Source organism: Protomyctophum bolini (assembly GCF_963924005.1).
Source record: "Protomyctophum bolini genome assembly, chromosome: 4".
NCBI classification, from domain to species: Eukaryota; Metazoa; Chordata; class Actinopteri; order Myctophiformes; family Myctophidae; genus Protomyctophum; species Protomyctophum bolini.
This window is the reverse complement of record NC_137865.1, coordinates 6,200,644-6,252,475: the sequence shown is the minus strand read 5'-3', so window position 1 is coordinate 6,252,475 and position 51,832 is coordinate 6,200,644. Positions and strand designations below refer to the sequence as shown.

General features: G+C 43.7%; 5 protein-coding genes across 5 annotated transcripts; 2 read left to right on the top strand and 3 right to left on the bottom strand.

The window, feature by feature from the left end:
* The first annotated feature begins 7,625 nt into the window (after positions 1 to 7,625).
* dld (deltaD) lies at positions 7,626 to 18,621 on the top strand. The gene is made up of 14 exons (XM_080760981.1): positions 7,626 to 7,755; positions 8,829 to 8,901; positions 10,028 to 10,107; positions 10,450 to 10,518; positions 10,986 to 11,055; positions 11,608 to 11,708; positions 12,288 to 12,431; positions 12,537 to 12,638; positions 13,097 to 13,287; positions 13,708 to 13,878; positions 14,532 to 14,721; positions 16,446 to 16,583; positions 16,900 to 16,989; positions 17,642 to 18,621. Exons 1-14 carry the CDS (start codon positions 7,717 to 7,719, stop codon positions 17,705 to 17,707), a joined length of 1,524 nt encoding a protein of 507 aa, XP_080617107.1. The 5' UTR covers positions 7,626 to 7,716; the 3' UTR covers positions 17,708 to 18,621.
* A 3,538-nt stretch (positions 18,622 to 22,159) lies between these two features.
* syt8 (synaptotagmin VIII) lies at positions 22,160 to 30,664 on the top strand (the record flags this gene model as incomplete). The annotated part of the gene is made up of 8 exons (XM_080761230.1): positions 22,160 to 22,286; positions 23,828 to 23,991; positions 24,294 to 24,389; positions 25,558 to 25,725; positions 26,230 to 26,397; positions 27,652 to 27,769; positions 29,006 to 29,139; positions 29,928 to 30,664. 8 exons carry the CDS (start codon positions 22,160 to 22,162, stop codon positions 30,174 to 30,176), a joined length of 1,224 nt encoding a protein of 407 aa, XP_080617356.1. The 3' UTR covers positions 30,177 to 30,664.
* Positions 30,665 to 33,529: 2,865 nt separating this feature from the next.
* Positions 33,530 to 36,546, bottom strand: LOC308313902 (carbohydrate sulfotransferase 3-like; the record flags this gene model as incomplete). The annotated part of the gene is made up of 3 exons (XM_080761229.1): positions 33,530 to 34,238; positions 35,121 to 35,597; positions 36,461 to 36,546. 3 exons carry the CDS (start codon positions 36,544 to 36,546, stop codon positions 33,530 to 33,532), a joined length of 1,272 nt encoding a protein of 423 aa, XP_080617355.1.
* Positions 36,547 to 41,091: 4,545 nt separating this feature from the next.
* On the bottom strand, positions 41,092 to 43,943 carry LOC308313901 (carbohydrate sulfotransferase 3-like; the record flags this gene model as incomplete). The annotated part of the gene is made up of 3 exons (XM_080761228.1): positions 41,092 to 41,794; positions 42,674 to 43,147; positions 43,855 to 43,943. 3 exons carry the CDS (start codon positions 43,941 to 43,943, stop codon positions 41,092 to 41,094), a joined length of 1,266 nt encoding a protein of 421 aa, XP_080617354.1.
* Positions 43,944 to 48,053: 4,110 nt separating this feature from the next.
* Positions 48,054 to 51,229, bottom strand: LOC308313900 (carbohydrate sulfotransferase 3-like; the record flags this gene model as incomplete). The annotated part of the gene is made up of 3 exons (XM_080761227.1): positions 48,054 to 48,756; positions 49,864 to 50,349; positions 51,144 to 51,229. 3 exons carry the CDS (start codon positions 51,227 to 51,229, stop codon positions 48,054 to 48,056), a joined length of 1,275 nt encoding a protein of 424 aa, XP_080617353.1.
* Between the last annotated feature and the right edge of the window lie 603 nt (positions 51,230 to 51,832).

Below are 51,832 nucleotides of genomic sequence, written 5' to 3'. Positions count from 1 at the left end.
ATTGATCGTTGCTATTTTCTTTTTTGGTTTGTGGCACAGAAGTCTATTTCATTGGGTGTCCAGGACATGTTCCAGGCAGTTGGCACAAATACACTGATTGTTTTTCCCCCACTTCCCCACGCAGCCTTTTTGTTTTCATACAAGTGGACTGACTGGCGTGGGACGTTCCGCATCATGGATGAGACTTTGGCCTTCCTTGTCTACCTTGCAAAACAACCACAAAAAATGCAAGGTAGCGACTCTCAGCAAAGTTTGGATAGCAGCCATCATCGGATAGCAGCCGTCATCTAATCGATTGTGTGAAGAGGTCACCTCTCTCCCTCTGCCAGAAAGTCACATCCGCGTTCGGCTTGTTGAACATAGACACTACACAATCTCCACTTTGTGAGTAAAGTAATACTCGCTAAACAAGACGGGATCATTCAATCCCCACGAATGTGGATGTTGGCTTTTCATGGAAACCTTCACATTTGGGACTATAAAAGGAGATGTTTGCCCGCTACTTAGAGCACAACAGAGCCACCTGACAGTGCTGCCAGTGGCCAGAAATGTACCCTGTGCCTCCACACTGATTACACAGTGTTCAAAAAGGCCTCATGGCTTGTATGCATCCTGTCTTCAACAGGGAGGGAGAGAGAGAGAGAGAGAGAGAGAGAGAGAGCCAGGCAAGTCCAAAAAGAAAGAGTGCAGCAGCTCCGAGCTGTAAGTAATAGTTTCCTAGCAACACACTAGTGAGATGAAACCAAACTCAACCTAAAACCCTCTCAGAGTTTTGCTAGCTGTTGGACTGGTGGTAAGTGTCTGACAGAGTGTGTTTCACAAGGATGCTGCAATTGTTATTATTTTATTCTGGGGACGATTTAATTCTGTTCCTCCTAGTAATGTTTGTACTGGTTTCATAAGGTTTGTATTAGGGGTATTTGTTACACTACACTAACTGTCTCTATTTCTTTCTTTTTTTTACAGTTTTATTATTACAAAAATAAGTTTTACTCTTTTGTAACCTGTACACATGATGTAACAATAAAGCACAACCTTGAACCTTGTTAGTATTAATTACCTCCCATGTCAGAAATTCTCACACACTCCACCCCCCCCCCTCTCTCTCTCTCTGAATGTTTACTGTAATCTCGCTCACCCTGCGGACCTGTTGAATGTTAATTTAAGAGAGGCATTTCACAAACTCTCCTCCTATTCCTGGATCCCGAAGACCCAGAGAACAAGGAAGACAAAAGCATGAATGCATAATTAATATAGCGAAGCCGCATTTTTTAATTGTTGTTGGTCTTCAAAGTTGTGCCCCATCACTGGCCATTGTCTCACAGCGTAGGGCCGGCTGCTTCCGATGGCATTGGTTCATTCAAAGCTTTTTAAGGCACTGTGAGCAGAAGAACGGACAGACAACAGTTCCAAGCTCCCCTCTTTTCTCAGGGTGTCTGCCTTCACAATGGACTTCCTTAGCCCTCATACAAAGGAGCCTGGGCGCATGAAGAAAAAAAAAAAAGAAACGGGGCAAATTCAATGGCATTCCTTCCCACAATGCAGTCCTACAATAATGTGCTCTTTTTCCTCGCTTTTCACTCACTTAGTTCGTAGAGCTTTCACTCATAATGTTTTGCGATGATGGTTTGGAAAAAGAGAGGAATTTAAGTTATGTTGAAGAATGAGAAATTGTGTCCCAACGATTTCCTTCATTTCATGTTCCACTGTCTGTTTTCAGAGGTGAAATTAGTTGTGACTGAAATGATAATGAGGTGATAAATCACCAACCCATGCTAAAAACACCCACCCCCAACGCACGCACGCACGCACACACGCACGCAAACAACCTTCCTGCACTCACACCCCCAAAAACCAAGGACCCTCTCCGAGTTGGATGTGGTGGCATTAGCTCCCTTATGTATCACTGTCCTGTGTCTGGGGATGGTGTATGGGTATGGTGTGGTGGTGGGGCAGTGGGGTGCAGCACCCCATTGTCGCCGTCACACAACGGGCCCCATTGGTTAGCCGGCAGCTTACCACCCCTAAGGCTGCAGGGGCCACAATGGCCGCCCGGGATGCTGGAGGAGACAGAGAAGGAGAGTTCGCTCTATACGTCACACACACCCATCAGGGCCTAATCCCCTTGCCCCGTACATCTGCGCAGGGCGGGTTTGCACTACTGCGAATCAAAAGGCAGACCCCCCCCCCCCCCCCTCCTCCCTTCTTTTTTGTCTTTCACAGTTATTCTGTAGTGGAGAGAAAGGGACAGGGTTTTGTTGAATTCAAGGCTATAGTGTCACACAGACATGAGACCTTAAGGCAGCCTGTCGTCAAATGGAAGCCTCTCTCTCTCTCTCTCGCTTTCTCTTCTCTCTCTCTCTTTCAGAAAGGCTCACTTTGCTCATGTTGTTTTGAAAGTGGACTTTTATTTGAGGCTTGCTTTGCTGGCTGCCTCTTCTTTTTTTTTGTCGGGCACGTGAAAAGACTTGAGACGAGACATGAAGGCTGGCTCTTCACTCTCGGGGCACATTGACTTTGAAAGCGCAGCATCTCTCTCAGTATAAGGCAGTGTTAGCGAGCTAGAATGTTGTTGGTGTGTCTTAAATGAAAATGACAGCTTGTCGTAAACCGTTTTCGCAATGTATCACATATAAGTGCTAAAGTATCAAATCAAAAGCACACATCTGAGCAAGAAACAATCCATTCATATTGGAAAACAGAATTCAATGTCTCTAAGTCTATGGGTTCCTCTAAAAGCAGGTAACTGCTGTGCTGTGCTGTCAAAAAGTTAATCTCATAGAAGCTTGTAGATCTGCTATTTTTGAATATCCAACGAATGGATAAAGTGGCTGTGATGATTCTGATGCTATACATTAACGACTTTTGCTGTGGACTCTTTACGGAAACCCCCTGGAAAACTTCAACCTTGAAAATGACATGCCCAAAATAGGTAGTATACATTAGGCCTACTACACCAGGTTGAAAGTGGTTGAAGGGAATCAAGTAATTCCACTTACTTTAATCTCCCAGCTCGGCAGGTCATCTGCTGCTGCTTGGTGGGTCATGCCATGCAGTTCTGTCCTCTCCGTCTGTAATTATGTTACACCTGGATCTCCTCCACCCCAACAGTAGTGGCTAATTAGAACAAACACACAAAATAGCAGTATAGCTGATGAATGATTGTCAATAATTCATTGCGTTTTGGGAACAAACGTTCAATAACGCGTCACTTTTTGGCAAGACAAAGAGGAAAGTTAATGGAGAAGAACTTGGCATGTTTACTGTCTGTTAGCTTCAATGTACTGAGTGTGACCTACATTTTGCTGGTGAAACTAAAGGGCACAGTGGGCACTCTTTATGGTGAAGCTTTATTGACAAAATAAGAACCCATTAACACTCTGGTAGGCTACCACTAGGCAGGGTAAAAAAGAAAGAAAGAAAAAAAACTAAACAATTATGGATTAGGATAACGTTACTACACTATTAAATGTAATGTGTTAACTACCACACAACACATTCTTACTACTTATTGTGTGTGTAAGTGTTCAACATTATGTGAGGGTATGCTTATTGTATTAGTTTGAATGAATTAATTAATGAATGAAAACACAAAGAAAGAGTATAAAAAATGCAATATAATAAAAAATACAAACAAAAACAAGCATCACAAGCAACAATAAACAAAACTACACTATAAGTCTACATGTTCGTAAAGGTTATAAGGTTATTATAAGCAAACATGATGACTTAAGTGCATATTGACAAGGGTTTGGCTTGTCAGGAACACGTCAACTGCTATACAGCACCCTCTTGTGGTTCATATAAAGAACTACAACTAGAGGCCATTTGAGGTCACATTTCTAAACCTCAGTGGGAGGCAAACTGCAGCTGTTTGATGGAAGGCACTCAAGTCAATGCCGAAGTGCATGAATAGTGTGTGTGTGTGTGTGTGTGTGTGTGTGTGTGTGTGTGTGTGTGTGTGTGTGTGTGTGTGTGTGTGTGTGTGTGTGTAAAAAACAATTGATAGCAGTGCTGGAAGCAACCCTACCTGGAGGGGAGAGAACAGATGGCGGAGGTGAACGGAACACTGCCCCCCCCGCCCCCCACCCCCCCACAAGGAAGCATAGGGCCTTTACTGTTCCTAATATGTAAACGACATGACATCAGCTTGCGACTGCAATTTGTTCCTGTTCGCGGACGACTCTGCCCTGCTGGTCTCGGAGAGGGGAACTGCCCATGATCCGAAGTCCCATTAGTCCGAACATGCGCTGCTCTCGTGTGCTTATGTTTAGGTTAGGGTTAGAGATAGGGATAGTAATTTCGGAACAATGAACCTTCTGACTAATGACACACCCTCACCTCGGAACTCTGCACCTGGCTTGCTGATAACAAACGGTCATTACACCTGGGAAAATCTGAATCCATTCTTTGGATCAAATAGTAATCTCAGCAAGGCCGACAGCTTCTCAGTTAAAGTGGGTGGCATCACAAGAAAAGACAAAAATTATCTACCTAGGTTCCATCCTGGTGGCAATTTTTTCCCCGTGATAAAATGTCTACCAAGTTCCAATGATATCAAAAGGTCAACCAAAGAACAAGATTCCTGTACACTGTGTACATCTCCTCACTGGTCAGCAAAAATCCCTTGAAGAGAAGACCCTATACAGGAGCCCTCATACAAGGTTTTTCGACTATACATTCAGTTCACCTCATAGTATCACAGCACCTCAAAGACCCTAAAAACAAGGCTCCAGAGTGACATCCCAAAACAAACTGGCTACTTGGCCTTTCTCCCAGAACCCACCTCACCCATGCTCATTTTGATAGGTTGGACTTGGAATGGCTTAGGGTTGACGACAGAATACAGCAATTTACAATGTGCCTGGTCGACAAGATTTGCTACATCACGAAGATACCCATGTAGGCATGTATACGCTTCCTGAATGACAACAATTTAGGCACTTAATCCAGAGCGAAGTCCACAATCACAACACCAGAGGGAGTTCAACAAACCAGATTCAACCCAGGTTCGGCTCAAACAAGGGGTTAAATTCATTCCGCTCCTATGCCAATAAAATGTGGAACACCCTACCAGAAATGTGAATCCCTAGATTCCTTCAAAACCGTTCCCAATGAGCACTTACAGGCTGCTGCAATTCAAAACTGCCCCCCCCCCCTATATTTCTATACTGTTTTCTATACTAAAAGTTTTCCCTTTTTTCTATGCCTTTAAATGTTTTTGATGAATTGAAAATGGGGGACCCTAGCTGTTACCTGATGTAAACAAGTCTAAAGTCTAAGTGCTTTTTCTGGTTTGATCCTCATAGCAGTTTTTGTATTGACCTGTGCCTTCCTTGAACTGTACCCATTCTGCAATCTGTTCATACATTTATCAATCAATCAATCCGTCAGTAACATCAGAGTCCGACAGTCGATCACTCAGCCAGCATATAGGGTAATAATAACTGTATAACTGCTCCAGTGACTGTCCAGTCATATTCTGAGCTCATCTCACCTCCTTCCTATTCAATAAAATAATAGTGGACACACTGCTCACATCGAAAAACAAGACGTAATATTAGCCTAAGATTTAGACTCTCGTAGATGTATTACTATTGTATCGATTATTCGATTCCACCTGACACTTAGGCTATGCATCAAACCTGGGCTCCCGGTCCATGCCTAGACATGACGTAACTGTCCTCTCCTTTTATATATATACTCCGTGGTCTCTAAGCAGTGTTGCCATGTCTGTTTATTAGAAGCGAGTCGCGACCATGGCCTTGTTTTTCTGTAAAGTTTCCTAGTTATGTTGTTCTTTAAACCAGTGTTTCTCAAACATTTTAAAAACAAGTAATTTGTCCACAGACAAATTGCGGATTAGATCTGTTGGCACAGTAAATAGTAGTGATCTGGTCAGCAGACCTCAGAGCTCTGGATGGGTTGTGGTGAACTGGCGATATATAAGTTTGGACATAATGGGAGCCAGGCCATTTTGGGATTTAAAAGTAATTAAAAGAACCTGGAAATCAATCCTTTGTTTCAGTGGTTTTCAACCAGTGGTCCAGGGACCACCAGTGGTCCTTGAGGTGGTTCCAGGTGGTCCCCGGCCAGCTAAATGATGGAAAGTTCTTAAACCAAATGGACCCAATTAGAGATTTAACTCTTGAGAGTGTTCATTTTACGCTCTCAAGAGTTACATTATTGTTAAACATCTGCATTACTAAATTTACAAGAAGGCACAGTAGTTCCGGAGTGGTTCCAATGGATTGTGCGGCCCTGTCTTTCCCTAGTGGGTCTGATCGAGGGTATAGCTACTGGGACGTAAGTCGGGACTTGATCACCCCGGCTGGGTCACCCGAGTGAGGGGTATGATGTTCGAGAGACCCGAAACCCCGATGACCTTGGGATACATCACGTCCCAGTTGCATCCAGGCGATGTATTTTCGTTTCGTTCACACTATTAGAGAATGTAGAAGAATTGTTAATTTGACTGAAGGTTTGCCTGTTATCTCTCCTATGATACCACATCAATACAGCATGGAATTGTGGACAAAAACGTATCAAACGATAACAAACCTTCTTTCGTTTTGGGGTCTGAGAGGCTAAATGTCATCAAATGGTGTTCCGTGGCTCAAATGCCGAATAATTAATGGATCTTGAAATAAAAAGGGTTGAAAACCCCTGCTTTGTTTGATAGGGAGCCAATAGACTAGAGAGGTGATGTGGTCAAATGTTTTGGTACAGGTGAGAAGGAGGGCAGCAGTGTTTTGAACTAGCCTAATTGCAGGTGAGAGTAGGCCAGCTTTCCCAAGATTCCTTGTGAAGGATAGTGGAAGCATGAGTGGAACAAGCCCGCAGGAATGGCTATAGCCAACGTTGAAGCTGCCGAGCCTACTGGTCAAAGCTGGAACTGCAGACAGGCCTGTGCATATATTATACAGTATATAGCATGAGGAAACCCCGCTCAGCTGGGGTTTAACATTGAGCGCTCGTTTGCACTTCCGCTTGCCAACCAACATTTGGTTCCCAAGTCCCAAAGTCCCAGAAAAGACACGCTGTGATTGGCCAGTAGTAGTAATGAGTGACAGCGACGCATCGTGCCTTCCGCACTTCCGCTTGACTGCCGCCTTTGTTGGAGACACATCGCTCCAATGAGGCCAATGAGGCATCTATTTTTGAGGGGCGATAGCCCCACCTATACCCTATATCCGGGTTTGTGTAAACACAAACATTGAAGTCAAAAGAGGACGCAAATTGTGATTGGCCAGAATGAGATGACGTATGATGATGTTACCCTCACTTCACACGGGTGTGATTCTTTTCATATCTATGCATTTTTTACCCAGTGCAAATTGCCTAAGATGTAATCATGGGCGCTAGCTCTGCCAATTAACTTGGGAGAGCCCCAGGCCCAAACTGAGCTCATACTTCCTTCAATGCATGAGGAGTGAGCAGGCCGTAGGTAGGACATAGCATGTGTGGATTCTGTGGAACACGTTATTCCAACCAGTTCCTTTCCCCTCCATCAGGCGCCCCGGCTGGCCAGGGGGAGGTAGTATAGAGCCCTGGATTACTGGTTGCTTATTTCTATCGCAATTCGCAAGATCTGGCAACACCGGTCTCTAGTGCACACGCGCAATGCGCATAGTCCTTGGTTGATCCGCCTGTTACTGTAGGTTAACATTTAACATCACCCTCTGCTAGCTGCTGCTGAGGGCACTGTCACACACCATGCAGAGCTGGAACCAGTTATACCGCACTCTGGCCAAGGTAAGAACACAGTATTACACCATATCACAATGTTGTCTGACTGGAACACTTACATCTCACTGGGAACAGTTGTCGGCTCTTAGCTTGGGCTACTTTTACTAGTCCGGGGCCTTTGCTATAGCTGCTGCGCTAGCTAAGCTAACGTTAGCACACAGTGAACATGTCAAAAAAACAAACCTCGCCTATATTCTGGATATTCCACGTCAACGTCTGTTTAAATGGCTACCAGATGTTGGCCTCTCTCTCGTTTAAACGTTGCCTGTTGATATAAATGTCGTCTATTTTAAATGCACTGTTATTAAGTGACATGACCAGGCAGTTAGAAGGTACTGGTATAGTAAGGTAAAGTTACCTACCGGTTCGTTACGTCAGACTGTGGTGGTTGACTGGCTGACATTCCCCCAGCGTCAGCCAATTAAGTTCAGCTGCCTCTTAATTGATCTACGGCAGTGGTTCCCAAACTGGCGGTCAGGACCCCCAGGGAGGTCCCCAAATTACTTTTGGCGGTTCCCCAGATGATTAGTTTAATGTGCAACATTGATTTCTCTCTCAACAGTAAACAAACCAACATACAGAGTGTATACAGGCCAGGGTGTTCAATTTATCAAGAAAGACTAGTCAATCAATACTAGTAGCAGCAGTAAAAGTAGATTTACAGAAAAACATTGGGGGTAATTTCTTTTGGCAAGACATGTGTAGGTCCAGTTGCAAATTTTAGACAGGTGCTCTTTCATGGTGGGTTTGAAGGAGGGTCACACTTTTTGCTGTCCTAATAGATGTTCAATGGGTTAAATGCAGAGGACAATTCCATGGTACGTGCAAATATAATACATGAAACAATTAAATAAAATGATCTATTCTACTTTGGCATTTTCAATACAAACGTGTCTATAGAGAAGAAACCATGGCCATCCAGGAAATACTGTCACTGCCACTGGTGTACTTTAACTGTGTGTGTGTGTGTGTGTGTGTGTGTGTGTGCGTGTGTGTGTCATTTGTTTCTTTTCCTTTTTAAATATATACATTTCCTTTTTTTTTTATCTGCCTTTCTCCTTCAACCTAATTCCCAACAGGGCCACCATCTCCCATGCAAGCTCCAGGGTTCTTCGGTTGTGGCTGTCAGAACATATGCTGACAAAGCAGCAAGTAAGACAGCGTTTCTATGACAAAAAGGCCTGTTTGTTTCCATTGTGGTCCATGTAAACTAAAATAATCACACCGGTGTGAAGTGAGGGGCGCTCTTATCGTCCTACATCATCATACATAATCTCATTCCGGCCAATCAGAATTTGTTTGTCGATGCCACTCACAAGAGTAGCAGAGCTCAGCTCACCCTAACAACGTGGGTACTGACGTCATAGTAAACAGTGCTGACAATGGAACTGAAAGACAGGAGAAACAAAGACGGGTGCGAATATAACTGGGGTGGGTGAAATTGTTTCAGCATCTTCATTCCGCATGATCAATATGTCAATGATCAACAGTAAAGAATTAGTGAACAAGTGAGAAAGAAAGGCTACTGTAGTACTGCAGTGCAACATTTATACTGGTTGAACCAAAAGCCACCATATTAGCATTTGAATACCTGTTCTGTGAACAGGGAACAGGAACGCCCGTAAAGGTGTGAGAGTCGTGTGCCTACGTGACAAAATGGGGACCAGGAGGTGCTATATTGTGTTCCTATTGTCTTTGGGGGGTGCTTCAGCTACCAAGCACCCCCGCAGTCGTCGCTGCACAGGCATGTCAGCGCAACAAGACTACACCCTAAAACAGACATGATAGACAAGATGCAGGACATGCACATGACAAAATGCAGAGCAACCGAGCGGATTACATGAGGTCTACTGCCAAATATGCTTGAATGATCAGTCATATCATAGGACCGTATGTAAGCAAGCAAAGCCTGTTCTTTGTATTGCATTTACTTTAGCACCAATTGATTAGTCATTGAGGAGAATGGGGACAACAGGTCTAGAATGGAAGACAATGCAAAAGTTATTAAGCAGTGCGGCCTTTTAGGATATCTGTAATAGTTCTCTGATTGGCAATAATCTAAATTATGTTTTCTAGTGCATATTATAGGAGATGCCACACACTCATTACCTTAAAGGCCTGGTGAACTTTATGGCATTTTATTTTGAATTTATTTATTTTTATTTCAATATCCACATATATTAACAGCATTCTGTGTAATAGTGAAGCATGTGCATGTTCTATGGGAGAGAGTGCTTTGGTCTCCTATGATACAGTTAACTTTTTTTGCTGTCCATAGTTGACGCTGATGTCACAGTGGTGGGTTCTGGTCCAGGAGGATATGTCGCTGCCATCAAGGCTTCCCAGCTCGGCTTTAAGGTAAAGCAACACCAAATGTTGGTTAGTTACTTTGTAATGTACAAAACTTGACCTTTTCTGGTTTCAAGATGGGGTGTATTTATATTATCTGTGTATATTAGAGAGTACGCTATTAGAAGCACTTACAGTTTTGTGTGTCTGGAATTTAGCTCGAATTAACAGACATTTTAATGTACTGTAGCAGTACTTTTGTGATGTTGGTTCACGGACATGTCAACTAATCTACCGTGGTGGTAATATACATTTTATAGACACAGGCAGAGTTAACAGTGATTACACAGGCTAAAATTACTGACTGTAATTCATTTATATATTCAATTTTTAAATTTTTTCCCCCTGTAGGTAGTCTGTGTTGAGAAGAATATAACTCTCGGTGGAACATGCTTGAATGTTGGCTGCATTCCTTCAAAGGTAACTAAATTATTTTGCAGTATCAAAAGGAGAATGAAGAATCTATTTAAAAAGTGGATATCATAGTTGGAAGACAGTGGATATCCTAATTGCACAATGACATCCTCAGTGTTCATTTACGTTGTACATTTGTACACTACAAATCTTTATACCGTATGTCTCACCAGATTAATCATACGGCATATATTTTCTGATTCAAATTGGCCTCAAGTAATGGTGCTCCCCACTGTCAAGCATCAAAAAAGGACATTTAAGTGGTGGTTTTTCATTACTTTAATTGTATTTCTTTCTTATTGAACTTCAACAGGGAATCGGATACTTGAATAACCCTACTGTATTGTGCACAACCAATATGCATGTTTTTGGGGGGTTCCATTCTGTTTTATAATTAGTTTCTCAGTGTTTCCAGCAAAGGAATCATTGACTGACAAGTGTCTAATTTTATTTGTCCCATTTTGATTCCATAGGCCCTCCTGAACAACTCGTACCTGTACCACCAGGCACATGGCAAGGACTTTGAATCCAGAGGCATCGAATGTAAGAATTCAGCATAATTAATTAGACCGTTGCAAAGTATGTTAATTCACTACTTAAGCCTTATTTTATACTTGCGATGGTCTTGCACATAGAAAATAGCTGATCTGCACAACGCACCATGATGCACTGTGAGCTTGTAGATTGGCTGTTTTTGCAAAAAATAAATAAGAGATTTAGCACATGCCCAGAAAAGTGACGCCAGGATGAAAGTTGGTTCAGTTGCCTGAACTGTTTTCATTAAAGGATTGGTTGTAGTGACCGAGCAGTTTAACTGCTGTACCTGCGTAGTAGTGTGTTTTGTTATAACTTGTTTTTATAGTTTTTTGATACTGGGCTATAATATAATAATAGAAATATGACTAGTCGTCACTAGACTTTGACTTGTGACCTGTGCCTGAACCCATTCAAGTATCGGCTCAAACTGTTGATTTTGTCTACTAAAACTATGATGAAAAATGCACATAATTGAATAATGTGAACTACCCCGTGACATATTTTATGTAGCCTACTACTTTTTCTTAAGTAATGTTTTATTTTCTATGCGCGCCACAGTCACTGGCCTCACGTTGAACCTGGAGAAGATGATGGCGCAGAAGAGCGGCGCGGTCAAAGCTCTGACGGGAGGCATCGCACATCTATTCAAACAGAACAAGGTGACGCGTCTCTTTCACATAACTTACGTAAAGATCTAAATGCTGAATCAAGCAACTTATGAACCGCTACTATGCATGCTTTGTCGAGTGTCTACACGCCGTGTTCGGGAGAGGGAGGGAGAGCGGGCGGGGAGGGTGATATTGGTCATCATTGCACGTACTCCCACGCCTGGGGTGGCACCTGTCGGTGGGGAGTGTGTGTTGGGCGGGAGGAGTAGGATGAATGCTCTACGACGTCCTCGCGTTGGGGGGCTCCTCACTCGGTAGGATTACAAGAGCAGTGACGACACAGAAATGATTGGCTATTCTAAAGGTGGCCTTACAGTAGCCGATTTTTTTCAGTCTGAAATTTTATCAGATTATTTTATACAGCTACACACTACACTAGTTTAAAACTCGGGCGCAAATACTGTATCCCTTGAATGGTTTAGGAAACTGTCTGTGTGTGTGTGTTTGTGGGAGGGGTCCCTTTCACACTGTTTAATCACACATTAGGACTTGGTTCAGTCGTGAGATTTAATTTTTTAGATTTTCTCCATGCTGATGCCCAGTGGTTGTATCTGTACCCGGTTCCTCCAGGTCACCCATGTGAGCGGGTTCGGGCGGGTGACCGGTAAGAACCAGGTGACGGCCACGGCGGCCGACGGCAGCGAGCAGGTCATCAACACCAAGAACATCCTCATCGCCACCGGCTCCGAGGTCACACCCTTCCCTGGGATAGAGGTTTGCTTCACGTTGATGATTGTTGTTTTAGATGAGATTCCAACTATAGCGTTGCTGTTGTTTGGGCAGACTGATCACTGAGCACGTCCGTCCGTCCTCTTCCAGATCGACGAGGAGTCGGTGGTGTCCTCGACAGGAGCTCTGTCTCTGAAGAAGGTTCCGGAACATCTCATTGTCATCGGAGCCGGAGTCATCGGCGTGGAGCTGGTCAGTGTTGTGTTTGTTGATCTTGTGTACACCTAATGGGTATAGCCGGAATGTTCGCCCCCAAATTGTATTCATTTTATGAGGTTAAGTTTAGGAATAAGGTTTGGTTTAGGCCTAGTTTAACTGAGGTTACGTTCATGATTACCAGGGGTCTGCGAGTTTTCTTATATCTATATAGACACTGTAAATTAATTTGTTGATGTATTGTATTGAATTGAACAATCATCTGTACCAAATTGTTACTTCAAAGAACCTCTTCACAATGCACAATACAGTTGAATATATTCATATCAATTATACAGTGGCCTATTTACGTTTTTCCCAAAAGAGAAGACAAAAGGGCGGCAGTCCTCTTCATCATCAGCCTACATTGATGAGAACATTTATTTCTCTTTTTTTTCCCCCACCGTTTTATGGCAGTCAAATATTCTAAGTTTCTTTGGCCTCCCTTCCTGCAGGGGTCAGTGTGGCAGCGTCTGGGTGCCAAAGTGACAGCGGTGGAGTTCATGGGCCACATTGGTGGCCTGGGCATCGATATGGAGATCTCCAAGAACTTCCAGCGCATCCTCCAGAAGCAGGGCATGAAGTTCAAGCTGGGCACAAAGGTCATGGGAGCCACTAGGAGGCCTGATGGCTTGCTTGATGTGGCGTGAGTACATCAATGAGCGAGTGTGTGTGTGTGTTCCCACCAAGATGTGTGATTATCACATAGTGGCTCTATTCCAAGGTCCTAATCACGGACATATTGGCGGTGCCCGTCGGGGCACTGGCCTACTTGGGAACGATGCAAGTTGGAAATGCATGCCGCCAACCGTGTGTCGGATTTGAATTCGGTGCGGCTAAATGGTTCTCGAGTTACGTGGATTACAGACATAGACACAGAGACGTGGTGTATATAGTAGGTTGATCTGTAACACCTTAAGTTACCCTTGGGGATACCTGTACCTTAAAGAACGTGTGCAGGATTTTTAGAACTAAACTAAAACTACCTAAGTTTTATCAGGTCCCTCGCCGCCATTGTGGACCGTAGCTTAAAATGTTCATGTTTCTGTACCTTTTTTTTCTTCAGTGTTGAGGCGGCTGCAGGTGGGAAGAACGAGACTCTGACGTGCGACGTGCTGCTGGTGTGCGTCGGCAGACGACCATTCACCAGTAACCTGGGTCTGGAGTCCGTGGGCTTAGAGGTGGACAACAGAGGACGCATCCCTGTAAACAACCGCTTCCAGACCAAAGTACCCAGGTACACATTATGTATTTCACCTGTAACGACATGCCCACAAAATGGATGACGGGTTAAAAAGTAGTCGATATACTTGACTTTACAAATGAAGTTGGGTTATTACTTGCGCAAGCAAGAGCGCGCAAGTACTGCGGCCATGTATGGCCTACTTGTGTGCAAGGCGCAAGTTGGCACCGCGACAGAGTGCATTTCTAGTTGATTGATTAAATAGTTACTTATTAGTTAGAAAATAGATAGATAGATAAATTTAAACAGCACATGGTACATTAAGTATAACCCAAAAAAGTCCCGGGGACTTGTTTCCATTGTGCATTGTATTCAATTCATTCAACATGGCATAAAAACATTACACAATAATACCTGTCATCAACCAATATATACAAAAAAAAGATGGGAACAGGTGGTCTTGTTTTTTTTTTTTTTCAGGCCAATTTCGAAAGAAACCAGTGTTGCGCATCTTTTAATAATTGATGGGAGTCTGGGCATTGCACATTTCGGTGGCAGATTAGTAGAATGAGCGTTCTCCCATGTTCGTTCTAAATTATGGGCGTTGCCAGATCACGGCCGCTATCATATTATCAACCCGTGTCTTTCCTGGCTTGTCATTTGGGTGACCCGTTACTATGTTTCGTCCCATCTCTCTCTCTCTCCAGTATCTTTGCCATCGGGGACGTGGTGGCCGGGCCCATGCTGGCACACAAGGCGGAGGACGAGGGCATCATCTGTGCGGAGGGCATGGCCGGCGGTGCCGTGCACATAGACTACAACTGTGTGCCGTCCGTCATATACACGCACCCTGAGGTGGCCTGGGTGGGCAAGACCGAAGAACAGCTTAAAGAGGAGGTGTGTGTGTGTGTGTGTGTGTGTGTGTGTATATTAAGGCTGTCAAAATTATCGCTTTTGATTAGCTATAGCTATAGTTTTTAGCTATCGGATTCACACGCAGCGCTGCAAGAATCACACAGCATATTTTATACCGTCGGGTCCGTCGCAACTTGTGGACAGTTGTGAAAATGCGGGTCCTACGTACATTTAGCCATTTGGTCTGGCTGGTTTCATTTTGTCCAACGTGATTACGTGAATCAGCATGGCTGCGTCTACTCTGCAGTTAGGCTATTACCAAAACAAACACAATGATGGTACTTTTGTGTCGCACATGGAAAGTGACGGAAAACGACCATGGATATAAACGCAGTTCAATGGAGGAGAGACAATCTCTCTCTCTCTCTAGTCCACTTCTGTACAATGCCATTCTAGCCTTAAAACCTACAAAAATCTCTGTTATTCAATATATTACTCTAGCGCAAAATATAGGTTTTTCTAAACCAAGCCCTGTTTAAAAAATAGCTATGTGCTATGTTATTGTATTTTGTGAATTAACTATAGTCTACAGTTTAACCCATTGATTCTCAGCCATTTTAATTTCAAGGACCCCTAAATTAAATTGATAGAAATTAGCCTAGGCTAATTTTAATTATGATTTTCATCTCTGGGCTGGGACCCCCAGTCTACATGTCCAAAAGCCAGTGTTCATTTAACCCAAAGTGTAGGCTAGGCCTACAAATGCTCACAAAATATACTAAATGCATTAGGGAAAAAATAAAAAAAAGTATATCCGCTATCCCATTTATCTTTACATTTTGGACATAGTTCGAATGGTGATTAATCTGATTAAAAATGTTAATAATTTGACAGCCCTAGTGTGTATACATACATACACATCACTGCATTGAATCAACTTTACAGTGCATTTGTGATGAGGGTTTTTATTCCAGCTTCATTGCCTCGCCTCAAAAAGGAATTCCTAGCAATGGGCACTAGATGGCGATAATTCCACATATTCTGAGAGACTGGTTCTTACACTACTGCAAAGGCAAAATGGAATTATGTAAGGAATAAAATGTGTTGAAGCCTAGTTGCTTCAGCAGAAATGGGAACTTAGAAATATATTTTAAAATGTTTTAGTGAACGGAAATGACAAACGGAAGACGGCTTTCACAACTTATGCGAGGCAGAAATACTCTCAAACTTTCAAATGCTTTCATCATACAGTCTGGAGCAACAGAAGCTCTGAAAACGATCGCAGGATAAAGCAGATGCGACGTTTAACCCGTTATCAGCACCTTCGAACAGGGCCAATATGGCCATACTGGCATACTCACTGTCTCGGTACATGTCATTATCACATATTGTGACGGGTGATAATGTCACTGATGTCAATGGCGGAGGCGCGCCGTGTCTGGTGGCCTTTGAGGCACCGCCGAGCGAGTCGCCGTGCCGAGCGTTGCGACGGTCGGCCACCGGACCCGACTCGGTGCCGTCCGAGTTACGTCCCGATAGGCAGAGAATAGTATATATTAGTAGCCCCTAGACACCGACAATAGTTTCCCAGGGGGAAACCTTGACCAGGCTATGTTCAGCCAAGGGTGAGTATGCCAGTATGGCCATATATTGGCCCTATTCGAAGGTGCTGATAACGGATGATTTAGCCTATTCAATACAGTGATAACGGTGGAATCCGCTGAATGACGTACAGGTGGGAACACTAATGTCTTTTCTTTCACCAGGGCACCCCATACAAGGTGGGGAAGTTCCCCTTCGCCGCCAACAGCCGAGCAAAGACAAATAATGACACGGATGGTTTGGTGAAGATTCTCAGTCACAAGGAGACAGACAGGATGCTGGGATCACACATCCTCGGATCTGTAAGACACTCTTCACACATGCCGTTTTGTTGTGAGCTAAATGAACCACCATTGTTAAATGACATTTTATAGAATCTTTTCCAATGATGGTCAAAGTTTTGTTTTAATAGCCATACATTCAGCATTTAACTGATTGCCGATATTAATTCCACGTTTTTGTATACAGTTTGTTCCTCATTCTGAGAAGAATTTTGAAAGATATTAAGAATAGTACCGTATAGTAATTTTGTGTGTGTGTGTGTGTGTGTGTGTGTGTGTGTGTGTGTGTGTGTGTGTGTGTGTGTGTGTGTGTGTGTGTGTGTGTGTGTGTATTCAGGGAGCTGGGGAGATTATCAACGAGGCAGCACTAGCCATGGAGTATGGAGCGTCCTGTGAGGATGTGGCCAGAGTCTGCCACGCTCATCCAGTGAGTTACATGCACAATGTACACCCAGTAGCAAATGCTAATAGGATATCCACTGCGTACTATTATATCTTTGCGAAAAGCTTACCTAGCTAACCGCTGATGTTGGCTGCTCTTACACACTCGAGTGCGAGTTGCTAAAACCCCACAACATATGGGATGAAGTGCTGTGGTCTACGTACACGACTACACATGAATATCGTTGCTGTCGGGAATACATTTTGTCCAGGAATTTTTAAATTGATTATTTTTGCGCCATGGTTGTGCCACCACCAGTTGCGTGAGAGGGTACAGAGTGAGAAGTAAACAATATGAACAATATTGTAAATGTTGCGCAACACTGTGACACACTGTAAGTCCTGTTGATTTTCTGACACGCCTTGTATAATAACTACATCGGATCCATTTAAACACGTTTTTTGCGAATGCACACCATGAAATGATACCTCCTTTGATTTATTGCATACTTTATTAACAGTAATGCAATTTGTACAGAGGTACGGTTTACAATGATTGTTAAAAAGGATACCGCAAAACGCCCTAGGGGGCTTGTTTCCATTGTGGTCCTGTGACATCATTAAGAAACTCAACTTAATCAAATTCACGAACAACCTGACCTCCTTTCCTTCCCTCCTCTCTCTCTCTCTCTTTCCAGACGGTGTCTGAGGCCTTCAGAGAAGCCAACCTGGCTGCATCCTTCGGGAAGGCCATCAACTTCTAAAGCCCCACATTGCTGTTGCTCACCTTGTGTACATACCAATTCTGTCCACGACCTGAAAAACTGTCTGTCCGCACAATATCGTATTAGGGGGGGTCATAAAAAGCTGCAGTACATTTATCTATATAACCCCTTTGGGCTTTGACTGTATACATTCGACAGAAAGCTGTAACATATTTAGTATGTTATTTAAATGTTCTCAAATAAAATGTAAGGGATTTGAACGGTGATAAACTTTGACTGGGATATCAGTCTTTTGGTTTTTATTCACTGTGGTAGAAATATTCTGGTAACACTTTACACTGTCTTAATTTCCGGCATCCAGATAATTCATGCTGTTTTAAGTACTGAATGATGGGATTTCCCCCCCCTAACAGTAATGATACAATTACAAATACAATTGTGTGTACATAAATCTCTGCTATAGAAAATGTATGACGCTCTTTAATTGTTGGTGCTTTCAAGAAGTACTAACAAGTTTTTGCCGTGTACTTTTTAACTACTTAATTACTACTGTTAATTATGCAAAGCGGATGGGAGGGGGAACGGGGAGAAAGCCACTTTAAAGTGTTACCCAGCTTTTCGACCTGGGCTCAACAGGTTTGCTTCGCACACAAATATATAAGCCTTGTTTAATTTAAAGGAGCCCTTGGAGAAAATAAAACGACATGGTCAAACAGAGAGAGCCTTTGGTCATCGCTTAATCTTGGGTGCCTGGACATCTGCTGCATAGTAGAGCATATTGAAGGCATTTCTTGTTTTTGTTTTTTTACAGTATAAATGGTATGTTGATCAGGTTGCTTGTATGAATTGCAAATTACTGTACATTTCAGTTCCCAAACGTCCTTCTCCTGTGAGATGTACACTTCCTTCGCTTTTAGCACTTCAATAAATGCCGTAGCCGTTCAAAAGAGAAACTGTGTGTAATTTTGAGAGGTTTAGCTGAGTGTCTACTGTACCTTGGCCTGTATGGTTATTCCATAAGTAATGAGAATTATATCTATTGATATCACACTCAGTCAGGCCAAAAGGCCAAAGTCGGGTCAAAATATATCTAAACTAATGGAAAAAACAATGCATCATTCATCACTCTGGTATTGATTGCTCCGACTCCAGGTTGTCTGTAAAATATAATCCTATGTAAGCTAAAAGTTAAAGACCCCTTTGTACTATATCACATAGCCCTTAAAAACTGTTTTACTAAAAGCTCACAGCTTTGAGTATGCAAACAAACAAAGCAGTCTGACACATTTAAATGTGTCATTGTGTGTACAGAAGGTGTGGTTTCGAGGTGCTGTCGAACGTTCCTCTGTTCAGTTACTAAGTTCTACAGTATCTCCTACTGATAGTATTGTTACAAATGGGCTAGTTGCTTCACGTCATTCACCATGGATTGAGCCAAACGAACAAATGGAGTGGTAGTGAAGTTATTACTAAAAAAAAAGCCTTCTGGACAGATCAGCTGATAGGTAAAACTGTCTTTTTCATGCTTTCTTATGGTCTCGATTGCTTGATACTTTTCAAGCATGACAATGTAACGTAATTTTGTATTTCTGGGACTTGGAAGAGGTCTGTAAAAGTATGGCGGTATAATGGTATTTGGCACATTTGATTATACAGTAGCTACAAACTAACAATCAAAACTGGTTTGGGCTAAGGAGTAGTTCGCCCCAAACCATACCTAAACCAATAAGTCGAAGCGTCCTGACCGATGACCCAGTCATCAAATTATTGACTCAGGAATGCAAGAAAAGCTAAATAATCTCCATGAATTCAAGGCTACATGGGTTGTGTAATTGATAGGAAATAAGCATTTTTTTGGGGGGTGAACTAGGCCTACTCCTTTAGCACTGTAACTAGAAGTTATAATGGGACAATAAACTCATTCATAAAGGTTAATATTTTTGCAATAGCCAAAGTTTAAATGGGGCTGAAGAAGTGGTTAATGGCATGTTTTGTAATAATGCAGATCTACAAAGTAACTACCGGTAGTTAAAGTTTTCAAAATAAATAATTGTAGAGTAAAGGTACAATATTTGCCTCTGAGATGTGGAGTAGAAGTAAAAATACAACAATTGCAAAATTGTACAATTCAATAAAAGACACTAGGGATGTCCCGATACACTTTTTTCATTTCCGAATGAGAATAATAATACAAAATGTAAAATATATCTTAAGTCCACCGACTGGGAATAGTGTTTATAGCTATCTCGTGTTGTGTTTATAAAAGACTCCTCACTCAAATGTGCACTTGCAGTTTGGGCAACTCGAAAGCAAACTCCACATATCCCAATATTATATTTAACTGCCATAGTGTCAACCCCACCCTTACCCCTGTGTCAGATCTGTGGTCAGACTGGCATAATTTGCCGATACCGATAACCGATATGACCCGATATGACCAAATAAGGACCGATCCGATGCAGCTACAGTATCGGGACATCTCTAGTGTTGTAAACTCTAATTGGACCCTCGTCTGGTTCTGGCAGACCCGGTAGTGTGTGCAGGCTGGGTGGTGTGTGACAAATTATCCAGTTGAATTATTCCTTTGGTACGACGACTGCGGCGGCGGGCCCGGGAGAACAAATAACGGGACACGAGACAGTATCACGCTAAAGGTTCACAAAGTTTAGATAAACTTTGAGACACGAGACAGTATCACGCTAAAGGTTCACAAACTTTGTGAACCTTTAGCGTAATACTGTCTCGTGTCACTTTCTTGTTCTCCTGGGCCCACCGCCGCTGTCGTACCAAAAGGAATAATTCAACTGGATTGTCACACACCACCCAGCCTGCACACACTACCGGTCTGCCAGAACCAGGGTCCAATTAGAGTTTACAACAACAACACTTGAGACATACAGTAATAACCGCTAACTGCAGCAAAGCTGACCTTGCTGTCTGAGATGTCTCTCGTAGCCTAACTATAAAGTATGCTACAGTTCAGGCAGTACACAATACAGATCAAGTACACTGTGTACTCACGTACAAGTATACACAGCCATGGGCGATCAGATTATAACATCTAGTATACACAAAGTTGATCATTCTGTGCTGATTGGCATGAAAATAGAGCCTGGCTACAATGGGTGGAGGTTCCAGTGGACTAGAGTTTCCTCTCACTGATCAAACACTTGCAGAACTGTGAACTTTGGTGAGGGCCGGCCCTGTCCAGCGAGTGACTTCCTTCCTTCACTTCCAGTGTAGGCTAACTCCTCTTGCCCAAACTGTATACAGCTACACATCATGAATACATGTTTAAACATTCCTCCGATAATGAGACTCGCTATAGGACACTGGGAAAGGCAGTTCTGAGATGCCTTTGTTTCTGTAAAGGCCTTCAACAGTGAGTTAAAAATAAATGTTTTGGTTGTGGTTACATTCATATTGCTACTCATAGGTGGTGGATTTGAAGGGTTTTGGTTAAAATTGTTAAGTTTAGGATTCAGGACTTTCATATAACAACAGGCATATAGGCTATTTGTTTGCCTGTGGCCTATAGTGAAATTAGCACATCCAACCATAGGCTACTAGAATTTCTTAGGCATGTTGTTTTAAATGTTATTTGCTTTTCCATTGTTATTGGAGGGAGGTTAGACCTACAACCCTGAATCCTATCTATATTCACAACAAGAATGTTATTTGACCAAGGTCTGTTTGAAATACAGTAGCATCAAAGTGAAACGTTATCTATAGCCCATGACTTACACTCCCTGTTTTAATGGACTACTGGTATGTGAAGCTGTCAGCACACCCTGCAGCTGTTTAACAATGGTGGTGGCCTTCGGTTAGTAGTCATTCATGTAAAAGTGTTTTCCTTGAACACTGGATAGAGAGTAACTCTTGTTGAATTCTGTAGCCTATACTGTATGTATGACACTTGCATTTCAACTAAACACCTCTACAACTTACTAACCAACTACTTCTTAGTACACATTAGTCTTGGATGTGTTGATGATGACAATACTATTTTTGAAGTAATGTGTTGCAATCACCACTAGAGGCCAGTGTAATACAACACATTTTAGGTGATCCAAGAAGCTCACAGAACTCTGTGGCTCAAATGGGTCTAGGGGCGATATGGACAAAATAAAATATCACAATATATATTTGTTTTAAACCTTGTTGTCAATGTTGTGATATTGAAATATAGTAATATTATGTATATAAATATAGTATATATAATCACTCCCCCGAATGTGTTGTGAGCTTGTAGGTTATAGGTATATATTTTTGTTTGACATATTTAAAAGTATAAAATAAAGTGATTAAAACCATGAAAGACAATACGTAAGTTATGCCATAGGCATATCACAATATCTAGTCTCACATATTGTAATATTTATATTATTCATATAATATATCGCCCAGTATAGGATCAAAATAGCTTTTTCCTCACTCTTCTCTCTGAATTCCAGAGCTCATCCATACATCCCATTCATCATGCCTACTACCATGATACCATCTCATTCCACCACCCACCTCACCAGCAGTAGCCCTAGCCCCCACACTAACCACACCACTGGCCTCCCGAACCCTGCCTCTGCAGACTTCTGGAACAACCTTCTGGACAAGATCCCCTGTAAGTGACGCCCCCCCTTCCACACATTCCAAACTCCTACTACCCCTCTCCCCTACACCAAGGGTTCTCAACCACTTCAGGCAGCGACCACCTGAAGTAGGAGTTGAGGCTTTTTGACTAGGTTTCACAGATAAACATTGTAAAACAAAATAGCCAAACAACAAGCTGTATATTTGGCCAATTTGGTATTAAAAATGTCTTTAAGTCGCTCTAGAAATGTGCTGATATCTATATAATGTATGTTGGTTTGTTTACTGTTGAGTGAGAAAACAATACATTTTGAATTGAATTGAATTGAGAAAACAATGTTGTGCATCTTAAGCCCCAATCTGTGAACAGCTCTCAGCGGGTAAATGGGGCTGGTCAAGGTCTTAGGTTCCAACTCCAAAACCTGCGGTTTAAGAGGTTAAGCTAATCCTCTGGCCTGAGGAGGACCGCCGAAAATAGTTTGGGGAACCCCCTGGCCCCCAGTTTGGGAACCACTGCTGTTACTTTTACTATACCCCCCCACTTTCCTTCTGTCAGGCCTGTCACCTCTCTCTGGCTGTGTGCCTTCTCTTCCTTCCTTCTCCCCTCTGAGAAGATGGATCTCTGCCTGGACACCTGTTCCGTCTGCTGTATCTGATTCCACAGCACAGAGCACATTTCTCAACTCTGAACTTCCACTTGTTAGCCTGCTTATCGCCTCTTAATCCTGCTGGCTGTGCTCGTGTCTCATCATGCTTCACACACATCATGACGTGCCATTTACTGTCTGAGACTCGCGTGAGTCGCGTCTAGATGTAAAGTAAGTCATTCAACTCTAAGAGTTGCATTAATGCTTGGAGTTGAATACAAAGCAAAAGTATTTTTTGTTGTATTTTCTCCCCAGTCCCCCCATGTTTACATACGGTATTGTGAATATAGTCCCTGCACTGCCAACCCTGACCATTTTGGTTTGGGAGAGGGCGTGTAGACAACCACATACTGTATCTCCTCTGATAGATATACACATGGAGTCACCAGCAGCTTCTTTTTCACCTTATCTCTCAAGAACAAATTCCGAGCTACGCTGCTGAATCAGTCGGCAGGGGGCATTCAGAACTGGGAATGAAAACATAGGCGTTGTGTCTAATGTACACAACGCCTCTTTTAATATTTCACAATTTGGCCAATGTTTAACCATAGACAGTTTGTTGGTTATTTTTTACGTAGAAAAGTTTTTTTCATTTTAGAGGTACTAAAGTCATTAAATTGTCATTTTAGAAATGTGAAGAAGATACCATATATACTGTACACAGTTTGGTTACTATTGATTGCGAAAACAATGTTGCACATTAAGATAATCATCTGGGGACCCCCCTAAACTCATTTGGGAACCCCCCTGCTGTTGGGGTCACTGGGGCTGAGATCAGTACCCCTCCTCTGCCAGACTCCCATCTGTGTGTACAACTGCTAGCCTAATTGTGTTGGTTGGAGTACGAACCCTGGTCTCCCATGTGCCACGTTGGTGCCGTGTTGAGGTCAGTCTCCGTTTCTTCTCCTCCGTCGTCCTCTCTCAGTGCCAAGATGGGCCGTCTACGCCATCTTCGTCGTCGGCGCGTTGCTGATTCTGCTGTGCATCCTGTGCATCTGCGTCAAGTGCTGCTGCAAGAAGAAGAAAAAGAGGAAGCAAGATCAGCAGGTCCAGCTGAAAGGGTTGAACGGCTCTACGACTGCAGCGCTGGTAAGTGAAGGCTGCCATGCCCCGGTTATTAGGCCATATATATGGACCCCTATTTGATACCAATGTTCATCTCTGCTGGGGCCTCAATCTACAATATAAAATCCTCAAGTTCTCCCCCTCCTATACCTTCTGGTACTATGGGCCCAAGTGCTAAACTATAAACTACATAAATTGGACGTCAAGTGGTGAAGTTACGGTGTGACCAAAATGGTGTGTGGAATGGTGTGTGTGTGCGTGCATGTGAGTCTGTTATTAGTTTTTTGTTTTTAGTTCTTTATGTGACCTCTGTCATTGATGGTCAGGTCCAGCCCGGTGCGGAGGACGTCGGATACGGCAGTGCCAAAGACTACAGGGGGAAGCTCCTCTACTCTCTGGAATACGACGCAACAAAGACAGAGGTGAGGCTTTATATAACCACACATCCTCATGGACACAAGCTGTATTGAAGCTGTAATCATTTAGACTCCTGACTCCCACACAAGGGCAACAACAAATACATTCCAAATAACATCCCGTCACCACCAGCCTGGTTCCGAATTGACCAGTGTGATCTGGTCTTGATCCCGCCTGTCGTATCTGGCACATATACCCGCATGCAGTACATGGTGTTGTGTACACGGCGCACTGTTTCCATATCTGCTATAGAAGCGGACCGGATCAGCAACCTGCAAAAGCTACTTGATCCTAAGTCTAACATACTTACTGTTGTATTGTGCACACATCACACAGACGTAACAACAGCAATAATAACAGAAACTTGCGTGACAGCAGTAACCACTCGATCTACAAGCTCGCGATGCGCTGTGACGCATTGTGAGCTTGTACCGACTATTAGCTAAGAGATTTAGGGGGAATAAAGGAAGAGGCCACAAAGAAAACGCCCGTCAATGACGTATATGGTTTTAAGGAAGATTATCTGATGCTACAGTATGCGTCAGACAGTGGGGATCCTAATAAACTCAGCTGGTACCCTATGGTAGGTAAGGTAGGTAGGTACGCTCACAAAAAAGATGCAGTAATCCTGGTCTCTATACTGCCTCCCCCTTGCCAGTCGGCGCGCCCGATGGAGGGGAAAGGATCTGGTTGGAATAACGTGTTCCATCCGAGCGCTATACGTCCAACCGGGGAAACTGCAGGTGATGAGAAGCGGCCTGCTCACGCCTTATGCATTTAAGGAAGCATGAGCTTAGTTCAGGGCTCTCCCCAGGTTTGGCAGAGGGAGAGTAGGATTACAGGCCCATGGTTACAGTTTAGGCAATTGAAAAATGGATCAAAATATTCAATAACAGGGCAGTAATTGAAATATGGAGATACAATGTTTCCTGCCCCGACAGTGCTGAACTGATCTCCATCCACAGACCATCATTATGGGGGATTGAACCTTTGACCTATGTCCGCACTGGCCGCAACAGTGCTGCCCCTACGCAGTGACAACATCACGCAATGACTTGAATGCCAGCGGATAGTAGTTGGTCTTGCATGGTGGGTGCCAGCCAGCTGGGCCTTCGGTTAATACTATGCTATCATATAGCTCAAGCTCTGCCATCAATCTGTCAACCGTTTCAGCTCGCTGTGGGGATCAAGCAGGCCGCCGCGCTCAAAGCCATGGACCTGGGCGGCTCGTCCGACCCCTACGTCAAAGTGTACATCTGTCCCGACAAGGCCAAGACCTGTGAGACCAAGGTGTTCCGAGGCACGCTGAGCCCTGCCTTCAATGAACACTTCACATTTAAGGTAATGCTGCTTTGTATCGCCGTGTTTCCCTATAATCTCTCTCTCTACTACTGCCCTGAACATGTAGTGTTGTTAGTATGAATAAACACGGAAGCACACGGGAGGGAAGTGGACTAAGAAATGGGAGGAGCCATACCGAGTTCCCGGTTCAAGACACAAAAAAATCTCCCACAGAGAAAAGTATATTTTTCCTTTTTCTCCCCCGATGGTTTGGACCAACCAACATCATTTTATGGCTCTTTGTTGTTTCAAAAGAAAATAAATACCATAAATATTTATTTTTTTTAATTTCAGAAATTCAAAAATTATCCATAATTTCATGTTGTTTGTTTGTGAACCCCTGGTTTAATAAAGAACACCAATTTGGTGTTGCAATTTTAGAACAGGAACGGAAATGCGTGAAGTCGTCCTTTATAACGTGACTTAAATTGTAAACCCCATATAGTCACGTTGCCGTTCGATCGACGCACATTTCCAAACAACAACAATCTTGTCGTCCTCCAGATCTCCAAGGCCAGGCTCAGCGAGTCCACGGTGGTGATGCAGGTGTTTGACTTCAACAGGTTCTCCAAACACCACATCATCGGAGAGCTGAGGGTCCCGCTGGGCTCCGTGGACTGGAACCACGTCATGGAGGACTGGCAGGACCTCTGTGAGCCGGCCAAGTTTGAGGTCGGATTGGATTTATTCTCTGAACCCGTTTGTTAACCCATTCTCTGGGTGGGAATTAACCCCTGTTGGTGTTTTAAGTCATTATGTTATGCTTTATCTATAGAAAAATAGCAGATCTACAAGCTCGTAGTAGGTCTGCTATTTTTGAAAATGTGTGAAAATGTGGCGCGAATCTTTGAATATATTCTACAAATGTCTTCTAAATCAGTGTTCAGAAAAAGTTCATGTCAAGTATTTGGCCACAGACTGCCAGGCTCACAATGCCTTGTGTGCTTGCAGATGTTCTCTGGGGCCCCAATCTACAATATAAAATCCCCAGTTCAGGCTGTGACCTCTGTAATTGATGGTCTGGTCAGGTAAAAAAAATGTTGAAATGTATCTATGTCTGTCTATCTATGTCTGTTCAAACCACTTTTGTCTGGTTGAGTGTAACATAGTCTAGGGGTCGCTAGCCTGGGGTCCACCTATGCTTTCTATGGCATAGGCAGCTCCCGGCAGGATCCGCTGGGAGAATCTAGACGCAGCTGCGTGACATGAGACTAATTAATAAGAAGACAATTTAACAAAAGGTTCAGACATCAGAAATCAGCAGGGAGTGATCGACGTTTGCGCTACTGTATGCCGCATTAAAGTGGACTCGGTCCCAGACTTATTCTTTCTCCCTGGAAATAAAAACGTCTGGGTTTCCAAGGCGCTAACCAGGCCTTTAGGCTCTTTTAGTCATCCTTCGATTGCCCTCGAGATCTGCTACACAAGCTACTTCTACTGGTCTCTGTTGCTCATTGCCACACACTGTTCATTCACAGTCAGTCCTGCATGTGTCCCTAGTACTCGGAACATCTGGAAATGTGAGTGGTCTGCTTCCTCTTGAAGGGCAGGGAAAGTCTCCACTCTCCACAGAAGAATATCCAAAAGTACATGGTCTTTTGCTTTTGCTTTTGCTCTGTGGCAATGTCCAGGCTTCTTTGTGCCACACCAATCGAGATGGAAGGAATACCACCATAAATCTGAGCTTCAGTGGGCTGGTTCCTCCATGAAATGTTCTGGACAGGACACGCAGAAGTTGTCTTGTGTATATGTTCCGTCAAAATGATCCTGGAGCTCCTTGTTCATTCATTTTTTCTGGACCAAAAAGACCACAAAGGCTTTGAACAGGCATGCTCTTGGTAGCTGTTGACCTTATGTCTTATATTATACTTGTCTGTAAAACTGCTGAATATCTTTTTGTTTTTGTATGAACCCGTTGTATTGCAGGATGAGAACCTAGGGGAGATCTGCTTCTCGTTGCGTTACGTTCCCACTTCTAGCAAGTTGACCGTTGTTATCCTGGAGGCCAAGAACCTGAAGAGCATGGACCCAGGAGGCTCATCAGGTTGGTAGAAAAACACACGGCTTACTTGTACGGTTGCTTGTACTATCCATTATCTTCTGAGCAAAAGAGAATAGGATAGGACTGGGCCATGGCTCAGCGGTCCAGGCACCTTGGCTGGTAATCCAGTCTGGCGGTGTGCCGCGGGTTCGACTCCCGATCCCGACGGCCTTTACTGCATGTCATCCCCCCCATCTCTCTCCCCATTTCCTGTCAGCCTACTGTCTGTACCTCCATAAAGAATATAAAATAAAAGGCAAAAGCCACAAAAAAAGAGAATAGGATATGCAATGTATAAAGGAATTACACTCAAATCATGAAGTGTACATACATACATGCATACACTTCAGGGTATTTCCCCTTGAGGGTAATTCCTTTATTTATGCAAAAACAAAAACCTGAGCTATTATGGGAAGAGCATGGCCAGAAGTTGGAGTGGTTGTTTAAAAAGTGTTATAAGACGGCAACTTTTGTTTCTAGAGCCTGGAGTAGCAGACAATTCCAGCCTTTCAGGTAGGTTCATGTCGGGTCTCCTGTTGAGATATGAATGGTTGCGTGAATTAACAGGCCCAATTACAATAGCCAATTACAATGGGCCGTATAATTTATTTTCCTGCTTTGCACCCTGTTATTAAAGTGAAAGGCTCCAATCATCCGAGGCGCGGTGGAATTAATATGCCTTTTTAATCCTGAAGGGAGGGTGTTGCATTTTAGGTTGTATTCTTTGTAGTTTGATGTTTTAGTTGTTTATCATGTTGGTTCATTGTTCCTTAAATGAAATATAAGCGTCCTGTAAGTCCATATGGACTGGGAAGAATGACACTAGAATGACAAGAAAATCTATCAAAAATCAACCAATCAAAATTATTCTGTTGATTACTTTTTCAATTAATCAAATAATCAAGATGCATTTGTTATATTCTATAAATCAACTTGACCAAAAAAAAAGTAAATTGATTTTTTTGAACTTCCGTCTTGCCTTGCTCCGCCCTGGTTCCGCCTCCTGGTTGCTGATGCTGAGCAGTGTTGGAAGAAGTACTCACACGTTGTACTAAGTAAAAGTACCAATACCACAACCGGTATTCAAAATCTACTTGAGTGAAAGTACAAAAAGCATTTGCGTTAAAATATACTTATAACTACTGAAAGTAAAAAGGACTCATTTTGCATAATCATGTCCCATTTTGTAAATCCTTTTCAAATGAAGCAGTTCAATTAACGATGTCTCTGCGTTGCCAGACCCCTATGTGAAAGTGCAGGTCACTTTGGACAAAAAGAAGTGGAAGAAGAAGAAGACGGCCGTCAAGAAGAGAACACTTAATCCTTATTACAATGAGTCCTTCACCTTCGACGTGTCACTGGATCAAATCCAAGTAAGTAGGGATTAAAAATGTACTAAAACATCTCGTCTAAAAGACAGTGGTTCTCCTCAAAATGGGAGTTGGCACCTCCATGGCCCCAAATGATTTTGGGGGGGGGTTCCCACTTCCCAGATGTTATTTCTCACTCAACAGTGAACAAAGCAGCATACAGTATTTTCAAGAATATGAAGTATGTTCAGGATACTGTATCTGCACATTTCAAATTTTACAATTGAAGGACTTTTTAAGACCTTTTTATGTATCACTATAAAATGAAACGACCAAAATGACCATTACTGCATCAATGGTAATCAATCACCAAACTATATAATACAAAATGCTCAAATACAAACATTGTCCAAAAGAATTGTCAAATTGTGAAAAAGAAAATGCTCACAAACGCCTCGCATGAGCTTGTAGATTTACTATTTATCTGTGGAACCGAGTCAAATTAAATCAATGTAATGCCTCAACTCAATTACAACTACTGTTGTTACAATTGTTGTCAGGGTGGGGGGTATCCAACGACGACGACACATTTGGGTCTGAATGTCTTTTGCACTTTTGGGGGATGCCTTTATGTATTTTCCCGACGGGCGCTGGTGCATGCCATGGTAGTCGTTGAGTTTTGCCTGCAGTTGCTATTAGTCTCAACTCCATCAAGATGTCAGACGATACACAACAATGTGAGTCCCCGCACTTTTTAACGTCCTGACGGCACCACTGGCACTGAATGTGATACATTGCTCAACTCACTGAATGTCTGGTCCTCTTCTCCGGACTATCTTCCGTCCACACAGAGGGTTCACCTGGTGATCTCCGTGTGGGACCACGACACCATGACGCGGAACGACGCCATGGGCAAGATCTTCCTGAGCTGCGACGCCTCCGGCAACCAGCTGAGGCACTGGGCGGACATGCTTTCGAACCCGCGCCGGCCCGTGGCACAGTGGCACACCCTGCTCTCTGCCGAGCAGGTCAACGCCACCCTGACCCTCAAACAGAGCATCCGGATCCCCTTCACGGACAAGACATTGCCAACATTCTGAGGATATTATCCATGCGGATGTCATTGACATTGTTTGGCATAATAAGGACAGCATGCTCGAAACAGCATGCCCGGTTGAAGTGATTAATATATATTGTATATAGGAATTTTATACTCCCTGTATAGGAGTGGATGAACAAGGTCTATCTGATAGACAAAAGACTGGTATCTTTATAAAATTTGACTCTTTTAAACTGAAATCAAAACACAAATAGTCCAATGCTTTTGTATTAACCGCTATAACTCCTCACTACCATGAATATTATCAGCCAAGCACAATATTGCCCAGAACACAAATTTTTCCAACTATTCCAGCATAAAGTCTATTCCAGTTTTAGTAGTGTCTGCACTGCCTTCACTTATATCAATAATTATCTCCACCAGGCCGAAGGCTTGGGGAGAGAGTATGTTTTGCACTCTGTCCGTCCGTCCGTCCATCCGTCCGTCTGTGGACACACTCACACACTCCCTGAATGCCACAGCTGAACCTCTGCCCCAAGGTTTTCAGTTCACATTGGCCTCTTATAGCGCTACCAGGAGGTTTTGTCCAAAACACTTTTTTGGACAGTACACCTTTTGTCACGCAAATTGGTACACAGTCTCTCTAGAGCCAGTCAACGAAACGGGTCTTTCAGATTTTTCAGAATCCTGATTGGCTAAGATTGGCTTCCAAAGTTCGCAGGAGTGCTCAGTTTCAAACAAAATGCCGCAAATAATGAATGAGTGATTTCCGTGAAATTTTGCACACACATTCCCACTAGGCAGAGGAAGAAATCCCACTTGAACATTTTCAACTCAACCTCATGGTGGCGATATAACTGGCCGATTAGTGTTTTTACCTCTAACTGCATGGATATGTGTAAAACTGCACACTCCCTAGAGGCCAAGGAAAAACCTTTGCCTGGAATTTTTCACATCTGCTCTTAATAGCGCCACCAGGAGGCTGAGGTATATATATAATACATTTTCTAATATTACTCCTTCAGATTTTATCCGAATTTCACACAAATCGGTAGACATTATCTCCATAGTCATGTGATCAAGACAAGTTTGTTTGATTTCTCATAATCCATCCTGATTGGCTACGATTGGCTTCTAAACTTTTGAGGAGTAGCCCGCTTTGTATACCCGTTGTGTACAAATCGCCACAACTCCTCAATGCAGCATCTCAAATCAGCCTCATGGTGGCGCTACAACAGGCCAAGTCACATCACACAAATAAATAAACATATTACTCCTAAACATTTTGCAAACATACTTCACACTCACTCCTATTCTCCTTGAAAAACAGGATGAGGCCAAGTACTGGTTGTCAGCAATACCAATTGCTACCAATTGGTGCATAGCCCATCTGTCAGGCTGCAATAATGGACAGAGACTTGACTTAAGTATTGACCAGTATTCCACAGTCTTTATATTCAGCAGTTCTGCAGTAACAAACTGAATGCATCTATAATAGATACTCTGATACTGGTACTTTAAATTGACAAACAAATAATAAATACCACTCCATCACAATGAGTAGGCTATGCAAACTATATCATGGAAATAAATAACACCATATACTGTATGCTCAATATTAAACTGCATCTGTAGACATTGGTAGTGTTTCTTTTTTCACTTTGAACACAAGTTTATAATTATCATCCTCCAAAGATATCATCTGCTTTGCAGGGGACAGACTGAACTGTCAGCTCTGACCCTAGCTGCAATTTCACCAACATTGCAGCTCTAGGCCAAGCTTGAATTATCCTCTTTCAATCTGCCTAGCTTTTGTTGCATAAAAATCCACCGTAGACATGTTATGAGCTGCTTTCTGTCAAGAAGTTCTGTGCGGGTGATTCTGTGTTGGAGTTGCTTCAGTGCTTCCAAACTCCAGCACTTTAAAAAAGAAAATCTCTGCACAGAATATCTTGACAGAAAGTAGCTCATATAACATGTCTATGGTGGATTTTTATGACACAAAAGCTTGGCAGATTGAAAGAAGATAATTCAAGCTTCGCCAAGAGCTAATGTTGGTGTGTTTAACAGCGTTTAATTAAGCAGATCACAGATGAAATTTGGATGAGTAGGGAGTCAATGGAGGGTATTGCAGCTCTTAGATTCATCGGATTAAAAAGAAAATCTAGAGTTGCAAATTGCGGCTAGGATGACCCCTGGTGGCCACATAAAGGGGACAGAATCATGATAGAATGTTTACGTTTGGATCAGCCTGGATCCAAACCTGCCTGGAATGAATGCTTTGAATTTTGTCACGTGCCAAAAAACGGTGATACAACAAAGAAGTAAGTAATTAAAAAAACCACCACAGTAACTCCAGAGTCCAGACACGTATTATGAGCATTATTTGACGTTAAGCATATCAGACTTGCATCTCTTACACTACGTGAATCACTCATTACAGGGCATAGAACACGACAATATCAACATATTCATTCACTTACTTTCGTCATTGACTCAAAGCTTGTGAAACATATACTGGAACTTAGTTCAGACGATACAAACGGAGGTAATATACTCAATGTTTCTCTCTCGTGGGCGCCGGGTAGTAGGTCTACGTCACTTCTTGCATTAAAGGTACAAACACCCGCATGGTCCTGGCACTACTGGTGGAGACCTGTGCCCAGAAGGGCACTTTTTCTAGTTATTAATGTAGCACACTTTCACACACAAGCATAATATATTAAATGTTGAATACAAATGTGGGACCAACAAACAAGTGTCACAATCCAATAAAGATATAGGAAATCATTAAATCAAATATAAGCCTAAGCTAGCTAGATATAAGTAAAAATATTGCTGCAAGCAGCAATAAAACGGGACCAAGCAATATGCCTTTTTATGCTGCTCAGCTGCTCAACAGTGCCACGAACTGCCGTCATGTACATCAGCAGATGGCATGATTGTGTTGCCCAGGAGCGACCACAGTGTTAACCCAAAATCCGCCATTAGTGAGTCCCGTCATCAAATTGACATGTTCTACAATAAACAGGTTTGTCTTGTGTATTATAATAATGGTCCGAATTTTATGCAGCATCTCGATTTAGAGGGGGTCCTACTGTATGCACAGAAAACAATATAGAGTACATACAGTACAGTGCAAAAACACAATACACGCGATACACAATACGTAATACACTCATGGCACAATGAATGTTTTATCCCTTATATTTCCTGAATAAGTGTCATTGAGGCACAACTGGTAAATGTGGATAATTTGACATAATTCTCAAGGATCAAATGTCCGATCACTGGTAAAGCAGCGGGATAACCGTCTCCATCTCGTGACCCGTTTAGTTTGGAAACGTTAACTTTTGGCCACCAATCCACCTGCAACAAAAAGAGCAATCTTTGCTACATTAAGTAAGACGGGTCAAGCAGGCTGACGGACCCATTGACCAGCGTCTTCTCATCGTCCACGAAGCTGTACCCAAACAGTTCCATGGTGGGCCCGCACACCCTCTGAACGACCTGGGCCAGCTCGTACGGCAGGCTGAACCTCCACTTATCCGCCTGCTCAAAGGAGTTCCTCTCGGTGGAGAAAACATTGCCGGCCACCGCCGCCGCCGGCACGGCATGCGTGTTCCTCCGAATCCACTCCCTGGCCTGCGAGCTGAACGGTATCCCTGCGAAGCGGTACATCTCCTCGGCCTTCTGCGCAGGGTAGCGGGCGACGTCCTCGTAGCGCAGCAGCATGTAGCGTCGCCTCAGCCAGCGGGGCTGGCTTAGCCCCGCCACGGCCGACGAGCGGGCACGTTCGCATTCCTCCCTCAGCCGCCTCACCTCCTTGTCGTCGTCGGGCACCTGGCCGTGCAGCTGCGCCCACTCCCGCCACTTCTCGTAGTCGCTGGCGAAGGCCTCCATGCGGGACGCCAGCATGGCCCGGGGGTCTCGCACCAGCTGGATGACCCTCACGTCCAGACGAGGGTCCTCCGCCAAGGGACGCAGGCTGTCCAGTCGGTTCACGCGGACGACCTTGATGGCGCGGTGCTCTTTGGTGAGGCAGGATTCGGATGCCAGGGTCAGGTTGAGAGGCCCACAGCTTTGCGTTTTGCACTGGAGCCTGGGTGAAGAGAGAGGGACACATCTAGCTGTGAGTCCTTAGTTGTGGAGTCAAAACAAGACACACTGGCCCCCTTTCTGAAACCAGCTCCTCGCCACTCGCCCTACACACTTGCCCTCGATATGTGCGTTCACGCGAGGCTGCGCCATATTAAGCGTCGTCCGAAACCAAGCAGCCTTGCAGTGGAAGTGGCTTATAAAGCCCTCAAGAGCGAGTCTGTGCCGATCTAGACTCGATTGCCTTGTGCAGCCCTGCTCTCTGTCCGCATGGAAACCGCGACCCAGCACCCTAATCAAGGGAACCATTTGGGACCCATTTGGTTGTCGCAGAAACATTTTTATGGGTCCCGTTATTTGTTTGTTTTTTCCAACATCATGTTTTTAATTATTATTATTTCTGAATATTTTCTAAAATACATTCCCAAACAAGCGTTGTTGTTATTTTCACTAGTTTGGATCCCAGCTAGGGAGACATCACATTTCTCTTTTGGGTCACGGGCTAAAAGTTTGGGAGCCTCTCTATAATAACTTATTCCCAGGTTTCCAGACAGTTGCATACTCGTTTTCTGTTCGGGTTCATTTTCCTGCAGCATTGTTTGATTGACCGCTTTTCAAGCAGCTGGCAAAAAATAAGCTATGATGACTAAAACTATGACTAAATGGTAGGGGGAGGGATTTGTTTTTTATCTTATGGTATTGATGTATTTAGGCAACTAAAACTAGACTAAAACTAAAACAGGTCAGATGACTAAAATATGACTAAAACTTAATGGACAACACTAACAGACCAAATATGTACACAGCTGGCCCATACAGTCTCTACTTGCAAACAACAGTTATCACTATAGAGCATATCTCGAAAATCTGCAATACAGTAGGCTACCACACGTCCTCGACCACTGGAGTGCAGACGGGCTCTTTACAGAGAGCTACGCTGGACTCTCTGCGGAACAGCGCGGGCGTCATGTGGTCCTGAGGCCACCGCCACATGAACTTCTCCAGAGGGGTGAAGTCGCACAGGAACAGCCCCCGGAGAACGTCTTTCTGGATCAGCACCTCCGCCGCCTCGCTGGTGGCGACCCCGATGGCGCCCTCGATGGCCTCCAGCGTGTTTTGCACGTGCCACAGCGGTTCGTACAGGTAGAACATGTTGTCGCCATGCTGGTTGAAAAACTCCCCCACGAACGAGGAGCCCGTCCTGCCCGCGGCCAAGATCAGGATGTGCTTGTTGTGGCCTCCGCTGTGGCTGTAGGCGTCCATGTCCTCCTCCTCCTCCTCTGGCTCCTCGGAGGGCAGACCCTGCTGGCTTAAATTCAGCAGGGTTTGTGGAGCCTGTCTCTGGATCAGCTCATAGGAGGCCCTGATGCGACATGATGAATTGATTATAGCTCAGTGGTTCGCAAACCTTTTTCATGTCAAGAACCCCCAAATCCACATTTATTAGCCCGCCGACCTCCATTTGAAAATATATGCCAAGGACCCCATAAAAGATTATTTTGACGACTGTAGAGTGATTTATACCCCATTTAATGGCATTTATATCTCTGGGACCCCAATTTATTTTAGTAAAATCAATGTTAATCTAACTCTGAGAGTGTACAAATGGAACCAAATGGTCCATTTGGTTCCATTTGTACACTCTCAAAGTTACAGACCCATAAAAGTCCATTTGGTTCCAAACTATCATTTAGCTCTGGACTCCCTGGAAGTCCCTCAAGGACCCCTGCAGGTCCACAGACCCCACTTTGAGAACCACTGGATTAGTTTACATTTCATATAAACTAATTCAGCGTATGAACGCCTCAGCATATCCGGCACAGTATGCAATACAGTACTCCAGCTGCGTCCAGCATCATATCTTCTTCCCTGTGAGTGTGAGGACTCACAGTGATAAGGTGGCCACCGAAACGGTGGCTAGTAAAAACAGAGAGTCGTGTTTGGGTGAGCGGTGAGTCGCTTATCGCCGCGGTGTGACGTCATGTTGTAGTTTTTTAAGGAGTATGCTTTCGATTTGTATGGCCTTTTCTTTGCTTAAGCGTTATAGGTCGAATTGTGTAGTATATATACCGGTATTACAGTGGTTCTCAAAGTGGGGTCCTTGAGGGGGTTCCCAGGGGCTCACCAGCAAAATGATAGATGGTTTAGGAATAGGAACCAATAATGTACAAATGGAAACAAACGGATCCCTACGTTCTACTGTATTACAATATGAAATCCACTCACCTTGATAAGAAGTTGGTCTTTTTTTTGATGGTGACCAGGGACACCATGCAGGTGAAGATTATTGCACACTTGTATATGTTCTTCATTCTTGTGGTGGACCTCAAAGGTGACGTCTACACGTCTCCCGTCTTGAAGCAATCTGTTCACTCCGCTCTCATCGCTGTCGTTCAACGGACAATAAAGCATTCAGATGGAGGTAAAAAGGCCTCATTTACTGATAAGTGATAACGTGCAGGATATTAAGAAAAACATTAGTCCCATTTACACTATGGCAGCCAAATCTAGCCTGAATCAGATCAGCTGCCAAGTCGCGTCACACAAATAAATACTCCTAAACATTTTGCCAAACATACATCACACTCACTCCTATTCTCTTTGAAAAACAGGATGAGGCCAAGTACTGGTTGTCAGCAATACCAATTGCTACCAATTGGTGCACAGCCTATCTGTCAGGCTGCAATAATGGACAGAGACTTGACTTCCAGTATTCCACAGTCTTTATATTCAGCAGTTCTGCAGTAACAAACTGAATGCATCTATAATAGATACTGGTACTTGACAAATTGACAAACAAATAATAAATACCACTCCATCACAATGAGTAGGCTATGCAAACTATATCATGGAAATAAATAACACCATATACTGTATGCTCAATATTAAACTGCATCTGTAGACATTGGTAGTGTTTCTTTTTTCACTTTGAACACAAGTTTATAATTATCATCCTCCAAAGATATCATCTGCTTTGCAGGGGACTGAACTGTCAGCTCTGAATTCACCAACATTGCAGCTCTAGGCCAAGCTTGAATTATCCTCTTTCAATCTGCCTAGCTTTTGTTGCATAGAAATCCACCGTAGACATGTTATGAGCTGCTTTCTGTCAAGAAGTTCTGTGCAGGTGATTCTGTGTTGGAGTTTGGAAACACTTGTTTTTATTAACGGGTCGCGCTGCTGCCTCTTGCATTATGTGCAAATGCGAAACAGGTGGTACGCATGCAGGGCCGTTGGCGTTCAGTGACTTACGACGAGTGCTTCCAAACTCCAGCACTTTAAAAAAGAAAATCTCTGCACAGAATATCTTGACAGAAAGTAGCTCATATAACATGTCTATGGTGGATTTTTATGACACAAAAGCTTGGCAGATTGAAAGAAGATAATTCAAGCTTCGCCAAGAGCTAATGTTGGTGTGTTTAACAGCGTTTAATTAAGCAGATCACGATCACAGATGAAATTTGGATGAGTATAGGGAGTCAATGGAGGGTATTGCAGCTCTAGATTCATCCGATTAAAAAGAAAATCTAGAGTTGCAAATTGCGGCTAGGATGACCCCTGGTGGCCACATAAAGGGGACAGAATCATGATAGAATGTTTACGTTTGGATCAGTAAAAACAACCTGCCTGGAATGAATGCTTTGAATTAGGTCACGTGCCAAAAAACGGTGATACAACAAAGAAGTAATTAACAAACCACCACAGTAACTCCAGAGTCCAGACACTGGACTGGATATTATGAGCATTATTTGACGTTAAACATATCAGACTCCTTGCATCTCTTACGTGAATCACTCATTACAGGGCATAGAACACGACAATATCAACATATTCTTTCACTTACTTTCGTCATTGACTCAAAGCTTGTGAAAAATATACTGGAACTTAGTTCAGACAATACAATAAACGGATGTAATATACTCAATGTTTCTCTCTCGTGGGCGCCGGGTAGTAGGTCTACGTCACTGCATTAAAGGTACAAACACCCGTATAAGTCCTGGCACTCAGATTTCAGATTTTTATTGAAGGGACAGCCCCTTGAGATGCAGCATCTCATTTTCAAGAGGGACCCATAAAAAACAAAATACAGAAAAGCATAGGCCTACTAGTACACAGATACAAACAGATAAACAAATACATACATACACAAATAGCTTGCTCACCATCTTCCACCTAAATCACCAACCACCACATAATACACAGTGTAGATAAGGTCACAGCGCAAATATTTCAGGGTCATAAAAAGTTACAGTCAGGTTAGAAGCAAAGACAAGTTGAGTCTAGATGTGAATGTAAGGAGGTCCTGAAGCTACTATATGATGAGATGGATCTAAGATCTAGAGGGAGGTTGTTCCAATCGAATGGGGCTTTGTAGGAGAAAGACCTCCGCCCAACCACATTGGAGATTTTGGGGATTTTAAAGTAAGGGTATTGAAGATGTCTTAGTGGATAGGATGAGGTAGACTGAGCCAGGTACTGTTTTAGGTAATCAGGGCACCTAAAATAAATGCATTTATAAGTGAAGAGATACCAGTGTAGTTGCCGTCTTGATTTAGGCTGCAGCCAATTGAGTGATTTGTACATGAGGCAGTGGTGGGTATCATATGGGCATCTCAATACAAACCTGCACAGGGAGTTGTATAAAACATTTAGAGGTTTAAGATGAGAGTCAGTTGTGTTCTGATACACAACATCTGCGTAGTCAATAATGGGAAGAATCACTTGAGCAATAATTCTTTTCCTAACATCAAAGGAGAAGCAATTAATAGAACGGTAAAGTGAGCTAAGTCAACCATAGGTTTTTTTAGTAACGTAATCTATGTGTGGTTTGAAGGTAAGCTCTGGGTCGAGCCACACTCCAAGATATTTAAAGGAGTCAACTTTCTCAAGTTGGGAGCCATTTGAAAAATGAATGTCTATACCAAGTGTGCTTGCTTGACTGCGACGTGTGCCAAACACCATGCTGCAGGACTTCCTCTTATTCAACAGTAATTTATTCTTGTGGAGCCAGTTCTGAACAAGGTTGAAATCGGATTGTAAGGATGATTGAATATGAGTTATGTCAGAGCCAGAATAATATATAACCGTGTCATCAGCATAGAGCTGAACTTGACTGTGTGAGCAAATGTCAGGTAAATCATTAATAAAAATAGAAAAAAGGAGTGGACCCAAGGTGGAACCTTGTGGGACACCTTTATCAATAATAGTATAATCAGATTGGGTACCTTGTGAAACAACATACTGGCGCCTATTATGGAGATAAGCATTGAACCAGAGGATGGCATTTCGCTGTAAGCCAATGGAATGGTGCTTGTCAAGAAGTAGATAATGGTCGACCACGTCAAAGGCTTTGGATAAATCTATAAATATTGCTCCAGTAAGGAGGCCTTTACTGGAGGATAGGAGTACGTCATTGGTGAATTTTAGCAGGGCTGTAGTGGTGGAAAAATGTGGTCTGAAACCTGATTGGACTGGGGACAGGATGTTGTGGAGACTGAGATAATGTGAGAGCTGATTATAGATCAGTTTTTCAAATATTTTTGCAGTGGTACAGATAATGGAGATGGGACGATAGTTATTGGGATCAGATGTGTTCCCACTCTTAAAGATGGGGGTGACTTTCGCACATTTCCATATTGATGGAAATTAGGAGGTTGACAGAGAGAGGTTAAATAAATCCGCAAGGGGATACATGAGAATGTGAGCAGCAAGTTTGATGAATTTGGATTCAAGGCCATCCGGACCAGCCCCACAGCTTTCCTTCAGTTCACTGATGACACGATGTACATCTACAGGTGTGATGTTTTTAAATGAAAAGGATCCATTGTGTGTATTAATTGTAGATGGGCCTGCTGTGATATACGAGTTTGCATCTGGGGTGTTGGCACAGATAGAGGAAAAGTGATTGTTGAGGGCTTGGGAAATATGCAGTGGGTCAGATATTATATTATTATTAATTTTGAGGTGTTTTATGGAGCTTTTATTGTTTTTGTTAAGAAAGTGATTCAATTTATTCCAAAACTGTTTGGGGTTATGGAAGTCATGTCTGAAGCTATTTTTATAGTGATCTGATTGTGCATTCCTTGTTTGAGTTTTGCATTGGTTTCTCCTGGTGGAGACCTGTGCCCAGAAGGGCACTTTTTCTAGTTATTAATGTAGCACACTTTCACACACAAGCATAATATATTAAATATTGAATACAAATGTGGGACGAACAAACAAGTGTCGCAATCCAATAAAGATATAGGAAATCATTAAATCAAATATAGGCCTAAGCTAGCTAGATAGAAGTAAAAAATATTGCTGCAAGCAGCAATAAGACGGGACCAAGCAATATGCCTTTTTAGGCTGCTCAGCTGCTCAACAGTGCCACGAACTGCCGTCATGTACATCAGCAGATGGCATGATTGTGTTGCCCAGGACCGACCACAGTGTTAACCCAAAATCCGCCATTAGTGAGTCCTGTCATCAAATTGACAATAAACAGGTTTGTCTTGTGTATTATAATAATGGTCCGAATTTTATGCAGCATCTCGATTTAGAGGGGGTCCTACTGTATGCACAGATAAAACAATATAGAGTACATACAGTACAGTGCAAAAACACAATACACACAATACACAATACGTAATACACTCATGGTCACTCATGGTTTTATCCCTTATATTTCCTGGAAAAGTGTCATTGAGGCACAACTGGTAAATGTGGATAATTTTACATAATTCTCAAGGATCAAATGTCCGATCACTGGTAAAGCAGCGGGATAACCGTCTCCATCTCGTGACCCGTTTAGTTTGGAAACGTTAAATAACTTTTGGCCACCAATCCACCTGCAACAATTAAAAGAGCAATCTTTGCTACATTAAGTAAGACGGGTCAAGCAGGCTGAGGGACCCATTGACCAGCGTCTTCTCATCGTCCACGAAGCTGTACCCAAACAGTTCCATGGTGGGCCCGCACACCCTCTGAACGACCTGGGCCAGCTCGTACGGCAGGCTGAACCTCCACTTATCCGCCTGCTCAAAGGAGTTCCTCTCGGTGGAGAAAACTTTGCCGGCCGCCGCCGGCGCGGCATGCGTGTTCCTCCGAATCCACTCCCTGGCCTGCGAGCTGAACGGTATCCCTGCGAAGCGGTACATCTCCTCGGCCTTCTGCGCAGGGTAGCGGGCGACGTCCTCGTAGCGCAGCAGCATGTAGCGTCGCCTCAGCCAGCGGGGCTGGCTTAGCCCCGCCACGGCCGACGAGCGGGCACGTTCGCATTCCCCCCTCAGCCGCCTCACCTCCTTGTCGTCGTCAGGCACCTGGCCGTGCAGCTGCGCCCACTCCCGCCACTTCTTGTAGTTGCTGGCGAAGGCCTCCATGCGGGACGCCAGCATGGCCCGGGGGTCTCGCACCAGCTGGATGACCCTCACGTCCAGACGAGGGTCCTCCACCAAGGGACGCAGGCTGTCCAGCCGGTTCACGCGGATGACCTTGATGGCGCGGTGCTCTTTGGTGAGGCAGGATTCGGATGCCAGGGTCAGGTTGAGAGGCCCACAGCTTTGCGTTTTGCACTGGAGCCTGGGTGAAGAGAGGGACACATCTAGCTGTGAGTCCTTAGTAGTGGAGTCAAAACAAGACACACTGTCCCCCTTTCTGAAACCAGCTCCTCGCCACTCGCCCTACACACTTGCCCTCGATATGTGCGTTCACGCGAGGCTGCGCCATATTAAGTGTCGTCCGAAACCAAGCAGCCTTGCAGTGGAAGTGGCTTATAAAGCCCTCAAGAGCGAGTCTGTGCCGATCTAGACTCGATTGCCGTGTGCAGCCCTGCATCATGTTTTTAATTATTATTATTTCTGAATATTTTCTAAAATACATCCCCAAACAAATCAACATTTTTCATCAATGAAATACTAATTCAATTATTTGTTCAGTAATTTCATGAAATAAAAGAAAAATCTAAGAAAGTCTATAAATTAGAAAAGGAATGTTTAAGTAGTGAAAATCTACAATCTCACAACACAGTGCGGATCCCAGCTAGGGAGACATCACATTTCTCTTTTGGGTCACGGGCTAAAAGTTTGGGAGACTCTCTATAATAAATGTATTCCCAGGTTTCCAGACAGTTGCATACTCGTTTTCTGTTCGGGTTCATTTTCCTGCAGCATTGTTTGATTGACCGCTTTTCAAGCAGCTGGCAAAAAATAAGCTATGATGACTATGACTAAATGGTAGGGGGAGGGATTTGTTTTTTATCTTATGGTATTGATGTATTTAGGCAACTAAAACTAGACTAAAACTAAAACAGGTCAGATGACTAAAATATGACTCAAACTTAATGGACAACACTAACAGACCAAACATGTTCTTTATACACAGCTGGCCCATACAGTCTCTACTTGAAAACAACAGTTATCACTAGAGCATATCTCGAAAATCTGCAATACAGTAGGCTACCACACGTCCTTGACCACTGGAGTGCAGACGGGCTCTTTACAGAGAGCTACGCTGGACTCTCTGCGGAACAGCGCGGGCGTCATGTGGTCCTGAGGCCACCACATGAACTTCTCCAGAGGGGTGAAGTCGCACAGGAACAGCCCCCGGAGAACGTCTTTCTGGATCAGCACCTCCGCCGCCTCGCTGGTGGCGACCCCGATGGCGCCCTCGATGGCCTTCAGCATGTTTTGCACGTGCCACAGCGGTTCGTACAGGTAGAACATGTTGTCGCCATGCTGGTTGAAAAACTCCCCCACGAACGAGGAGCCCGTCCTGCCCGCGGCCAAGATCAGGATGTGCTTGTTGTGGCCTCCGCTGTGGCTGTAGGCGTCCATGTCCTCCTCCTCCTCCTCTGGTTCCTCGGAGGGCAGACCCTGCTGGCTTAAATTCAGCAGGGTTTGTGGAGCCTGTCTCAGGATCAGCTCATCGGAGGCCCTGATGCGACATGATGAATTGATTATAGCTCAGTGGTTCGCAAACCTTTTTCATGTCAAGAACCCCCAAATCCACATTTATTAGCCCGCCGACCTCCATTTGAAAATATATGCCAAGGACCCCATAAAAGATTATTTTGACGACTGTATAGTGATTTAATGGCATTTATATCTCTGGGACCCCAATTTATTTTTGTAAAATCAATGTTAATCTAACTCTGAGAGTGTACAAATGGAACCAATGGCAAATGGTCCATTTGGTTCCATTTGTACACTCTCAAAGTTACAGACCCATAAAAGTCCATTTGGTTCCAAACTATCATTTAGCTCTGGACTCCCTGGAAGTCCCTCAAGGACCCCTGCAGGTCCACAGACCCCACTTTGAGAACCACTGGATTAGTTCACATTTCATATAAACTAATTCAGCGTATGAACGCCTCAGCATATCCGGCACAGTATACAATACAGTACTCCAGCATCATATCTTCTTCCCTGTGAGTGTGAGGACTCACAGTGATAAGGTGGCCGGCTAGTAAAAACAGAGAGTCGTGTTTGGGTGAGCGGTGAGTCGCTTAACGCCGCGGTGTGACGTCATGTTGTAGTTTTTTAAGGAGTATGCGTTCAGTTTAGGAATAGGAACCAATAATGTACAAATGGAAACAAACGGATCGCTACGTTCCACTGTATTACAATATGAAATCCACTCACCTTGATAAGAAGTTGGTCTCCTTTTTGATGATGACCAGGGACACGATGCAGCAGGTGAAGATCATGGCACACTTGTATATGTTCTTCATTCTTGTGGTGGACCTCAAAGGTGACGTCTCCCGTCTTGAAGCAATCTGTTCACTCCGCTCTCATCGCTGTCGTTCAACGGACAATAAAGCATTCAGATGGAGGTAAAAAGGCCTCATTTAGTAATAACGTGCAGGATATATATATTTTTTTTAATTTTTTTTTTTTATCCCACGATTTTGTAACCCATTTTTCACCCCTGTGTCAATCATCTAATGTGATCCTGGGCTCTACACACCCTCCACCAACCTAGTCCCCATATATGGGGGACAAGGGGAGTTCAACGGCTTCCTTCATGCCTGAGTGTCCAAGTTGCTCCTTTACACCTGACAGGGGGGAGTTTCCCTGGTTGGACGTAGCGCGTGGAAGGAACACGTTATTCCAACCAGTTCCTTTCCCCTCCATCAGGCGCCCCGGCTGGCCAGGGGGAGGCAGTTTAGTGACCAGGATGATTAAACTTATTCGTTTAAATTAGTCTAAATGCAGACAGGTCACATGGAAATCAGATTTTTTACAAATGTGACTTGATTCACAGTGGCTGCGGTTACATGAGGGCTTTTTCATTCAGAATGAAAACTTCAGAATTCATTAATTCAGAAGTAATGTTTTTTTGCTGCGTGTTTACATGGGAAAGGTCATTCCGAATGAGTGTTTACACGAGTCCACAATTGTTTCAATAGGATTTTAAAATGGAATAAACCGGTCAGTTACATCAGATCTAAGTTTAAATCAGATTGGCCATTTTCATTCCGATTTAAGTTTTTGTAGGACATGACAACTTTTAATATATAGAATTTAACTTTTATTCTGAATGAAAAGGGGATTTAACTGTCCATGTAAACGTAGCCAGTGGCTACGTTTACATGGACAGTGTCTTCATGTATATAACAGCATAGTTTGTTTTCCCCAGCAGTACTGAATAATATAAATAGCACTCTAGCTCACCTTTGTACTTGAGGATGCTGCAACTCCTGTGTGTAAATGACAACTTTGACAAGTGCTGCCTATTGCTGTTGTGTCTGAACTAGTCAACGGCGTCAACTCCGTGGGTGCGCAGGAGCCGAAGCAGTGAAGCACCCACTGGCAAAATAATAAGCCAATAATAATAAGTTGCTACTCTCAGGGCCGGATTAACCATCCGCCGCTATGTGCAGCTGAACAGGGGCATGTGGCAAGAGAGGCATATTTAAAAAAAAAAAAAAAAAAAAAAAAAAAAAAAAATCAGGTCAGGCCAGCCAGCCACAACCAGCGCAGCAAAAACAATCTCTCCTAAGCTCAGGCCATGCCAGCCACAGTCAATTTCAATTCAATTCAGGCAGTGTTGCTGCAGCACAGTGCAGCGCACTAAACTGCCCTTTATAAAAAGTTTATAAACACTGTTAATGGAGGGAAGAAGTTAATAATATAAATAACATCAGATGGTAGATTTCTCATGTGAAATTGCTGTAAAGGCCCCCAAAATGTCCCCCAAGGGCCCCCAACATTTTGGCGCGCGACTTGGTGAGATCTGCCTCTGAAAAACTTTTACAGATAGAACAGTCAGTGTTTCCCAAACTGGAAACGGGCACTAGGGACATGTGGGCACATGGACAACTGCCCAATTGTCCAGGTGCCAACATGTCCCTCGTGCCCAGTTGTCCTGGTGCCCACATGTCCCGGTGCCCACAGGTCCCTAGTGCCCATATGTCCCTAGTGCCCAGTTGTCCTGGTGCCCACATGTCCCTATAGTGCCCAGATGGTTTTGGTGCCCGGAAAATGCCCAAGAAATGGCCAGAAAATGCCATTAAAAAAAAAAAAATCTGCGCCCTCGCTTTGCTCGGGCGCGAGAGTCGCATTTCTGAAATGCATTTTACTGGTAAAAAAAAAAGAAAACCAATGTAATTTATTGCAATGGTTGCCAGTTGTATTCCAGTGAAGTTGTACTATTTGCCTATACCTTATTGTGTTCCATGTGTTCGGGGTTGGTCGTGCCCGCGCTATGGGGGGGGGGGGGGGGGGGGGGGGGCATTAAAAATTATCTGCACAGGGGCACTCATGGGGGTTAATCTGGCCCTGGCTACTCTAAGTAGGCTACTGTCGTTAGAGGAACCCTCCGCCACTGCAACTAGTACAACTTGTTCGTTTAGTTTCTTTCCCCTTGTAATATAATCTTAATCATGATTGTACTGTACATTATTTACATATTTCAGTTTCAAGTTGCAAGTGCCAAACAATGAACAATGAAGATGCAAAATAACAGGAACAAACACCCCTCCTCTATCTAGAGAGGAGAGCCAGTAAGATTGTAAGGATGATTGAATATGAGTTATGTCAGAGCCAGAATAATATATAACCGTGTCATCAGCATAGAGCTGAACTTGACTGTGTGAGCAAATGTCAGGTAAATCATTAATAAAAATAGAAAAAAGGAGTGGACCCAAGGTGGAACCTTGTGGGACAACTTTATCAATAATAGTATAATCAGATTGGGTACCTTGTGAAACAACATACTGGCGCCTATTATGGAGATAAGCATTGAACCAGAGGATGGCATTTCGCTGTAAGCCAATGGCATGGAGCTTGTCAAGTAGATAATGGTCGACCACATCAAAGGCTTTGGATAAATCTATAAATATTGCTCCAGTAAGGAGGCCTTTACTGGAGGATAGGAGTACGTCATTGGTGAATTTTAGCAGGGCTGTAGTGGTGGAAAAATGTGGTCTGAAACCTGATTGGACTGGGGACAGGATGTTGTGGAGACTGAGATAATGTGAGAGCTGATTATAGATCAGTTTTTCAAATATTTTTGCAGTGGTACAGATAATGGAGATGGGACGATAGTTATTGGGATCAGATGTGTCCCCACTCTTAAAGATGGGGGTGACTTTCGCACATTTCCATATTGATGGAAATGAGGAGGTTGACAGAGAGAGGTTAAATAAATCCGCAAGGGGATACATGAGAATGTGAGCAGCAAGTTTGATGAATTTGGATTCAAGGCCATCCGGACCAGCCCCACAGCTTTCCTTCAGTTCACTGATGACACGATGTACATCTACAGGTGTGATGTTTTTAAATGAAAAGGATCCATTGTGTGTATTAATTGTAGATGGGCCTGCTGTGATATACGAGTTTGCATCTGGGGTGTTGGCACAGATAGAGGAAAAGTGATTGTTGAGGGCTTGGGAAATATGCAGTGGGTCAGATATTATATTATTATTAATTTTGAGGTGTTTTATGGAGCTTTTATTGTTTTTGTTAAGAAAGTGATTCAATTTATTCCAAAACTGTTTGGGGTTATGGAAGTCATGTCTGAAGCTATTTTTATAGTGATCTGATTGTGCATTCCTTGTTTGAGTTTTGCATTGGTTTCTCCTGGTGGAGACCTGTGCCCAGAAGGGCACTTTTTCTAGTTATTAATGTAGCACACTTTCACACACAAGCATACTATATTAAATATTGAATACAAATGTGGGACCAACAAACAAGTGTCGCAATCCAATAAAGATATAGGAAATAATTAAATCAAATATAGGCCTAAGCTAGCTAGATAGAAGTAAAAAATATTGCTGCAAGCAGCAATAAAACGGGACCAAGCAATATGCCTTTTTAGGCTGCTCAGCTGCTGAACAGTGCCACGAACTGCCGTCATGTACATCAGCAGATGGCATGATTGTGTTGCCCAGGACCGACCACAGTGTTAACCCAAAATCCGCCATTAGTGAGTCCCGTCATCAAATTGACATGTTCTACAATAAACAGGTTTGTCTTGTGTATTATAATAATGGTCCGAATTTTATGCAGCATCTCGATTTAGAGGGGGTCCTACTGTATGCACAGATAAAACAATATAGAGTACATACAGTACAGTGCAAAAACACAATACACACGATACACAATACGTAATACACTCATGGCACAATTAATGTTTTATCCCTTATATTTCCTGAAAAAGTGCCATTGAGGCACAACTGGTAAATGTGGATAATTTTACATAATTCTCAAGGATCAAATGTCCGATCACTGGTAAAGCAGCGGGATAACCGTCTCCATCTCGTGACCCGTTTAGTTTGGAAACGTTAAATAACTTTTGGCCACCAATCCACCTGCAACAATTAAAAGAGCAATCTTTGCTACATTAAGTAAGACGGGTCAAGCAGGCTGACGGACCCATTGACCAGCGTCTTCTCATCGTCCACGAAGCTGTACCAAAACAGTTCCATGGTGGGCCCGCACACCCTCTGAACGACCTGGGCCAGCTCGTACGGCAGGCTGAACCTCCACTTATCCGCCTGCTCAAAGGAGTTCCTCTCGGTGGAGAAAACATTGCCGGCCGCCGCCGGCGCGGCATGCGTGTTCCTCCGAATCCACTCCCTGGCCTGCGAGCTGAACGGTATCCCTGCGAAGCGGTACATCTCCTCGGCCTTCTGCGCAGGGTAGCGGGCGACGTCCTCGTAGCGCAGCAGCATGTAGCGTCGCCTCAGCCAGCGGGGCTGGCTTAGCCCCGCCACGGCCGACGAGCGGGCACGTTCGCATTCCCCCCTCAGCCGCCTCACCTCCTTGTCGTCGTCGGGCACCTGGCCGTGCAGCTGCGCCCACTCCCGCCACTTCTTGTAGTTGCTGGCGAAGGCCTCCATGCGGGACGCCAGCATGGCCCGGGGGTCTCGCACCAGCTGGATGACCCTCACGTCCAGACGAGGGTCCTCCGCCAAGGGACGCAGGCTGTCCAGCCGGTTCACACGGATGACCTTGATGGCGCGGTGCTCTTTGGTGAGGCAGGATTCGGATGCCAGGGTCAGGTTGAGAGGCCCACAGCTTTGCGTTTTGCACTGGAGCCTGGGTGAAGAGAGAGGGACACATCTAGCTGTGAGTCCTTAGTTGTGGAGTCAAAACAAGACACACTGTCCCCCTTTCTGAAACCAGCTCCTCGCCACTCGCCCTACACACTTGCCCTCGATATGTGCGTTCACGCGAGGCTGCGCCATATTAAGTGTCGTCCGAAACCAAGCAGCCTTGCAGTGGAAGTGGCTTATAAAGCCCTCAAGAGCGAGTCTGTGCCGATCTAGACTCGATTGCCGTGTGCAGCCCTGCTCTCTGTCCGCATGGAAACCGCGACCCAGCACCCTAATCAAGGGAACTTGATTCAGCTGGAGGGGCACTTCTTACGAGGGAACCTCCCGAGAGCACTTCAAGTCAAGGGACTGGTTTCAGAAAGGGCCCCATTACAATGGTTGCCAAACACTGGGTCGGGACCCATTTGGTTGTCGCAGAAACATTTTTATGGGTCCCGTTATTTGTTTGTTTTTTCCAACATCATGTTTTTAATTATTATTATTTCTGAATATTTTCTAAAATACATTCCCAAACAAATCAACATTTTTCATCAATGAAATACTAATTCAATTATTTGTTCAGTAATTTCATGAAATAAAAGAAAAATCTAAGAAAGTCTATAAATTAGAAAAGGAATGTTTAAGTAGTGAAAATCTACAATCTCACAACACAGTGCGGATCCCAGCTAGGGAGTCATCACATTTCTCTTTTGGTCACGGGCTAAAAGTTTGGGAGCCTCTCTATAATAAATGTATTCCCAGGTTTCCAGACAGTTGCATACTCGTTTTCTGTTCGGGTTAATTTTCCTGCAGCATTGTTTGATTGACTGATTTTCAAGCAGCTGGCAAAAAATAAGCTATGATGACTAAAACTATGACTAAATGGTAGGGGGAGGGATTTGTTTTTTATCTTATGGTATTGATGTATTTAGGCAACTAAAACTAGACTAAAACTAAAACAGGTCAGATGACTAAAATATGACTAAAACTTAATGGACAACACTAACAGACCAAACATGTTCTTTATACACAGCTGGCCCATACAGTCTCTACTTGAAAACAACAGTTATCACTAGAGCATATCTCGAAAATCTGCAATACAGTAGGCTACCACACGTCCTCGACCACTGGAGTGCAGACGGGCTCTTTACAGAGAGCTACGCTGGACTCTCTGCGGAACAGCGCGGGCGTCATGTGGTCCTGAGGCCACCGCCACATGAACTTCTCCAGAGGGGTGAAGTCGCACAGGAACAGCCCCCGGAGAACGTCTTTCTGGATCAGCACCTCCGCCGCCTCGCTGGTGGCGACCCCGATGGCGACCCCGATGGCGCCCTCGATGGCCTTCAGCGTGTTTTGCACGTGCCACAGCGGTTCGTACAGGTAGAACATGTTGTCGCCATGCTGGTTGAAAAACTCCCCCACGAACGAGGAGCCCGTCCTGCCCGCGGCCAAGATCAGGATGTGCTTGTTGTGGCCTCCGCTGTGGCTGTAGGCGTCCATGTCCTCCTCCTCCTCTGGCTCCTCGGAGGGCAGACCCTGCTGGCTTAAATTCAGCAGGGTTTGTGGAGCCTGTCTCTGGATCAGCTCATAGGAGGCCCTGATGCGACATGATGAATTGATTATAGCTCAGTGGTTCGCAAACCTTTTTCATGTCAAGAACCCCCAAATCCACATTTATTAGCCCGCCGACCTCCATTCGAAAATATATGCCAAGGACCCCATAAAAGATTATTTTGACGACTGTAGAGTGATTTATACCCCATTTAATGGCATTTATATCTCTGGGACCCCAATTTATTTTTGTAAAATCAATGTTAATCTAACTCTGAGAGTGTACAAATGGAACTAAATGGTTCATTTATCATTTAGCTCTGGACTCCCTGGAAGTCCCTCAAGGACCCCTGCAGGTCCACAGACCCCACTTTGAGAACCACTGGATTAGTTTACATTTCATATAAACTAATTCAGAGTATGAACGCCTCAGCATATCCGGCACAGTATGCAATACAGTACTCCAGCATCATATCTTCTTCCCTGTGAGTGTGAGGACTCACAGTGATAAGGTGGCCACCGAAACGGTGGCTAGTAAAAACAGAGAGTCGTGTTTGGGTGAGCGGTGAGTCGCTTATCGCCGCGGTGTGACGTCATGTTGTAGTTTTTTAAGGAGTATGCTTTCGATTTGTATGGCCTTTTCTTTGCATAAGCGTTATAGGTCGAATTGTGTAGTATATATACCGGTATTACAGTGGTTCTCAAAGTGGGGTCCTTGAGGGGGTTCCCAGGGGCTCACCAGCAAAATGATAGATAGTTTAGGAATAGGAACCAATAATGTACAAATGGAAACAAACGGATCCCTACGTTCTACTGTATTACAATATGAAATCCACTCACCTTGATAAGAAGTTGGTCTTTTTTTTGATGGTGACCAGGGACACCATGCAGGTGAAGATTATGGCACACTTGTATATGTTCTTCATTCTTGTGGTGGACCTCAAAGGTGACGTCTACACGTCTCCCGTCTTGAAGCAATCTGTTCACTCCGCTCTCATCGCTGTCGTTCAACGGACAATAAAGCATTCAGATGGAGGTAAAAAGGCCTCATTTACTGATAACGTGCAGGATATTAAGAAAAACATTAGTCCCATTTACACTATGGCAGCCAAATCTAGCCTGAATCAGATCAGCTGCCAAGTCGCGTCACACAAATAAATAAACATATTACTCCTAAACATTTTGCCAAACATACATCACACTCACTCCTATTCTCTTTGAAAAACAGGATGAGGCCAAGTAGCAAGTACTGGTTGTCAGCAATACCAATTGCTACCAATTGGTGCACAGCCTATCTGTCAGGCTGCAATAATGGACAGAGACTTGACTTCCAGTATTCCACAGTCTTTATATTCAGCAGTTCTGCAGTAACAAACTGAATGCATCTATAATAGATACTGGTACTTTAAATTGACAAACAAATAATAAATACCACTCCATCACAATGAGTAGGCTATGCAAACTATATCATGGAAATAAATAACACCATATACTGTATGCTCAATATTAAACTGCATCTGTAGACATTG

Coding starts and splice junctions, on each gene's coding strand:
- dld (XM_080760981.1), top strand. CDS start 7,717: ATGCAGAGCTGGAACCAGTTATACCGCACTCTGGCCAAG. Junction 10,108..10,449: donor CTTCCCAGCTCGGCTTTAAG/GTAAAGCAACAC, acceptor TTCCCCCTGTAG/GTAGTCTGTGTTGAGAAGAA. Junction 16,584..16,899: donor GATCACACATCCTCGGATCT/GTAAGACACTCT, acceptor GTGTGTATTCAG/GGAGCTGGGGAGATTATCAA.